Genomic DNA, 72,089 nt, shown 5'->3' with positions numbered 1-72,089 from the left:
GGCAGTCTCTGCCTCCGACTGCATCTCAAGCGAGTGTGAAGTGCTCTCACTAATGTGCACGGACATTCTAGCTGCCAATCTAATGCCCACTAACGTGCTGGTATCTGCACTGGTGCCTGGCTCAGAGAGCGGGTGTGACGCAGGTGCAAATGAAGCCCGGTGGTCCTCCAGCATCAGGAGTGGCCCTTCGGAGTCCAGAGACCACGTGTGTGCTGGCGACTCTAAAAGGGAGAACAAGGACATGTCATTAGTTAAAGTCATCACACAGTCACTGTGCATACCGGGCACCCTGGTGAGACAATGGAGATCTGCATCACGGTGCCATTGTCTTTCAATGATCATTGGGGACTCCAGGTTTGAGGCTCCCATCAATGAGGAGACTACACTAGAATGGCTGCACAATCCAAAAGTCTCACCTCTGTGCACTGCCCTCTTACCTTCATCTGGTACCCCTGCCTCTCTACGCCTGGTTGCACGAGAAGCGTGCCAGCTCTCCAGCTCAAGGGCACACTGCTCAAACCTGGTGATCAGCAGCAGGTTAGGGGGCCTCCGCCTGTACATAGCCTTTCTGCTTGGTTATGGCTCGTCTTCTTCTGAAAGGACAGAGGAGCATTGAATAGTCCGCTCTCTACCTGCAGCGCCACTGCAGCCTGGCCAACTCCACCTGAGGAACATCTTGCAGGGCACATCCGAGTCGTGGCCCTCGAGCTGCAGGCCAGTCAAGGAGCCAGGACTCACCCCCTTGGTCAGTTCCAGTGTCATTGACAGTTGGCACTCAGACTCTAGCACCCCTGAGGTCCACGGGGGTGGGGGAACAGCCACATCTTAACACTTCTGCACACTGATCCATGCCAACACGGTACTCACCCTACCTGAGTGCAGCAGGTCATTGAACCTCTTCTGGCATTGCACCCATGTGTGCTGCACCATGTCATGGCTGCTCACCAGCGCTGCCCATTCCCTCTCTGTGAGGTGCGGAGGCCTCCTCCTCCCATATCTGGGGACAAGGGTATCCCTCTTGGCAGCCACCTCCTCCAGGAGGACCGCGAGGCACTTATCCGAATAACGGGGGGTCTGAGTGCCGACCCAACCTGCCCTCCCACCTTACGTCTCCAGCTGCACTCGACTCCGTCACTTTGCTAACGCAGGACAGGGCGTTCTTCCATGGCAGCCTTCCGAGGGCTGCCTGGGCCGTTTTTAAACTGGCTGCCGGGTCGCCATTGGACTCGGTGGCTGACAGGCCCCCACCCCCGCTCGGCCCTTCCCAACCAATGAACAGCCGCGTTTCATGCTGGGCGGGCCTTAATTGGCCCGCCAGTGTGAAATAGCGGTTGGGAACCAACCGTGGGCAGCAGCCTGTTTCCTGGCCGCTCCCAGGCACACCGACCACGCCCGCCCACCGAACTCAAAGTTCTGCCCTTTGTTTCTCTAGCCCACCTGGATTTGCACCTTCCAAGTAATAAGCGACCGCGCTGTTCTTCCTGCCAAAATGCACATTTTTAGAGATGCACAACTCATAGGAAAAGTAAATCAGCAAAAACAATGGAAACTTATCAAGCCAAGTAGCTGTGCTGCCACCTAGGTCCAGTTTGCCCTCCAGTCCTTGCAGTGCCCGCCAGAAGATCTCGAGGGTTATCAGTGGGCCCCGTGTGTTCTCTCTCCGGTGTCGCCTACACCAGCACTTTCCGTTGCTTATTTTAAGCACTGTGCTGATTGACTGGCCAGATTTTCTCAGTGGTGTTCGGGTGGCAGGTGGGATTATTTTATTGTGATCTCAGTATCTCTGCTGATGGCGTTGGAACTTCCAAAAACACTTCCTATCACCGTGGGCTCTCTAATAATGAGGTTGAGGTCTATACTTTTATCTGTGTGTCAGACAGGCAGAAGCAGCTGGTTGTGAAGGCATTGGTGGAGGTGGTGATATTGTCACTGGCACTAACAATTACTGACTTCTCCCACGTGCGTCACGATGCTGTCACTCTGGACTGCTGGAGTTGATTATTGTTCCTCCAGTGTTTAAACTTTGCCTGAACCTTAATTATATTTACAATAAATATCCTCGCTGAATTCTGTCGTTAGCAATAGTTTTTATTTTAAAATGCATTACCTACAGTGGAAATCTATATACTTTTTAATAGGCATATCTGCAAAGCAATTATGTAAATTAAAAAGCTAAATGACTGTTCCTCTAATACCAGCACCAAGAAGCTGCTGCCCTTTCTGGACCTGTTTCGAGGAGACATTTTGCATTGATGTACCATTGATTTACACTGATTTCTTTGCACTGCAACATTAAAGGGGTCACATGACGGCTGGAGGGCAAAGTTGGTTTCTAGACTTGGATTTTCAAACAACTCATCCCAGCTTTTATAAAAGCAAAATACTGCGAATGCTGGAAATCTAGAACAAAAACAACAATACCTTGAAAAACTCAGCAGGTCTGACAGCATCTGCGGAGAGGGATACAGCTGACGTTTCAAGTCCGTGTGACCCTTCATCGGAACTAAGACATATAGAAATTAGATGAAATATAAGCTGTTTGAGGGCGTGGGACAGTTAGAGCTGGATAGAGGGCCAGTGATAGCTGGAGGCCAAGAAGAGATTGCCAAAGATGTCATAGGCAAAATGACAAAGAGGTGTAGATGGTGGTGGTAATGAAATATGGCTGTGAAAACGAGTTTTAGTAAACACAAGAAATGTCTACCTTGAAGAAGTATTGCTGTTCTCTCTGACAGGATTTCCACCTGTCTGTTTTGCCCTGTTCACCTGCATTGCTTTTCATTTCTCTCCTGGTGTTTGACAAGGTGTTTACTAAAACATGCTTTCACAGCCATATTTCATTATCACCACTGTCAACCCCTTCGTCCTTTTGTCTATGACATCTTTGGCAGTCTCTTCTTGGCCTCCACTTATCACTGGCCCCCAGTCGAGCTCTACCTGTCCCACCCATCCCCCTCTACCAGTTTATATTTCATCTCATTTCTATATGTCTTAGTTCTGATGAAGGGTCACACCGACTCGAAACATCAACTGTATCCCTCTCTGCAGATGCTGTCAGACCTGCTGAGTTTTTCCAGGTATTTTTGTTCTTGTTTATCCTTGCTTTTCATCATGCCATAGCATTTTACAGCACAGAAGGAGGCCACTTATCCCATCATGCTGGCTTCTCTAAACTGCACCTCGCCATTTCCCCAGACCATTTCCAATTTTTCAGCTTTGAGATAAAAACAACAAAACGCTGGAAAAGCTCAGCAGGCCTGGCATCATCTGTGGGGAGAGAAACAGAGTTAACGTTTTGAGTCCATATGACGAAAGGCTCAAAACGTTGACTGTGTTTTTCTCTCTCCACAGATGCTGCCAGACCTGCTGAGTTTTTCCAGCATTTTTGTTTTGATTTCAGACTTCCAGCATCTGCAGTATTTTGTTTTCATTTTCTTCTTCGAGCATTTGTTCACTCTCCCTTTAAAAGCTATTCTGGATTCTGCTCCTGCCTGTTAATTTATATTAATTGAGGGTTTAATTGTATTCAGATGCTGGGCACTAATTGGGATTTTAACTCGTGCTCCTATAAATTGGTGTGTTGATCTTTTGTTAATTTGTCTCCCTTTTATCATTGGTTTCTTTCAAAAGACTATAAATGGGAGGCGAATGTGTATATTTTTAAAATAAAAGCTTGTAAGTGTAATGATTAGATACCAGTTTCATGCTTTAGTGCCTGGCTATAGCTGACTGGAACACTGCTAATGTTTCTGCTGGACCATTCCACATCCTAACAACATTGTGAATGGAAAAGCAACATTTTTCCTGGCCTTTTGGTGGTAATCATAAACTTATGTTCTAATAAGTTACTAACTCACCAGTCAGTGCAAATAGGTTTTCATATCTTTCACTCACAATTTTGAACATCACAGCTACACTGCCTGTTAAAATCTATCGATCAAAAAGAACTATCAAAGAATCTCCTAACATTAGCTTGGTTGTTGAGGATCTCTAGTGTGCTCCATACTTTGGGGTTCAAAGAGGACTCGTAATGTGTGCCATTTGTTGTAAGGGTTTGTTCAGTGGGTCTCATGAAGAATTCCAGAGGCTTGTAAGGTTAAACAGTGGTGTTTATTGGTAATACATAACTATATACATATGTACAAAGGATATCATACTAGGAGCTAACTTCATGCTGACTTCTACTCAAGTCTCTCCATACAATTCTGTCTACTCTCATGCGTCTCTACGCTGGGCGATACTGTTCTCCTGTCCCACCATTGCTATGCCGAGCACCCTTATACTACACCATTGGGAGGAAGAGGCAGGAGTAGCATAGCCAAGGACCAACCCTGAGCATGGGATTGATCGGAGGATCATTCACTGCTACGTGGATAGAGCTAGCCAGTTTCTAACTAACTATTTTTTTTTATCCTTAGCACCTGAAAGGAAGAGGAGACGTTTGCTAAGGCATCGGAGGCATTGAAGAAGGGTCATACTGACTCGAAACGTTAACTCTGTTTCTCTCTCCACATATGCTGCTAGACCTGCTGAGATCTTCCAGCATTTTCTGTTTTTGTTTCAGATTCCCTGCATCCGCAGTATTTTGCTTTTAACTAACTAATTTCCCTATTTCAGTTACCTGGGAGAGACTAGAGAAGCTGGATTATTCTCCTTGGTACAGAGAGGGTTATGGGGAGACTTAATAGAGGTGATCAAAATTATGTGGCTTTGGGTAGATAGGGAGAAACTGTTCATGGCCAAGTGACTCAGTTTAAGATAGTTGACATACTACTTGGGTATGCATTTGTGGTGCTACAAACTCCATAGCCACAAACCCAGAGCTGGAAGGTGGGATTAGGCTGGATAACTCTTTATGGGGCAAGTGGCTCCTAAGCTGTTAATGATTCTGTGTTTCTACGACGTAAAAGCCAAGGGGTAGCTGAGAGTTTATGTTACACAACAAGTTAAGATCTGGAATGCGCTGCTTGCAAGAATGGTAGAAGCAGATTCAACAGTAATGCTCAAAGAGACATTGGATATATACTTGATAAAGGAAAACATTGCAGGGCTATGGGAAAAGAGCAGGGAAGTGGGACATTTTGGACATTTCTTTCAAAGAGCTGGCACAGGCATATTGGGCTGAATGGCCTCCTCCTGTGCTGTATGATTCTATGATAAGTTACACACAGCTTCCTCCAGAGCAATTAGATCACCAGGATGTCACTTTCCAGAAACACCTAATCATTTAGGGGGATGACATAGTGGTATTGTCACTGGGCTAGTAATCTAGAGACCTAGGGTAATGCTCTGGGGACCCGGGTTTGAATCCCACCATGGCAGAGGGTAGAATCTAAATCCAATGAAAATCTAGAATTAAAAGATTACCATGAGACATCACTAATGCCCCTTAGGAAAGGATATCTGCTGTCCTTACCTGGTCTGGCCTACATGTGACTCTAGGCCCACAGCAATGTGGTTGCCTCTTAAATGCTCTCTGAACAAGGGCAAATGGGCAATAAATGCTGGCCTAGTCAGTAACGCCCACATCCCATGAACAAATTTTTAAAAATTTATAGCCAGATTTAGCTATCGTATATATCTTTCATGAAATAGGGTGATGATGGTGTAGTGGTAATGTCTCTGGACTAGTAATCCAGAGGCCCGGGCTAATGTCCTGAGGGCATGGTGGAATTTAAGTTAAATTAACAAATAAAGTTACTTTGATAGTGACCTATGATTGATTATCATAAAAACTCATCTGGCTCACTAATGTCCTATAGGAAAGGGAATCTGCTATCTTTACCTGGTTTGGCCTGCATGTGACTCTAGACCCACAGCAATGTGGTTGACACGTAATTACCCTCTGACATGGTCTGGCAAGCTACTCAGTTCAAGGGCAGTTAGGGATGGGGCAACAAATGTTGGCCCTACCAGCAATGCCCACGTCGCATCAAAGAATAAATTTTAAAAACGTCATCACTTACAGTTGTTCCACTGCCTGGAGTCTGATATGTGGTCGGTCCCCCTGTGCAATTCTCCATGCCCAAAGGCCATCTTTCCCCCTTTCCCAGGGCTCCAGGGTAGTTTTTATATTCCAGATTTTTTTTTAATTCTTTTACGGGATGTGGGCATCACTGGCTAGGCTTTTTTCCGTGTGTTTGAAGTTCTGAAGCTCTAGTCCCTCACAAGACTCTGCAATAAATTTGGAGCAGCAATGCAAGAGACTAAAGGGTCTTGTAATTCTGCAGCAGATTATAAAGAAACCTAAATTCCGTAAATATGATGATCCGTTTGGATATTTTCTGCTTCTTCCTGTAACACAATGTTATATTACTAGACTAGTAATCCAGGAGCCTGGACCTTTTCTAATTCATTCATGGGATGTGGGCGTCTCTGGCTAGGCCAGCATTTATTGTCCATCCCTAATTGCCCTTGAGAAGGTGGTGGTGAGCTGACTTCATGAACCGCTGCAGTCCATGTGCTGTTAGGGAGGGAGTTCCAGTATTTTGACCCAGTGATAGTGAAGGAACGGCAGTATAAGCCCAAGTCAGGATGGTGTGTGGCTTGCAGGCCATGCATCTGCTACCCATTGCCCTTCTAGATCATCGAGATCGCAGGATCGGAAGGTGGTGTTGAAGGAGACTTGGCGAGTTTCTGCAGTGCATGTTGTAGAGAGTACACATTGTGCGTTGGCGATGGAGGGAGTGAATGTTGAAGTTGGTGGATGGGGTGCCAGTTAAGAGGGCTGCTTTGTCCTGGATGACGTTGAACTTCTTGAGTGTTATTGGAATTGCACTCACCCAGGCAAGTGGAGAATATTCCAGCACACTCTTGACTTAATTGTGCCTTAGATGATGGACAGGCTTCGGGGAGACAGGAGATGAGTTACTCGCTGCAGAATTCTCTGCCTCTGACCTGCTCTTGTAGCCATCGTATTTATATGGCTAATCCAGTTCAGTTTCTGGTCAATGGTAACCCCCAGGATGTTGATAGTGGGGGATTCAGTGATGGTAATTCCATTGAACATCAAGCGGAGTTGGTTGGATTCTCTTTCTTGTTCATTGCCCAGCACTCATGTGGTGTGAATGTTGCTTGCAATTTGTTATTAATTGAATTTAAATTCCACCAGCTGCTATGGTGGGATTTGAAACCATGTCCCCAGGTCTAGCCTGGGCCTCTGTATTAAGTCAGCAGTAGGAAGGTAACAAAATGGGAAACTCGCATGTTAGTGGTGGGAAGCTCATTGATCTGCTTAATTGCCCACTTGCAGATAATTTAAATGCAATTCGATGTGATCTAAACCTGCCTCCCTGAGTTAGTGAAATTCGCACATGTCTAGCTTTCAGTAACCCACTCACTGAAAGCTGATAACTTAAATGTGATTCCCTTGACTTGCTGGGAGAGTCCTTTGGACTTCCAGGGGACTGAGTCTCGGGGCACTAGATTTGACCTTGGAGACATTTTCTTGCTGAGCTGACACTCTGAGGGGTGGAGTCTCGGGCTGGATATTCAGAACCTAGAAGGACTGGGTCCCCCATTTAAAGGGGCAGGGCACAACTGCTGTGCCGAGCGTCCATCCCTTAAAGTGGCATCACAGATCTGAGTCCCTAAGGGGAGGACACTAAGGAGCCTGCCTGCAAGGAAGAGGTGGTAGCAACAAGGGAATCATCCACCCTGTCCTTCATCATCCTTGAGTGCTGGAGGGGAAGCTGTGACATCTCAGTTGAACCCATTGATGCCATCGAAGATGTTGTGCGACGGTGGAGGAATCTTCTCCCTGGACTTTGGAACGTCTTGCGCTGGAGCAAAAGAGATTCCGATGCTGGAGATTTAAGCTGCAGAGCATTCTTAAAAAAAAACCCTGCAAGACGATTTCCAACTCTAACACCCAGGCTGGCTGGCTTTTAAATATGGCGCCAGCTTCTGAACGGCCATTGGCTAATGCGAGCTTACCAGTGTCAGAGCTGCCAGGTCGCCTTCTGCCACATGATCCGGTGGCAAGTCCATGTCATCTGGTATTCATGAGCTTTCTGCCGTGTAATTGGGTTCAGCCACCTGCCAAAGACCCGCGCCAGGTCCCCGACGATGTCCAGGCCCACTGGATTCCAATCATCCAATTCTGCACATTCCCAGCATTTTATGGGGTTTTTTTCCTGCTAGTGCCACATGGGTGTCATAGTCACCTACTTAAATATGAAGAAACTCATGTATTTCTAACAATATCCGTATTTTAATATTCTTCAGACTTTTCTCAGTGACGTTCCTCCTGATGTGTTACTTTTATTCTTAATATAGAATATGACCCATTTTTGACTTGATTTGAGTTTCTTGATTAATCTTTAGCAGAATTACAATCAACCCTGACACCATTTACAGCATAAATAGCCATCCTTGATTTGGTGTGCAACTGGGATTTCAGTGCCATTAATTTGAGCTTTATAGGATATGCGAGTTATAAGGTATCAGCTCATTCATGTGTAGTTCAGTGTGATTCAGTTACAGTTCACTGTGAGCACCTATATGTACAGTTCATACTAAATAACTAGCAATTCGTCCCTATATAATATTGTACAGCTCAGGTCACTCTCGTGTACATTGTGGGTGATTGGTTTATTAAGATTTCATTGTCAAGTTCCTGAGTGTCTGATTACACTCTTTTCTCCAGAGAAAAAGGACTGAATAATGGTCTAATAAAGTTCTTCAAAATTTTGAAAGCGTTTGATACAGAGAAATAGAGAAGATGCGGGATATTTAATGGAGTCTTGCTCACTGGCTGGAGAGCCGGTGAGAGACCATATTGTATTTTAGGGAAAGCTACTGGATTAATTGCCTCTCTGGGCCTTCCCTGGGATCAAGGACACCGGTGAGGCGGGGGGTGAGTGGGTGGTGGGGGGGGGGGGGGGGGGGGGGGGGGGGGGGGGGAGTCCCACCCACTGAGAGCTGCTGGCCAATCAGAGGCTGGCAAATTTCAGTGCTTGCCAGTGCCAAGGAGGTATAGTGGCTATTGACAGCAATGCACCTGAGGGCCGAGGATCAGCACTGGATCCCAGGCCAACAGCTGGGTGATGGCAGGAAGAGGGTCAGGAGAAGGAGGTCGCAGCGGGGTGGGGTTGGCTAGAGGGGTCAGCATGAAGGGCATGGGGTGGCTTTCCATGGAACCCCCTTCCCGATGCCAGGTTCCTCAATCCAGCACCGAGTGCCTGACAACGCGGGACCCCAACACTCCCGACATGGTGACAGGCCAGCATTAATTGCCCACTGAAGGGCTTCCATTGGCAATGGGGTGGGAACGGTCATGAGAGCTGTCCATGACAGCCTCCCCGCTGCAGACTTAGTTTTGGAAGAGACGGCAAGGTAGCGGGATGCCCACATGCCACTGTCCCCGCCCAATTAAATGCCCTTGCCTTAGCTTTCTGATAATAAAAATCTCTCAGAGTACTACGTTTTAGCAGTAATCTTTGGGAAAAATAGTCACACTGGGCAGAAATTTTCACTCGGCCGGAGGGCGCACGCCCAACGTGCTCGGACGTGAAATGACGCGCGTTGACATCAGCCGAGCGTGCCAATGTCAATGGGCAGTCGCGCGATAATTCGGTTGGCAAGCACATGCCAGAGCCAGCAGCATGCCCGCCAACAACTAAAAGGCCTGTTAAGGTCGTTAAGTGCACTTTTTTTGGAAACCTCATCCATGGGTGGGATGAGGTTTCCAAAAGCAAATAAAAATAAAATAAAAATGTTAATTTTTTTCATTAATAAAATGTCCCTGCTCATGTGACAGGATCACATGAGGGTCATGTTTCATTACATTTTTATTATTTTTATTTTTTTTCATACCTCTTCACCTCCCTGAGGCAGCTCCATGTCTCAGGGAGATTAGGCAGCGCTCACCCGTGCGCATACGTGAAGTTTGGACTCAGCCCGCTCACACTCCCCCCTCCCCCCCCACCGCCCCCCCCCCCCCCCCCCCCTCAATGCACTGACCACCCTCTCCCGCCCCCAATAAGTCCGTCCGCCAAGGGCAAAATTCTGCCCACTGTTCCTAAACTTCACCTGGCTAGGTGACACATTTCACTCCCTCTTTTGAAAACAATCTAGTCTGATTTAATCCAATTAAGTCACACACACGCACAGATTCATACGGACACAGATACCGCTATTTTGCAATAAATTCCAATAACACCATGAGAATTATTATATCTTCCTGAGACATGTAACGTACACACATCAAAGTTATCCAACCTACTCGCAGATGGAAATCCAATGCCCTTTTATGCTAATAAACTTAGCCCAGTAAGAGCACTTAATGCGTGTATAGCCAGTTAAAATGGACTGGAGACATTGTCTGGTCCAAGACTCAGTCCTTCAATGTGCACAAGCGGGCACCTGGCACACTGATTGACACATGTGGCAACAGCATTGTTCCTGATGCCTCTAAAGTTGACCCCTGCACTGGCAGTCAAATTTGAGGCCAAAACAAGATGCTTTAAGAGTTGATGTTTATTTATCATTTCACTGAGGTAATGGTGATACAAAGTCACTTTGAAATAACTCACAACAGTTTTGAAAGCCTTCACGTCAATGAATGTTAGGTATATCGGTCATTGTCGTTTCAAGTACTTCTGCATTTTTGTGAGAAGGTCAAATCAAAATTTAACAATGTGCTTCGCATAGAATGTTACAGCCAGGTTTTAATGACAGTCCATTTAGGGTAATTCAACTGAGAATCTTCCCCATGTTAGAGAGAAGAAAGATACCAGAGTAATTGCTGCAGTCATCTTCTCCTGTTTGGTGATGACTGTAACGTGTTGTTGAGACTACTTGGAATGGCATAGGGATCCTCCTCTCAAATTGAGGATGAAGAGTTGCTGTAGACTTTGTACATTAGAACCATCACAAATTTTGCGGCTATCCCGCTGACATCCCTTCAAGTGTGAGGAGCATCATCTCAAACATCAAGTCATTCCAGTCAGTTGTTTTCTCTTCCTCCAGTTCCTCCTGGAAGTACCTCATGTCCAGTGTACCCCAGCCCTGATCTAGTATTGGCCCCTGTAGTTTCTCCCCTATTTCCCATTACCCTAAATAGCTTGTCTCTTCCTTGAGCCCCACCTCCTCAACATCAAACTTGTGCTGACCCACAACTACTTTTCCTTGGCCCAATACTCATTGACATGATCATTTTTGCCAAGTTCTGTCTTAAAGCTATTCATCTTATCACCCTCTTCAACAAGACCAAAGTCAGCATCTCCATTTACCATTGTATCCATAATGTCTCTTTCCGACGTCAGATTCTCAAGTGGGTCATCAGTTGTCATCCAATTTTGTATGCATCTCACTCCATGTTTCATACTTAGATCATGTTTTCATAGCAGCAAGACTGCCCCATCCAGAGTCAACAATGATATGCCCTTTCTGATCACAATGCTCAGATTTTATCCCACCTTGTTCTCCTCAAGTGTGTTGGCATCCTTCCATTTGTGGGAGATGTTGGATACGCAGCAAACAATCCATTTAGTTGGCCTGTCTATTTGGTGCACCTTTGCTGATATGAAAGCCAACCCTTGAGAGGGGTGGAACAAAAACAGAAAATGCTGGAAAAACTCAGCAGGTCTGACAGCATCTGTGGAGAGAAAGACAGAGTTAACGTGTCGAGTCTGTATGACTCATACGGGCTCGAAATGTTAACTCTGTTTCTCTCTCCACAGATGCTGTCAGACTTGCTGAGTTTTTCCAGCATTTTCTGTTTTTGTTTCAGATTTCCAGCATCCGCAGTATTTTGCCTTTATCTTGAGAGAGGTGGGTTCTGCCACAAGTACTACACATGAATCTGCCAAGTGACCTTGTGGGTTGTTGCTTTCGGTGTTGGTGCCTGTTGACAAGTTGCTGTAGCCACTGATCTTCATGATAGTGCACGCCAGCCCAAAGTGAGTATCGCCATTTCCCCCTTTTGCCAGCTAGTGACTTCCAGATGTGATAAATTGTCCTTTACAATAGCCAACATAGCCAGCTACACTAGTTCTCGGCCATTTTTCCACTGTGGTCAACCAATGTGGTGCAGTCCTTACTTGAATCCACCTCTGCCTATTCGCCAGGGTCCTTGTTTTAACTGGCCTGGGCAGCTCTATGAATCGCTCACATGGCTGTCGCATCCTGATGCCATTTTAGGACTCAGTGGGTGGAGCATGCACTGCACATGCTCTGATCTGTGCCAGCCCAGCTGAAGAGGAGCCAAGAGGTAAATATTTATTTTTCTGGGTCCAGGAAGAGTACGAGCTCTTCTCTGAGGCCCACAAAAATAACTTGAGCCACTGCTTATCCCCTTTCGAGAACACACTCAGCCCCATCTTGCCTGTTTCAGGTCCAAAGAGCAGCCCAGTACTGCCCCAGGGCCCGAAGGTTAAATTTTTACTCGCTGCCTGCTAGCCTCATAAGGCCCAGCTCTCAGAATGGACTGGGCCTGCACTCAGCCCTATCACACAGAGGGGGTAGTCTAGCCTGATGTTTGAAACATGCTGCAACCTCCACTCAGTACCTCATCATACAAAACAGTTAAGTTATGGAAGGAACTGAGCTGAATGGAACTCCAGGCCCACTCATCCCTCGTCAGTGGCATTCTGTGATTCTTGTGTGATATACAAGGTCAGCTTGTATTTGAAACCCCCTATCCACTGACATTCCCGCTTTGGGCTTCCTAAGAGATGGGGGCAACAGTTCACCTCAGATCACGCTATGGAAGAGAAACGAAAGGAAAGAAATGCATATAATTATACGGGGTCTTAGCACATTGCCAAACCCACCTCTAAGCTCTTTGTATAATGGATCACTCTTTTGGAACACAGTAATTGCTGGTATGTAGCCAGAGTGGTGAGGAAGGAAAGGAAGGGGCAAAGTCCCTTTAGGGAAGACTTCAGCCCTTCCGCTGTTGAGTAAATAAAGGAACAGTAATACTGATTGGGAGGTTGGGGGGAATGGGGGAGGGGCAGTGGATGGGCTGGATCTTCCCAAACGAGAAGGGGATAATGAAACTCAGAGACAGACAATAGAATGGGAAAGGAATTGAAAAACATGAAGTTAGAAGTTGTCAACAGTTAATGCATTTTCCTATGATTCATTTTATTATTTTGCAGAGATAGAAGTGTTGGATGAATACTAGAGCTGTCACGGCGGGGGCAGGGTCAACAGTGGTTCATTAAGTTGATAATGCCACATTAGAAACCTTAACAAGAGGCTTTCATCTGTATATAACAAATTGCCAATGAAGGCTACGCTTAAAAAATTGGAGTGGGACACAATGACTTCATTTACATTAGGAATGTTCCCAAATGCTAAGAATTATCATGATTATCAAGTTGAAGGTGGCCCTTGGTGATCAATCTCACCCAAATGTTTTGACAAGTGTCATAGTTTCGGTTATATAATGAGGGTAAACTGGAAGCCTGTGATTTGTGCTGTGCTGGACAGAAACTGGCAGCCTCGCTGCTAAGTGATCTTTATGGTCATGCGGCTAATGTGAGTGTAAGGGAGCATGTGTGCAAGCGTGCATGTGTGACTCTCTCTGCTTGTGAGCGCATGTGTGTGCACAAGCATGAATGTGTGTGAGCATGACCATGCACTTACTGTGGCGCCCCTCATAGTCTGCCCAGATGGTAACAGAATTCCTTACTTAGGCAACTTTATTTGATAATGAATGCTGAACTGATTTGTTTTTTTTTATTACTCATTTAGGGATGTGGGGGTTGCTGGCAGGGCCAGCATATATTGCCTATCCGTAATTGCCCTTGAGAAGGTGGTCGTGAGCTGCCTTCATGAACCGCTGCAGTCCCTGTGTGTAGGTACACCCACCATGCAGTTAGGGTGGGAGTTCCAGGATTTTGACCCAGTGACAGTGAAGGAACGGCGATATATTTCCAAGTCAAGAAGGTGAGTGGCTTGGAGAGGAACTTGCAGGTGGTGGCGTTCCCATGCATCTTTTTTTTATTATTCGTTCATGGGACATGAACTGACCAGGCCAGCATTTATTGCCCACCCCTAATTGCCCTTGTTCAGAGAGCATTTTAAGAGTCAATCACATTGCTGCTGGTCTGGAGTCACATATAGGTAAGGTAAAGACAGCAAATTTCCTTCCCTAAACCAGATGGGTTTTTCTGACAATCAACAATGGTTTCTTGGTCATCATGAGACTTTTAATTCCAGATTTTTATTGAATTCGAATTCAAATTCAAACCATCTGCCATGGTGGGATTCAAACCTGGTTCCCCAGAGCATTAACCTGAATCTCTGGAATACTGGTCCAGTGACAATGCCACTATGCCACCACCTCCCCCATCCTTTACTGCCCCTGTCCTTCTAGGTGGTACAGGTCGCAGGTTTGGAAGGTGCTGTTGAAGGAGTCTTGTTGAGTACTGTAGCGCATCTTGTAAATGGTACACACTGATGCCACTGTGCAAGCAGTGAATATTGAAGGTGATGATTGGGGTGCCAATCAAGTGAACTGTTTGTCCCGGATGGTGTTGAGCTTCTTGAGTGTTGTTGAGGCTGCACTCATCCATGCAAATAGAGAGTATTCCATCACACTCTTGACTTGAGTCTTGTAGATAGTAGGCAAGCTTTGGGGAGTGATGAGGTGAGCTACTTCCTGCAAAATTCCTAGCCTCTGATTTTCTCTTGTAGCCACAGTATTTATATGACTGGTCCATTTCAGTTTCTGGTTAACGGTAACCCCCAGGATGCTGATAGTGGAGGATTCAGCGATGGTAATGCCATTGAATGTCAAGAGACGATGGTTAGATTCTCTCTTGTTGGAGATGATCATTGCCTGGCACTTGTATGCTGTGAATGTTACTTGCCACTTGCCAGCCCAAGCCTGAAAATTGGTCAGGTCTTGCTGCATATGGTCATGGACTGCTTATCAGTCTCTGAGGAGTCACGAATGCTGTTGGATATTGTGCAATCATCAGCAAACATCCCCACTTCTGACCTTATGATGGAAGGAAGCTCATTGATGAAGCAGCTAAAGGTGGTTGGGCCTATGACGCTACCCTGAGGAACACTTGCAGCGATGTGCCAGGACAGAGGTGATTGACATCCAACAACCACAACCATCTTCCTTTGTGCTAGGTTTGACTCCAATCAGTGAAGAGTTTTCCCCCTGATTCCCATTGACTCCAGTTTTGCTAGGACTCCTTGATGCCAAACTCAGTCAAATGCGGCCTTGATGTCAAGGGCAGTCACTCTCACCTCAACTCAGGAGTTCAGCCCTTTGTGCATGTTTGAACCAAGGCTGCAATGAAGTTGGGAGCTGAGTGGCCCTGGCAGAACCCAAACTGAGTGTCAGGGAGCAGGTTATTGCTTAGTAAGTGCTGCTTGATAGCACTGATGATGACCGCATTCAACACATTACTGATGATGGAGAACAGACTGATAGAGCAGTAATTGGCCAGGTTGGATTTGGCCTGTTTTTGTAGACAGGACACACCTGGACAATTTTCCACTTTGCTGGGTAGATGCCAGTGTTACAGCTGTACTGGAACAGCTTGGCTAGGGGCACAGCAAGTTCTGGAGCACAAGTCTTCAGTACTATTGCCGGAATATTGTTAGGGTCCATAGCCTTTGCACTATCCAGTGCCTTCTGCCATTTCTTGATATCACATGGAGGGAATCAAATTGGCTGAAGACTGGCATCTATAATGCTGGGCACCTCTGGAGGAGACCAAGATGGATCATCCACTCAGCACTTAGGGCTGAAGATGTTGTAAATGCTTCAGCCTTATCTTTTGCACTGATGGGTTGGGCTGCCCCATCATTGAGGATGGGGATATCTGTGGAGCCTCCTCCTTCAGTGAGTTGTTTAATTGTCCACCACCATTCACAATGGGATGCGGCAGGACTGCAGAGCTTAGATCTGATCTGTTGGTTTTGTGATTGCTTAGCTCTGTCTATCACTTGCTGCATCCACTGTTTGGCACGCAAGTAGTCCTGTGTCATAGCTTCACCAGGTTGACACCTCATTTTTTGGAATGCCTGGTGCTGGTCCTGGCAGGACCTCCTGCACTATATGTTGAACTAGTGTTGATTCTCCAGCATGGTGATAATGGTAGAGTGGGGAAAATGCCAGGCCATGAGGTTACAGATCGTGATTCTATACAATTCTTTTGCTGCTAATGGCCCACAGCACCTCATGGATGCCCAGTTTTGAATTCGAAATCTATCCAATCCCGCATTTTGGTAGTGCCACACAAAACAATGGAGGGTATCCTCAATGTGAATGCAGGACTTCATCTCCACAAGGACTGTGCGGTGGTCACTCTTACCAATACTTTCAAGGACAGATGCACCTGCGACATGTAGATTTGTGAGGACAAGGTCAAGTAGGTTTTTCCATCCGCAGACCCAGCCTAGCAGCTATGTCCTTTGGGACTCAGCCAGCTCAGTCAGTGGTGGTGCATCCGAGCTACTCTAAGTGATGGGCATTGAAGTCCCCCAGCCAGAATATATTCTGTGCCTTTGCCACCCTCAATGCTTCCTCCATGTGGCTTTCAACATGGAGGAGTACTGTTTCATCAGCTGAGGAGGGCAGTACAAGGTAATCAGCAGGAGGTTTCCTTGTCCTTGCTTGACCTGATGCCATGAGATTTTGAAGTCAATACTGAGGACCCACAAGGCAACTCCATCTCAACTGTATACCACTGTGTGGCCAGCTCTGGTGGGTCTGTCCTGCTGGTAGGACAGGATATACTCAGTATCATGAAGCTATTAATGTATATAATATTTTGGAAAATATTTTTCTTTTAAAATAGAGAATTAGTCTGCGGGCTTGTCTTAATTGAATTAAAGCCAGCTAGCCTGGGTGCTTTGACAAGTACTAGTTTTGATATGTAAGAGAGAGAGCGTGCATTTGCATTTTTTGAATAGAGCATTCAAGAAGTGTGGTGAAAACTTGATGCCTTTCTAGCAGCTACCAAGCAATATGTTTATATTACAAATAAAATTTGGTATAATGCATGGGGTTTCATTGTTGAAAGGTGAAGTTTAAAGAGACTGGTGAGACAATGAGAATTTGAATTCAATCAATGGTGATAGGTATAACTTCAGTAGTTTTCGGGTGTGCAGAGCAGAGGCAATGTAAGATAAAAAGGAAGCTGCAACCCTCCAACTGGCTCCAAAGTGAAAAGAACCTCATTCTAAATTTGTAAGGTGAAAATGCTTTGCCTGGTGTTTGGTTAAATCTATGGGTTGCTGTTGTCTTAATGGAGATTAGTTTAGGAAGTTGTTAAAAGCTATGATAGTAGTAATTTGTAGCCATGTGTATATATTTTAATCTGTGTAAATTAATAAAATGTTCAATTAGTTTAATGTAAAGCCTCCAGAGCTGGTGGTCTGATTCTTAAACGTAACACTTAAAATTATAGGTTATGACAGTTGTTTAAAGTTTCCCTGTGGGATTTTAAATGACTCCGCTTTACCAACAGCATCAGTCATAACACCCAGGGATGGTGATGGTGGTGTCTGGGACGTTGTCTGTAAGGCATGATTCCGTGAATATGACTTTTAGGCTGTTGCTTGATTAGTCTTTAAGGCAGCTCTCTCAATTTTGGAACAATGCCCCGGATGTTAATAAGGAGGGCTTTGCAGGGTCAACAGGGCTGAGTTTGCTGTTGTTGTTTAAGATGGCTAGATCAATGCCGGGTGGTCTATTCAGGTTCATTCCTTTTAGGCTTCCTAACGGTTTGATACAAATGAGTAGCTTGCTCAGCCATTTGAGAGTCAACCACATTGCTGTGGGTCTTGAGTGTCATATAGGCCAGACCAGGTAAGGATGGAAGATTTCCTCCCCTAAAGGGCATTCATGAACAGAAGGGGTTTTTAGGACAATTGATTTGTGACACCATTAGATGAGTTTATAATTCCAGATTTATATGAATTGGATTTAAATTCCACCAGCTGCCATGGTGGGATTTGAACCCATGTCTCCAAAGCATTAACCTGGGCCTCTGGATTACTAGCCCAGTTTCATCATGACTACACCACCATCACCACCGCTGCCTCTGTTTCTGCCTCCCTCCCCCAAGAGATTGTGTCCTTGTGTGAAGAATCCCAGCGTGATTATTTTTTTTTTTGTTTCTTAAAAGCAAAATACTGTGGATGCTGGAAATCTGAAATAAAAACAGAAAATGCAGGACAAACTCAGCAGGTCTGGCAGTTTCTCTCTCCACAGATGCTGCCTCCACAGATGTTGTCCTCTTTACTAACATCTGGGGGCTTGTGCCAAAATTGAGAGACAGCCCTGTCGACCCTGCAAAGCCCTCCTTATTAACATCTGAGGGATTGTTCCAAAATTGAGAGAGCTGCCTTACAGACTAATCAAGCAACAGCCTAAAAGTCATATTCACGGAATCATGCCTTACAGACAACTTCCCAGACACCACCATCACCATCCCTGGGTGTTATGACTGATGCTGTTGGTGAAGCAGAGTCATTTAAAATCCCACAGGGAAACTTTAAACAACTGTCATAACCTATAATTTTAAGTGTTATGTTTGAGATGCGAGTCTAAACTTAAGAATCAGACCACCAGCTCTGGAGGCTTTACATTAAACTAATTGAACATTTTGTTAATTTGCACAGATTAAAATATATACACATGGCTACAAATTACTACTATCATAGCTTTTAACAACTTCCTAAACTAGTCTCTCAATTTTGGCACAAGCCCCCAGATGTTAGTAAAGAGGACAACATCTGTGGAGGCAGCATCTGTGGAGAGAGAAACTGCCAGACCTGCTGAGTTTTTCCAGCATTTTCTGTTTTTGTTTATTGTCATTTCTTGCCGGGGAACGTTAATAGGCAAACATTTTCCAATGGCTCGGTTTATTTTTTGTAGCACAAGGAACATTGAGTAAATTAAAGAGCCCTGTCTTTGTGCAATAAGATCTAAGAAGACACAAATTGACAAAAGTATGGAGGCCATGCTGGAGTTGTATAGAACCTTGGTGAGGCCACAGCTGGAGTACTGTGTGCAGTTCTGGTTGCCACATTGTAAGAAGGATGTGATTGCACTGGAGGGGGTGCAGAGGAGATTCTGGGATGAAACATTTAAGTTATGAAGAGACGTTGGATAGACTTGAGTTGTTTTCGTTGGAGCAGAGAAAACTGAGGGACGACCTGATCGAGGTGTACAAGATTATGAGGGGCATGGGCAGGGTGGATAGGGAGCAGCTGTTCCCCTTAGTTGAAGGGTCAGTCATGAGGGCACATAAGTTCAAGATGAGGGGCAGGAGGTTTAGGGGGGATGTGAGGAAAAACTTTTTTACCCAGAGGGTGGTGACAGTCTGGAATGCGCTGCCTGGGAGGGTGATGGAGGTGGGTTGCCTCACATCCTTTAAAAAGTACCTGGATGAGTACTTGGCACGTCATAACATTCAAGGCTATGGGCCAAGTGCTGGTAAATGGGATTAGGTAGGTAGCTCAGGTGTTTCTCATGTGTCGGTGCAGAATCGATGGGCCAAAGGGCCTCTTCTGCACTGTGTGAATCTGTGACAATCATCAAAATCATTATAGAGTGTAGACTACAGCTCTCTCTTGTTAGATTTGATGGAGAGTGTTGGGCCTCATCCAGTCTGTTGGCAGGTGATGGTTCACTCTAGTGAAGTCAGATTCAATTTACAGAGCTCCAGGAGGTGATTACAAATTATTTTATATTTAAATTCCAGGGACACAGCATTTGCGGGTTGGTTTATACTATGAACTCTCTCTCATAGATAAGGACCTGCCTCGTGGACCCATCCAGGACACTCCTGCTGCCAGGCTACAGAAAGCAAACTGAACAGCACTGATGCTGGGAGCCAAATCAGACTCCTAGAATATCTTTTTTGTTTTTGAAAAATCAATATAAAATCACCTGTCGCCTTTAGTGCACAGGATAAATGATGTATCAATATGGTGCAGTGTTTCTGACTTAAACTCTAAAGAATTCTTTGGAGACAGCTACAATCAGTTACTTTCTTGATGGAGTGATCACAATAGCCTTCCTGTCCTATTGGTGACGATTGTTAATTTAATTTATATTGATGTATTAACTGTTACTTGTACAATGATTGCTCTCACAGCCCTGGGTTGGGAGGCAGTCCATCCATTACTCGCACAGATTGATTTTCTGAACAGCTCGAATTGAAGCCTTTATAAAGTCAGAGAACTGTCGAAATGACTGCACAGAGGGAAGCTCTATGGCCCCATCATGCCTCTCTGTGTGTTAACTTGCCTACTAAAACATTCTGTTACAATCATTAGCCTTTGCCTGGGCGGGGCGCTCAGAATTGTAAGTGGCCTCAACGATGTCGTTGTCCAAGCTCAAAATGATGTCTTTGCTTTTATGTACGTGGCCCATGCAGAAAGCTCAGAATCCCAATTGGTTTTTTTTTATGAGAGCGAAATGCTGTAAAATCTGAAATAAAAGCAGAACATTCTGGAAACACTCAACAGACCTAGCCGCATCTGCAGGGTGAGAAACAGAGTCAATGGATGGGATTTTACCAGCCCTCTGGGGATGGTCCAGGAGGTGGCAGGGTCGGTAAAATAGTAACGGAAGACATCGAGGGAGAGACGTTTGATGTTTTCCTGCCGCCAACTGGCACTGGGGGCAAGTTAAGGTAATTAACTTGTACACTAATAGCCATTTATTGCCCCTGCTGGCACTTCACTGGCATCAAAACAGCCCCCTGCTGCACAGGGAGACTACCATTGAGGCAGCTTCCCAGGGTGGAGGAACCTTCCTTCCCAACCGCTCTGTGCCCCACTGAGGGGGTCTCCTCCTGCAAACATTGCCCCCATGGCCCCAACATAGCTACTGGAGAATTCATCCCACCGATCATCAGCTTGCCTGCCTGGCTCCGATACATTATCGCAGAATTACAGAATTTTAACGGCACAGAAGAAGGCCATTCAGCCCATCATGTCTGCACCGGCTCTCCAAATGAGCATTATGAACTAGTGCCATTGCCTTGCCTTCTCCCCATACCCCTGCACATTGTTTCTATTCAAATAATCATCTAATATCCTCTGGAATGCCTCGATTGAACCTGCCTCCACCACACTTCCAGGCAGTGCATTCCAAACCTGAACCACTCGATGTGTGAAAAAGTTTTTATTTCATGTCACACTCACTTCTTTTGCAAACCACTTTAAACCTGTGCCCTCGCGTTCTTGATCCTTTTACGAGTGGGAACAGCTTCTCCCTATCTATTCTGTCCAACCTCCTCAAGATTTTGAGCATCTCTATCAAATCTCCTCTTAGCCTTTTTCTCTCCAAGGAAAACAGTCCAACCTCTCCGATCTATCTTCATAGCTGAAGTTTCTCATCTCTGGAAGCATTCTTGTAAACCTCTTCTGCACTCTCTTCAACGTGTTCACATCCTTCCTATATTGTTGCACCCAGAACTGTACACAATACTCCAGCTGAGGTCTAACGAGTGTCTTATATAAATTCAGTATAACCTCCTTGTTCTTGTACTCTATGCCCCTATTCATAAAGCCCAGGATACTATATCCTCCATTAACTGCTCTCTCCACCTGTACTGCCACCTTCAATGATCTATGCACATATACACCAGATCTTTCTGCTCCTGCACCCCCTTCAAAATTTCACCCCTTATTTTATATTGTCTGGCCGTGGTCTTCCTGCGAAAATCTCACACTTCTCCACATAAAAAATTATAAAAATTCTCACTGGCCATTTGAGGGTGCCTCAACTTGGAAGGTGCCCTCTCCTTCTGCCTGCAGCCTCAGTCGTGAACACCTCTACTGGTGATACTGCTGAAACTGCAGTGCTGCTGCTCCATCTGGTTCATCCGGCAGCTCAGGGAGGCAGCCGCCATCCTTAGCGGGGCAGCGGTCCTGGTGGCCATCTCTCAGCTGGCTAGTTTAAAGCCTCTCCCCAATTCTACCATTCACCCACGTGGGCTCAGGATCCAGAGTTGGTCCCGACAGTGGGTGGAAAATTCTCATACTCCACATCCATTCACGATGTGGTGAACAATCTGATCCAGGTGACTACAGTCACATGTTGGGCTATCCTTGAAACTCCATTTGTGAAGGAGATGCAATGCCCTTGCATGGAGAGTGGCGATCCTGTTGAGTGTAGACCATTGTTTTCAAGGGAGGTTGAACCCTGAAGCCCCTTCTATTGGATCACTCACCAAATCTTTACTGGTGAGATTAGTATCATCCCAGATGTTGCGCCATTTGTTTTTTTGTCAAAACCTGCATTGCTTAAAACATTTGCAGAGCTACAGAAAGGTTGGTATGATTTGAGTCACATATCTGGTATGTTCAGAAGGCCTTCATGGATTGGCAATTCTGGGTTGGCTTCAATGCAGTCAAAGTCTTTCAGCGAACCTACTAAAAATGCGACTTTACTGTTTGACTGAATTAGTTGGAAATATTATCGTTAAGTGTCAGAAATACTAGCCGAGGACCAACTTTTAAACTGGGAGATTGAAATGATACTAACAGCCATTTCAAAAACCATGACAAAAGCTCAGAGATGCACACCAATATTGGGACAATCTGCATGGCTAAATCAGAAAGTGTCTTTATCTCCATACCAAAGAGGCTGATGTATTAATATTTTACGAAAATTGATTCACATTTTCATCCCCTTCTGAAAATAAAAGCTTTTAATCAAACTCAAGTAAATTACAGGCTCATTCTTTTATTCAGAGTTTTTTTTTAAGTGATAGCTCCGATGAAAAGTTTCAAAATCTTATGGTGCTGGGATTATCTCAGTTCATTTATTTATTTTTTTCTTTTTTTAATTAATAATCCTTGAACCGATCTTTTCAGCAAGTGTCACACAGGTTGCACCAATTATTGGAAAAGCTCTGAGGTTTCTCCCTTAAGTGCTGAAATTTGTTTTTAAAAGATTGTTTTTATTCCCTGCTCCCAGCTTTAAATGGTTTTGCTCGTGTAGTTTTACTCATGTGACATGCTAAGGGCTATTAGGCAATGGAATATATTAACACAAATGGTTGTTGAAGCCAGTTCAATCATGTTGCTTAAGAAAGACCTAATTAAATGGCTGAGGAAGATCTTGAAGTGTAGGGGGAAAATAGAAAACTGGCCAGCTGTGGTATGGAGCTCCAGAGGCAGTGACACAACGGATGGAATCAACCGGCTTCTGTGCTTAAACTCCCATGACCTCTGAAAAAAGAATTACTCACTAAAATATTGATAGATCTTCATGTTTTATTCTTCTCCCCTGTGTTTGACAGTCCCGGACTTAGACAGCAGATAAGTTGCTGACTCCAGATAGTTGTAGGTTTTGATCTCTCATCAGCTTCTAGGGATTGCTGCCAAGAGTGACATAACTGACTTGGCCTTTGATTCTGCCTGTGTCTGGTACTAAGGCAGTGCAGCACTCAGTGGTGATGTGAGGTGTTTGGTACCTGAAAGCCCGAAAATGGGTTAATGGAAGCTGCTCTTTAGGATCTCCCAGTGACTGGAACAAAGCAAAAGAAGAGATCATTGAGCAGGTAGCCTGCTTGTGAACTGCTCCATGGATCAAGGATGACCAGAAAAGCAGAACAAGGAGAAGCCTTTGGTTGATTAAATTTTTTAAAAATTACTAAATTAGCATTGAGACCAATTCTTAATCTTTCCAATAATTCCATCAGTCATACAGTATAGTTTATCTAGATATCCTTTTGATCACCCACCTGAAGACAGCTCTTAATCGTCTTGTACATGATTGAGGTATTATGGAAGTTATATTTACCCTTTGTCAAGCATCACTTGGGTTGATTTATTTATCTAAACTACTTAGAAACATAGAAACTAGGAGCAGGAGTAGGCCATTCGGCCCTTCGAGCCTGCTCCGCCATTCATCATGATCATGGCTGATCATCCAACTCAATTGCCTGCTCCCACTTTCTCCCCATATCCTTTGACCCCTTTCATCCCAAGACCTGTATCTAACCCTTTCTTGAAAACATGCAATTTTTGGCCTCAACTACTTTCTGTGGTAGCGAATTCCACAGGCTCACCACTCTCTGGGTGAAGAAATTTCTCCTCATCTCAGTCCTACATAGTCTACCCCATATCCTCAGACTTGACTGTGATTCCCCCACCATCGGGAACATCCTTCCTGCATTTACCCTGTCTAGTCCTGTTAGAATTTTATAGGTTTCTATGAGATCCCCCCTCATTCTCCTGAACTCCAGCGAATATAATCCTAACCGACACAATCTCTCCTCATATGTCAGTCCTGCCATCCCAGGAATCAGTCTGGTAAACCTTCGCTGCACTCCCCCTATAGCAAGAACATCCTTCCTCAGATAAGGAGACCAAAAGTGCACACAATATTCCAGGTGTGGTCTCACCAAGGCCCTGTATAATTGCAGCAAGACATCCCTGCTCTTGTACTTATATCCTCTCACTATGAAGGCCAACACACCATGTGCCTTCTTTACCACCTGCTGCACCTGCATGCTTACCTTCAGTGACTGGTGTACGAGGACACCCAGGTCTCATTGCACATTCCCCTCTCTCAATTTATAGCCATTCAGATAATAATCTGCCTTCCTGTTTTTGCTACCAAAATGGATAACCTCACATTTATCCACATTATACTGCATCTGCCATGCATTTGCCCACTCACTCAGCTTGTCCAAATCACACTGAAGTATCTCTGCATCCTCCTCACAGCTCACCCTCCCACCCAGCTTTGTGTCATCTGCAAATTTGGAGATATTACATTTAGTTCTCTCATCTAAATCATTAATATATGTTGTGAATAGCTGGGGTCCCAGCATCAATCCCTGCAGTACCCCGCTAGTCACTGCCTGCTATTCGGAAAAAGACCTGTTTATTCCTACTCTTTGTTTCCTGTCTGCCAACCAGTTTTCTATCCATCTCAATACACTACCCCCAATCCCATGCACTTTAATTTTACACGCTAATCGCTTATGTGGGACTTTGTCGAAAGCCTTCTGAAATTCCAAATAAACCACATTCACTGGCTCCCCCTCATCAACTCTACTAGTTACATCCTCGAAAAATTCCAGTAGATTTGTCAAGCATGATTTCCCTTTCATAAATCCATGCTGAGTCTATCTGATTCTGCCACTGTTTTCCAGGTGCTCAGCTATTAAATCTTTCATAATGGACTCTAGAATTTTCCCCACTACCCATGTCAGGCTGACTGGTCTATAATTCCCTGTTTTCTCTCTACCTTCCTTTTTAAATAGTGGGGTTACATTAATATTAATTCTGCAGAAATGTGTTTTCCAAGTCTCTCTTGTAAGTTGTATTAGAGCTCAGGAATATTGGGTGAACTGTTTAGTGCTCTGTAAATGCAGTAGTTTTAGAGTTTCTTTCTGTTGGGGCAGAGTAATCATTGGTGCTCTGCAGCGTACCAGTTCACCATGTTAGTGTCACAGCATGTTACTGAGCTACAATAAATAGGCCTCTGCATGCAGTTCTCTGCACCCCATGTGGGAAAGGTAGGAAAGGTATGGAGCTGACAGGCTAAAGCTTGGGAGAGAAGCATGAGACTGAGTGGCATGAGGTGCTCACACAGACCGACCAATATAGATAACCCAAGAATAGCTTGGGTAAAGACCTCGAGCAGATTATACTTGCTCACTCGCTCAGCCAGTATATGGCGCTTGATCCAGGAAATCAACCAACGAAGAGTAAATAAAATAATACTTTGAAAACATTGGGCAGGATTTTATGTTCCCCGTCAGCTGGTTTTTTTAGGTGGAGGTGGCTGTAAAATTCTTTAAGTGGCCATCCCACCTGGATTCTTGCCCGCCCCAACCTCTCTGTAATTTTATGGTACGATGGGTGAGGTTAAGTGCGGCCCCTGCACCCTCGCCCCAATTAAGACCCTTAAGTGGCCAATTAAAGGCCATTTAAGGCCCTTTCCCAGCTCAGCTTCAATTTTCAGCCTGGCAGGAGGATTTCAGGGGATGGTGGGGGGGGGGGAATGTGGGGGTGATGTGGGGGGGAGGCCCAAAAAGTGACTCTTCTGAGGCCTTAGGCAGGAATCGGATGGGACAGTGGAGGCACCTCCATCAAAAGCCTTCTTTCAACATCAGGCAGCAGCCCCCCCCACCCCCCCCAACCCCACCCCAACCCCCAACCCCCCCCCCCCCCCCCCCCCCCCCCCCCCGCCCCCCGCCCCCCCCCCCCCCCCCATCAAAAGGTCTGGCCACTGCGGGTGCTTCGTCCCTCCCTGGTCTCTGCACCAACACCCCTAGCACCCCCTGACCCCCTGCCCAACACCCCCCGGGCCTCACCTCCCCTCCCTGCTCTGAGACCCCCAAAACCTACCTAATCCTGGATTCCCAGGACTAGACTCTGGGGGTCTGCTTGCAGTCCCGGTCCTGACCACTGCAGCTCCCAGTGCTGCCGGGACTAGAGCTGCCAGCCAGTCAGATTGGCCAGCAGCTCTCTGAGGCAGGACCTCCTCAGATTAATTCCACGTGTCTGTGACCCATTGGCACAATGTTGCTCGTGAAGCTCCTGGCATATTTCACCTTCCAACATCCAACATCTTTCAGATACTGTCCTTGAGAGAGTTTAATTTATGTACACATCCAAGGACTGAACAGCACTCCCAGGACAGTCGAGAATAACTGTCATGTTGGTGTTGCTTGGTCTCACCCCATGGACTACATCGTTGCCAAGGTGGGAGGTGAACATGCCCCTGAAGAGCAAGCTTTTTCCTTTGTGTAGTCCTCTTGGTCTCAAATTCCACATTTCTTGCAACTGCTTTCATCCATCCAGCCTTTCTTGTGAACATAGACATCAATTCCATTTCTGAAATTTCTCTTTGGGGAGAGCTTTGTGCTTGAATCTTTCCTTTGGCTTTAATTTTGTGCCATCAGCCATACAAAGTGGAGCCACTAACCATGTCATCTTTTGGCCAGTTGTCTATACAAGGACGGCTTATTCACCAGTCTTGGTAATGGTCTTGTTTGCTGGCAGATCGAAGTTCGTTGATGCTTCATCCATATTTCCAATGCAGGCCAATCAATACATATGAACATACATACAAACATACGAATTAGGAGCAGGAGTAGGCCACTCGGCCCCTCAAGCCTGCTCCACCATTCAATAAGATCATGGTTGATCTCATTGTAACCTCAAATTTACATTCCTGCCCACCGTAATAACCTTTTCCCTCCTTGTTAATCAAAAGCTCTGCCTTAAAACTATTCAAAGACTCTGCTTCCACCGCCTTTTGAGGAAGAGAGTTGCAAAGACTCACAACCCACTGAGAGAAAAGTTTCTCCTCATCTCTGTCTTAAATGAGCGACCGCTTATTTTTAAACAATGACCCTTAGTCCTAGATTCTCCCACAAGAGGAAACATCCTCTCCACATCTACGCTGTCAGGACCCCTCAGGATCAAGTCGCCTCTTACTGTTCTAAACTCCAGCGGATACAAGCCTAACCTGTTCAGCCTTTCCTCATAAGACTACCCGCCCATTCCTGGTATTAGTCTAGTAAACCTTCTCTGAACTGCTTCTAACGCATTTACATCTTTCCTTAAGTAAGGTGACCAGTACTGTACACAGTACTCCAGATGTAGTCTCACCAGTGCCCTGTACAACTGAAGCATAACCTCCCTAACTTTTCTAATCAATTCTTCTCACAATAAACGATAACATTCTGTCAGCTTTCCGAATTACTTGCCGTAGCTGCATACACATTCTTCTCTTAATGTCCCATGACTAAACGGCGGAATTTGATGATTTTATCATCAAGTTCAGGTGGCAGATGCTGCGAAATTTTTGTTTTCTGACGGAGTACTAAATCACACCTTCTCAGGAAGCTTGTACCCCACCTGGCACTGGCCTTGAGTTCTGAAATATCACCTTTCTTCTCCTCTCTGAGGATGTAGACTGGGAATCAGGCTGCAAAAGACATTCCCACGAATTGCAACTGTTTTATTGTTAAGCTGTAGTTCAGAACAAATACCATTTTCCACTCTTCCCTTCTTGATCCTTACCCTCTCCAGAAGCAAAACGCCCACTACTGGGCAGAAACCCAGCTCTGAAGTACAGGCATCAATGAGCATCACCTACTTACTCTCAATTCACCCTGAGGCTTGGCCTGGTTCACTCTTAAAGGGACTTGCATTTCTAATATTGGCAGGCATCACGATAGATCATGTGGTACACATAAGTCTTGTCAGCTGACTAGGAGATTGCCACTAGGCTTTTAGGTTAATGAACCGTAGTAATTAGCAGTAAGTGATTAGTAATGAGAACGCGGTTCGATTCCTGTAAAACTGGCATTACCTTTTATATGAAGGATATAAAAAATTAAGTTTTTTTAGGCCGAAGGTAATGAGTCAAATTTACACAGGATTGAATTTTATACGAGAATGTACAGTTTTCAAGGCTGAGTTAGACAGATTTTTGACGTATTAGAGAGTTAAGGGTTATGGGGGGCAGTCAGGAAAGTGGAATTAAGGCCACAATCAGATCAGCCATGATCTTATTGAATGGCAGAGGATCAAGATCGGGGGCCAAATAATCTACTCCTGCTCCTCTTTCTTATGTTCAGATGTCCTTACATCCCACTTCCCTATTCTGTATTTTTCAAGGCTACAACTAATTCATGGTGTGCCAAATTTTGCACTTAGCTTCAGACAAGCACAACCCACACTTACACATAATTTGCTGTCTTTCGATCATTCCTTGCCTAGAATGCACTTCTCTCATATAAAATGCATCTGGCCTGTTTTAGCATAATCGCCAAAGCAAGATTGCTGTTTGAGGGGAGGCGGTGGCATAATGTTATTGTCACTGGGCTAGTGTTGCAGTGCTCTGGGGACCTGGGTTTGAATCCCACCACAACAGATGATGAAATTTGAATTCAATAAAAATCTGCAGCTGGAAGTCTAATGATGAGCACAAAAACATTGATGTAATAATCTGGTTCACTAATGCCCTTTAGGGAAGGAAATCTGCTGTCCTTACCCGGTCTGGCCTACATGTGACTCCAGACCCACCAGCAATGTGGTTGACTCTTAAATGCCCTCTGAACAAGGGCAATTAGGGATGGACAACAAATGCTGACCTAACCAGTGATGCCCACATCCCATGAACAAATTTTTAAACCGTTGAAGGACACCAGCCAGGCATCCAACAAGCAGAGAATACTAGAGAATAGCTCTTCCAATGGATCATTGGGAATATAGCAAGCACCTCATACCAGGACAGTACCAAGCTCAGTGTTCAGTGTGGGTTGAGTGAACAGATTTCAGCTATGGCAGTGGGATCGGTATTAATCTCAATGTCCCAAGGAGGGTTAGGTTAGCCAATTCCTAATGCTGTCTAACGACTCCTGCTGGAAAGGTCACAGGTGATGATAGGGTCAGGCTTCATTCTCATACTGTCCATTGTTAAATCATCTGCCAATAGTCACAACATTCGTGCTCGGGTGAGGTGCCAGGAGCTTGTAACCCAGCAAAGATAAAGAAAGGAGAAAACTGGACTCGTAAAAACGAGAGAATGTGCACTGTATAGCAGTGGGCACATGTACATGTACTTGGATTGTCCTCTTTAGAGACATAGAAGAGAGTAGAGGTGGTCAAAATTCTGAAGGGTTTTAATGGAGTAAGTAGAGAGAAACTGTTTCCACTGGCAGGATGGTTGGTAACCAGTAGAGAAAGATTTAAGATAATTGACAAAAGAATCAGTGGGGAGATGAGAATTTTCTTCAGGCATTCTTCTGTTATGATCTTGGATGCACTATCTGAAAGAGCGGTGGTAGCAGATTCACTAGCTTTCAATAGGGAATTCTATATATAGTTAAAGAGGAAATATTTGCCTTTCTAGGGGAAAGAAAAGGGGGACCGGGACTAACTGAATAACTCTTTCAAAGAGCCAGCACAGACATGATGGGCTGAATGACCTCCTTCTGAACCGTGGATTACTAGGATGGCCAAGTTTTAAGAGCCATTCCTGGTCATCACATATCCATCCAAATATCTTCTCTCTCCACCATCAACTCCCACATTTTAAAAAGGATCCATTGTGCCTTGCTCCCACTCTCCAACTTCCAAAACTTCCCATAGACCGGTCCCTTAACCTTACATCCCAAAGATCTCCTCTTTTTACTGGTGATGTGTTTTCACCTCTGAGAAGAGACTTGGGATGTTTTATTATGATAAAGACACCATATAAATGCAAATTGTTATTGAATTCAGTTTCATTCAAAAGATTATTGTTTTGTGCATCAGCTGCTCACTAGAGGATATGTTTCCCCAGTCCTTAATAATCTAAAGCGCAGTGTTCCTTGTCTAACTTGTATGGAACTAAAAATAGTGCCAATAGCGCTTTTTTGAGATTTAGCTAACCTGGCAATCATTTGTTTAACCTTTTCCTCCAAGTGGCAACTAAACTGTTGGAACTGTTGCCACTTTATGACTTCTAATAAATAAAAGTTTGAGTGACCCAAGATCCGTTGTGAAGGGTTATAATTCCATTCGTCACTTTTAATGCATTACTTTGTTTAAGCTTCTGGGTTAATCCTGTAATGAAGATCAAGGAGAGCAATGATTTAGTTTAGTCATTAAACGTAGCAACAACAACAGCAACTTATATCTATACAGCACGTAACAAAACATCCCAAGGTTCTTGAACCCTTTACAGACTTCTGGACTTAACATTGAGTTTAACAACTTCAGACCATGAACTCTCTCCTCCATCTTGACCCCCTTTTTAAATCCAATTTTTAATTATTTTTTAAAAAATTGTTATTATTTGTTCATTTTTTAAATCCTTTTTCCCCTAACCCCCTCCCACCCACAGGACATCTGTCACTTGTTTCTATGTTGTCCTTTCACAGACCATTGACCCTTGTTCTGCTATTAACACATTCTGCTATCTTACCTTTACGCCAGCACCTTCTTTACTCTTTATCCTTACCATCAACACTCCCTTTGTCCTGTGTCCATAACATCTTCATCCATCTCTCCTTAGGTGTCACCTATACTTTCTATCTTACTCCAACTTCTCCACCCTCTCTTAAACAGTATAAAATCCATCCCAGCACATTTCTACTTCTCTTTGGCTCTGAGGAAGAGTCATATGGAATCGAAACTTTCACTTTGTCTCTCTCTCCACAGAAGCTGCCAAACCTGCTGAGTTTTTCCAGCATTTTCTGTTTTTATGTCCCAAGTTCCTTCACAGGAGCATTATAAAACATAATATTACACCAAGCCACATAAGAAGATATTAGATAACCAAAAGCTTGGTTAAGGAGGTAGGTCTTAAGGAGCACTTTAAAAGAGGAAAGCAAGGTAGAGAGGTGGATAGGTGTAGGGAGGGAATTTCAGAGCTTAGATCCTAGGTAACTGAAGGTGATGCAACCACCAATGGTGGAGGGATTAAAATCAGAGATGCTCAAGAGATCAGAATTAGATGAACATCTCAGTGGGAGACAATGGAGTAGTGGTGATGTCACTAGTAATCCAATGGTAAAAGTTAATACTCTTGTGGGCATGGGTTCAAATCCCACCATAAAAACACCTGGCAAGAAAAGTATCCCTTGAACATTTTAGTCTTTTTTTTTAAAACTCTGAGAGTGAGTGTGGGTGTACCTTAGAAGCAGGCTCCAAGGGAAAGATTCTCTCTTTCCCTCTCTCTGCCCCACCTTTGTGTTAAACTTTCCTCAGAAACATCTCATTAGGGTAGCTCATGTTTTGTGAAATTTCACAAAGTCATGATAAATAAGAGACACCAAGGACAGTTTCACCAACAAATCTATCTGAAAGAACTTCCAGATCTATGTGAATGAATTCTGTTAGTTCAACAGTGTCGAGATCTCTTCAAATTTTATCCTTTTAAATGAAACGTTCTCACACTCCAGCCTCTACAAAAGACTCTGTTTGTTTTGTCCTCTTTTGTGTTTGTGCATGAGTTTATGGGGGTTCAAATATCTGTCTTTTTTTAAAGGGGGAAATCATTACACTCCTAAACTACAACTTGTATGTTAACTGATTTATTAACTTGTTTTTAAAAAGTAGTTTGTTTTATAATAAATTTTTTTTTGGTGTTTACTGAAAGAAGCCTGGTTAGAATCCTTTTATGCTAAGAATAACAGTATCAAAGGTAAACAATTGACCAGTTTTGTGGGTGAGTTCAACATTTAAACTATTGTTACAACCTGTGGAGAAGGAGGGCTATAACTACTGGTGCACTCCTCCCACCATGGTCCTTAACAATTTCCATCTTTCCAGAGGCGGGTAATAACTTCTCAACAAACATCTAAAGGGTATATCTCCATTATACACTACTGATTAGCAGAAATAACTTCCATTTATCAAATGCAACCATCCCAAGCCACTTCATAGGGGAGAATAGGACACTGAACTATAGTGGAAAGGAAGTGTTGGAGGAGACCAGTAGCAGGTCCAAGAGATAGACTTTGAAGAGGCTTTTGATGTTGATGAGTGAGATAGCCAGATAGGGAGGTTGAGGCAAAGACATATCCAGAGCTTAAGTGTGAGACTGCTGAAAGTTCTGTCAGTGATAATGGAATAGAGGAAGGGGCCATTTTCTTGATCATTCTCAGCATGCGGACTTAACTGCTAAGGCCAGCATTCGTTGCCCTTCAGAAGATGGTGGTGGATCATCGTGTGATGAATTTGTGTGATGAAGGTGTTCCTGTAATGCTTTAGGTAGAGGTTACCAGGATTTTGACCCAGGGACAATGAATGAATGGCCAAAATGTCCAATCTGTGACTTGGAAGGGAACTTGAAGGTGACGATGTTCACATTCACCTTATCTTTCTAGGTGGTGGAAATTACGGGATTGGGAGTTGCTGCTGATGAGGATTTGCAGAATTGCTGCAGTGCATCTTGTAGACAAAACACACTGCTGCCACGGTATGCCCAATGATGGATGAGCTATTAGGCAAAGTGCCAATCCAGGGGACTGCCAGAAGTCCAGAGTCAGAAAATAATTGGCAAGCAGAGTAGAGAGCCAATGGAGGTATGGGAGAAGAGCAGTGATGGATAAATAAGACTTCCAATGTAACAGGAGACAGGTAAGAGTGGATAAGTTGGAGATTATATATGGTAAGGCTCAAAGACTGAAGAGGCTAACACCGGGGAAAAAAATCAAGCATGAAGGTAAGAAAAAATCAAGCATGAATAGAGGTTTGAGTAAGAGATGGTGATGTTGCAAAAGAAGGGAGTTAGCAATCTTGTGGATGGTTAGGATTTTGAGTTTAAAAGCTCTGATTGGGGTCAGACAGGATGCCAACGTTGCTCACCTTCAAATTCAGCAGGAATGAGCAGTGAACAGAGGATGGAGGGAAGGCAAAAATAGAGAGGTTTAGGCAGGAATTAAACAGGTAGCTTCTGTACTGGCATGGTTAAGTTCAAGATTGTTCAGGTTGATTGCTTGTCACTAGTGCCGTAGGGCACACTAGAAGGCTTGGATAGCGATTGATCATTTATACATGATAATGGGTTCTGCTGTGCATCTAACCCTAACTACATTTGACTTGGAATTGCTTGATGCTGAAACTGAATGCCAGAAGTATGAAAATATTCTATTCTGCAGTGCTGACATCCCTCACCTGATTATAGAATCCACCAACAACCATAGAAAAAGCTTATGGTATCCATGGACACTACTGATAAAAGAGCCATCAACCCATTATACCATTATTGTCCTGTTTTGCAGTCAGTTGGTTTACTTTTGTACAGTAGAAAACAATTCAGATGTAAATTTATTTCAGTGCTTGTAATACTAATTAAATCAATAGCTTCTTTAAACTGGGTTCATGTCAATGTATAATTTGAATAATTAATTTAAGATTAATTGGATTTTAAAACCCATATTTCCTTAATTGCTCATTAGCTTGTCTACCTCCCAAGGCACTCCATGAGTAATTGCATTACTGAATGCATCCTGCTCTTATTTATGTTGACAATGAATGAGCATTAGAATCCAGCAGATGACGTTGCTGATATTAATGTACAATTGCTTCAACAGAGAGCTACACTGAATAAAGCATTTCATTTTGGACCCGTTAATTGTCTGTCAGTTTAATTAGATGTAAACAAAGGTTTATTAATTTTTGCGTGGCATTTTTAGCCAATTTTACGGGTTTAATGCAAATTGCAGTAAACAAACAGTATAAGCACTGGTTACATTGGCATTTGCCCCATGCCAGAGCTGAGGTTTTATGCGGTGCAACATTAGACTAAAAAAACACTGCTTGCCTGAGTTGAACTGTTTCTCAGTTTTGATGATGTGAAAAAGTAAGCAAGACGATCCTATAGCTGACGATATTGAAGTGTTCTTTTTCCAAACTTTCTTATTCCTCTAATTCCTAAGAGACAGTGACTAGCATTTCCTTGCTGCATGTAACAAGCAGTGCCTAATAGATCCCTGTTCCATGTAACAGGCTGTAGCTTGCAATTCCTTTTTTCCCCATGTAACAGACTATGGCTAGTGATTCCCTGGCACATGTGTCTCAGACAGTGCCAAGTTGTTTCTATTGGGCAGTGAGTGCAGCATCTTACTGTATCTGATAGACAGCAGCTAATGTATTTCCACGGCAACCGAGGATTTTCCAAATTCTGCCCCTAGTGTTAGCATTAAACATTCCCTGATGAATTCCAGCATACAGATTAAATGCAGAGTAAAGGGGCCCTTTTTTTAATTCATTCATTGGATGTGGGCATCGCTGGATAGGCCAGCATTTATTGCCCATCCATAATTGCCCTTGCTCAGAGGGCATTTAAGAGTCACATTCATTGCTGTGGGCCAGGGGTCACATGTAGGCCAGACCAGGTAAGGACAGCAGATTTCTTTCCCTATAAGGCATAAGGCTTTTAATTCCAGATATTGATTGAATTCAAATCCCACCATCTGCCAGGTCCCTGGAGCATTAACCTGGGTCTCTGGATTACCAGTCCAGTGACAAAGCAACAATGCCACCACCTCCCCAGTGCATAAACTAGGGGTCTAATACTTTTTTTAGCCTGGTACTCTGGAGTGTCCAAAGTTGCCGTCTGCCAAATTCCAGAGGTGGGGGTTGGGGGGTGGGGTGGGGGTTGGGTGCCAAAGGGTGCTGTGCAAAAAGGTTTACGAGCTTGCACCTGGAAGTTATTCCTCTCCAGCTCCTGTATTTTGCCCAGAAATCAAATCCATTGTGTTTTGGTAAACAGGGCAAATGCTGAGACTGCATATCATGAGGGTGTCTAAGCCCAATCCATGATTTCCCAACCATTTTAACTACTGGACAGAAAATCATGGTCTGTCAGTGCATCTTCTCATAATGTATATTTACAGTGAGCACAGTATGATTGTAGAGCCGGGTCGCTTATCTTCATTATCCTCAGGGTAAATGAACATATTAAGAAATGGAATCATAGCAGTAAACTAAATGAGGCTTTAAGCTCACACTTTTAAGGGCACAATAAATACAAAGATTTTGCCTACAAACTGGGGGAGTGCTATTATAATCCTAATATTGAAAAAAGGAAAGAGGTGTTAATAAAGCAAGTGTAGATCAATTATTTGACATTAATAGTGCCCAAGAACATTTTACACAATCAATGTTTTGATGCAAAGAGCATGGAATTCATGTAGTATTTGGAAGCAATAGGTCTTGACCACCCCCCACACCCCCACCCCACCATCCCTTGAATTATTAAAGAAGTATTAAATTAAATGACAAAAGATAAACATATCTTGGGGTCTACAAAAGGCATTCACTCCTGTACCTGAGGTTTTTGAGAGCTATAGAGGCATTGGGTTAATAGCATATTGGCTTGTTGACAGAGTAGAGTGGGATATAATGACTGAACAAAGGGGTGGGCCCTTTGGGGCTGTTTATATTGTGGATTCTATTTAGCATGTTTAGTCTATACTAAGCTATGTAACCGAGTGACCCTTATAATAGAGGTTGACAGCATTCAACAAAGGCTTCGAATGTGGACAGACAATGGAATTCTGCAGGGACTTTAATGTGGGCATTGTAAAATTATGTGAACCATTGCAGAAATGATGAAACATGCAAGATTAGACCGATATATGCAGTCAAAGGTAGAAAAGGAAAAGATTTGTGTATGGTTATGAGGTATTCACTGGAGCTATCCAGTAATGTGAGCTGTAATTAGCCACTTTAATCAAACTTGAGAATCCACTAGAAGGCACTTAATTGCAAGTAAAAACAGATTATTTTAACTTTGTGTAACTTCTAATTACATTTGGGGTTATTTTCTAGACTGATATTGCAGTCTGACTCATCCAAAACATGAAGTGGAAAGAAAGAACATCTCTCAAGAACATCTCTAAGTGCTTCAGGTACAATAGAAATGTTGGAACTGTTGATATGTAGGAAGCATGGTAACCATGGTAACTATCTTTTTCACACAGGATCTTTCAAAGAGCAATGAGATGAAGGGTTTGGATGAGGGAAGAACGTTAGCCAGGTCAACCTCAAATAGTACCACGGGACCTTTAAAGTCCACCAAAATACCACTGGAGGCAGGTGATGGCTTGTTTTAACATTCCATCTGAAAAAAAATGTCACCACTGACAAAAACAAATGCCAGTCCAGATTATGTGCTTAAATCTTGGAATGGTGCTTGAAGCCATCACCTTCATAGTCAAGTGAGATTGTTACCAATTAAGCCAAGTTAACACAGCAAGTAGTTTGATTTGACTGTCAGAATAGCTGTTAAAGTTGAAATCTCAACCGTCTGTGAAACCTTATAGCTCATTTCCTTCCTTTCTTTTCTGTTTTTTCAATGACTGAGCAAAAGTTTGTTTTGATTTCCTCTTGCACGTTTGAACAAACTAAGTTAAATTAACATCAAGTTTGACAGTGGCATGCTCTTCTTGCCATTAGCTGTGCACCCACAATGGAAGTCATTTTTCACTTCTGATCTGGGATGGTTGTATTTGGTCTTCAACGCCCATTATTCAAGGTCAGTGCAAGTTATAAGTTAAACCTTTCTGCGAGTTACAAATTAAAAATACCAGATGTAAGCTGTATTCCCTGAAGGAACTGATTAAATAATAGCTGGCAAAGCCAGCATTTATAGCCCATCCATAGTTGCCCTTCAGAACATTGTGATACGCTGCCCTCTTACACAATGCAAACTCTATTGTAATGGTGCCCCACAATACTGTTAAGACAGGGGCAGTTGGGATTGTTCCCCTTACAGCTGAGAGGCTAAGAAGAAATTTGATAGAGATGTTTAAAATCATGAAGGGTTTAGACAGGGTAAATAAAGAGAAACAGTTTCCAATGATGGAAGGGTCTATAATTAGAGGACACAGATTTAAAATGACTGGCAAAAGAACCAGAGGTGACATGAGGAGAAACCTTTTCATGGAGTAAGTGGCTAGGACTTTGAATGCACTGCCTGATAGGATGGTGAATGGCGATTCAATTGTAGCTTTCAAAAGGAAATTGGATAAATACTTGAAGGAGGAAAAATGGCAGGAATATGGGCAAAGAGCCAGAGAGTGGGGCTAATTAGAATGCCTCTCAAAAAAGCCAACACTGAACAGATGGGCTGAATGGCCTCCTTCTGTACTGTACTATTCTATGGTTCTATGATTCCATAATTTTGACTCAATGGTGATGAAGAAATAGTGATATATGTCTAAGTCAGGATGGTGTGTGGCTTGTTCCCATTTACCAGCAGCCCTTGCTGTAGTGCTCAATTGTTCTGTGTTTGATTATGTGAATCCGTTTACCACTGATGCTCACTGTGCTTGATTGGTTAAGCCTGGATGTACACTCAGAGAAAAGTAAACAAAGCTGTAGAAAGAACTGGAAGTTAGAGCTGAAGCATGGAGTAGACATTTCAAAGCACTTTGAATAAAACTTTTTAATCCATCTGTTTTACAAGTGTCATCTCTGCATAGCTCTGAGATATAAAAAATGCAACACTTATCCTTCCAAGTGGTTGTGATGGAAGTCACAGATTGCATGGGTGTTGTTGAGGAAGCACTGATGAATTGTTGCAATGCATCCTGCAGATAGTGCACCCTACAGAGACAGCATGCTCGTGGGGCAGAGGTCGCTTTTTAAGGAAGTTGATGAAGTGCTGATCAACCAGGCTGCTTTGTCCTGAATGGCACATTTTTACCACAGACTTTCACTATATTCAAACTTGCTGCACTCTGAGGAGCTGCAATAACCGATGGGGCAGAATCATAGAAGCAGAAATTTTCACACACAGAAGGAGGGCTTTCAGGCCAAAGTGCCTGTGCCAACTCTGTGCTACAGCCAAATCCTGGACAGTGGGAAATTTAAACACTAGTGTGAATCTGGATTTTATTCTGTGACACTCACTTACTGGAAGTTTGATCTCAGCTGGGGAAAGGCTAAAATTTTCATTAATTCATAAAATGCTGAGATTTAGCAATGCTGTAAAAGACCTTTGTTAGATTGCACTTGTGCATCAATGTGAGCCATTTCTGGTACAATAAAGAAGCTCTTTAAGGACCCATCCTTCTGGTTTCCTACCCAAAGGCTAATTCAAAATGAATTTTAAAATAGCGCAAGGTGCCAGCTTAACATTTGATATTTTTTGTCGTTAATACCTATTGTAATTTCAGTCAATAAATGCAGCAGTCCTTGTATATGACTGTTTTGATCTGGCTGATTGCTGATGTGGTAAAGCGGGATGGTATAATAAAGTGTGTTAAAGGGGAATACTGATTTGCTTAGGTGCTGGGACATTCAGACAAAAGTCTGCAGGAAATTTGCAACAGCTAGCTTTTGCATATCAGCTGTGGCTCAGTTAGTAGCAGTCTTACCTCCCTGCCATAAGGTTCAAAGTTCAAATCCCACTCCAGGACTTGAGTACAAAACTCCAGGGCAATACTGAGGGAGTGCTGTGCTGTTGGAGGTGGCATCTTTCAGATGTGGTGTTAAACCAACATCTCATCAACCTCCTCAGGTGGATGTAAATAGTCCCATGGCAACAATTTTGAAGAAGAGCAGGCAAGTCATCTTCAGTCTCTTTTGACCAATATTTGTCCCTCCATCAACACAAAACCGATTATCTGGTCATTACCACATAGCTGCTTGTGAGAGCTTGCTCTGAGCAAATTGACTACTGTGTTTCCTATGTTGCAACAGTGACTACACTTCAAAAGTGCTTCATTGGCTGTAAAGCACTTGGGTATGTCCAGTAGTCATGAAAAGTGCTATATAATTGCGAATCTTTCTTTCCTTTTTAAGTTTGATCCAGGCTTGGCCAATGGCAGTTTCAGATCAGTCGTGTTCCCTAAATAGAATGTGCAAATGAGGCCCATTGACATCATCATAATATGAAACAGCACAAAAGGAGGATATTTGGTGCACAGTGCCAGCACTGGCTCTTTGAGCTATCCAATTAGCCCTATTCCCAGATTTTCCACCTTAGCCCTGCAAATCTATCCTTTTCAAGGATCTATCCAGTTCCCTTTTGAAGGTTGCCATTGAATCTGCTTCCACAAGGCAGAGCATTCCAGATCATTAAAACTTACTGCATTAAAAAGTAAAATTCATCATCCCCGGATCAAAAATCTGCATCCACTGGTTGCCGATCCTCCTGCTTGTTGAAACATTTTATGCTTTATTTACTCGATTAAAAACTGTGGTAACTTTTGAACACCTCCCTTAAGCCTCCCATGTGCTAAGCATTTTTATTTTGTTTACATTTTTTATTCATTCACGGGATGTGGGCTTCGCTGGCTAGGCCAGAATTTATTACCCATCCCTAGTTGCCCATGGGAAGGTAATGGTGAGCTGCCTTCTTGAACCGTTGCAGTCCATGTGGTGTAGATACACCCACAGTGCTGTTAGGAAGGGAGTTCCAGGATTTTGACCCAGCGACAGTGAAGGAATAGTGATATATTTCCAAGTCAGGATGGTGAGTGACTTGAAGGGGAACTTCCAGTTGATGAGGTTCCCATCTATCTGCTGCCCTTGTCCTTCTAGATGGGAATGGTTGTGGGTTTGGAAGGTACTGCCTAAGGAGTCTTGATGAATTCCTGCAGTGCATCTTGTAGATGGTACACACTGCTGCTACTGTGCGTAGATGGTGGGGGGAGCGAATGTTTGTGGATTTGGTGCCAATCAAGTGAGCTGCTTTGTCTTGGATGGTGTCAAGCTTCTTGAGTGTTGTTGGAGCTGCACTCATCCAGGCAAGTGGGGAGTATTCCATCACACTCCTGACTTGTGCCTTGTAGATGGTGGACAGGCTTTTGGGAGTCAGGAGGTGAGTTATTTGTCTCAGGATTCCTAGCCTCTGACCTGCTCTTGTAGTCACAGTATTTATATGGCTAGTCCAGTTTAGTTTCTGAATCCCCCCATTAGTGGGGGATTCAGTGATGGTACAAATAGAACTCAAGGGACCCAGAGAAAAATAAAGAAGGCAAACTGAAGCTAGAGTCTGCAGATTTAGACATACAGTAATAAACATAGCAGATGAATATTTCATAATAGTGATTGAGGCATCTGGTAACAGCATTGAACACCATTGAACATCAAGGGGCGATGGTTAGATTCCCTGTTGTTGGAGATGGTCATTGCCTGACACTTGTGTGGTGCGAATGTTACTTGCCACTTTTAACTCTGCTTGACATTGTTCAGGCCTGACATGTGCGTCACCCAGCTAGGCAGGTTAGGGATGGGCAACAAATGTTAACCTTGTTGCTGACCACATCCCATCAATGAATAAATTTTAAAAAGTATTCAAGATGTTATTTGCTTGTGCAGCTGTTACCAGGTGCCTCAAATCACTATTATGAAATATTCATCTGCTATATTTATTACTGTATGTCTAAATCTGCAGACTCTAGCTTCAGTTTGCCTTCTTTATTTTTCTCTGGGTCCCTTGAGTTCTAATTGTAGCGCTTAATCAGAACTCACTCTTTGCAAACATGGTACCCTGTGAGGAAGTGACCTTTATTATAATTGTCTTGTTAATTGTCGCTGACAGTAAATCAGACCGTGTGTAAAACAAAGCAAAGCAGCTGGATGTTTTTCATCCTTAACTGGGAAAACGCTTAATTAATGCTTTTTAAAAAAAGGCATCTTTGTTTGTCATTTTTTTCTAAATGTCGTGGCAGATGAATGCAAGGTCAGTGCTTTTCCCAGCATGTGTCTCCAGCATGCACGGAAGTGGAAACTCATTAGGGAGCTTCTGGGATGCAAGCCTTTAATCGCAAGCTTTGAAGATTCGGGGAAGGTGTCACAACACTGTACAGTTAATGGTTCAAAAATTACACAGCTAGGAATGAGCACCCATCCTTTCAATTTCTCAAGCTAGCTGGTGTCCCAAAGGTCTTTTCTATCATACAAGAAGCTGGAAGAAAAGAAGTTACATTTATTTAGCGTCTTTCACCACTTCACAGTCAACGAAGCACTTTTGGAGTATAGTTATCGCTGGAATTTAGGGACTGTGGCAGCTAATTTGCCCAAAGCAAGGTCACACAAACAGCAATGAAATAATCATATATCGATGATTACTTCGGTGCCGCTTCATGCTCTCGTCGGGACTTGGAAAAATTTATTAATTTTGCTTCCAATCTCCACCCCTCCATCATTTTCACGTGGTCCATCTCTGACACTTCCCTTCCCTTCCTTGACCTCTCTGTCTCAATCTCTGGTGATAGACTGTCCACCAATATCCATTACAAACCCACCGACTCCCACAGCTATCTCGACTACAGCTCCTCACACCCCGCTTCCTGTAAGGACTCCATCCCATTCTCTCAGTTCCTTCGCCTCCGTCGCATCTGTTCCGATGATGCTACATTCAAAAACAGTTCCTCTGACATGTCCTCCTTCTTCCTTAACTGAAGTTTTCCACCCACGGTCGTTGACAGGGCCCTCAACCGTGTCCGGCCCATCTCCCGCGCATCGGCCCTCACGCCTTCTCCTCCCTCCCAGAAACATGATAGGGTCCCCCTTGTCCTCACTTATCACCCCACCAGCCTCCGCATTCAAAGGATCATCCTCCACCATTTCCGCCAACTCCAGCATGATGCGACCACCAAACACATCTTTCCTTCACCCCCCTTATCAGCATTCCGTAGGGATCGCACCCTCCGGGACACACTGGTCCACTCCTCCATCACCCCCTACTCCTCAACCCCCTCCTATGGCACCACCCCATGCCCACGCAAAAGATGCAACACCTGTCCCTTCACTTCCTCTCTCCTCACCGTCCAAGGACCCAAACACTCCTTTCAAGTGAAGCAGCATTTCACTTGCATTTCCCCCAACTTAGTCTACTGCATTCGTTGCTCCCAATGTGGTCTCCTCTACATTGGAGGGACCAAACGTAAACTGGGTGACCACTTTGCAGAACACCTGCGGTCTGTCCGCAAGAATGACCCAAACCTCCCTGTCGCTTGCCATTTTAACACTCCACCCTGCTCTCTTGCCCACATGTCTGTCCTTGGCTTGCTGCATTGTTCCAGTGAAGCCCAACGCAAACTGGAGGAACAACACCTCATCTTCCGACTAGGCACTTTACAGCCTTCCAGACTGAATATTGAATTCAACAACTTTAGGTCGTGAGCTCCCTCCCCCATCCCCACCCCCTTTCTGTTTCCCCCTTCCTTTTTTTTCCAATAAATTATAAAGATTTTCCTTTTCCCACCTATTTCCATTATAAAAAAAAACCCCCACTAGAGCTATACCTTGAGTGCCCTACCATCCATTCTTAATTAGCACATTCGTTTAGATAATATCACCAACTTTAACTTTAACACCTATGTGTTCTATTGTACTATTGTCGTTGACATCTTTTGATGATCTGCTTCTATCACTGCTTGTTTGTCCCTACAACCACACCACCCCCCCTCCACCCCTCTCTCTCTCTATCTCTCCGCCCCCCACACACACACCTTAAACCAGCTTATATTTCAACTCTTTCTTGGACTCAAACTCAAGTTCTGTCGAAGGGTCATGAGGACTTGAAACGTCAACTCTTTTCTTCTCCGCCGATGCTGCCAGACCTGCTGAGTTTTTCCAGGTAATTCTGTTTTTGTTATGAAATAATCAATCAGACTGTATGTTTCAGGGTGGTGGTTGAGGGAAGACTGTTGGCCAGAACACTCTGAGAATTTATCCATTCTACTTATGCCATGGGGATCTTTTACATCCACCTGAAAGGACAGATGGGCCTAAATTAAATGTTACAGATGAAAGATGGCACCTTGGTACTCCAGTGGAGCATCAAACCATGTGTTCATATCATTGGAGTGGGAACTGAATACTGCAGTGGAGCATCAAACCATGTGTTCAGGTCATTGGAGTGGGAACTGAATACTCCTGGGAGCAGATTTACAGCCTGTCTCCTGTCCCACCTGAGAAAAACTAAGCAATTGGTGGGTTGGAGCCATGCTCCTCCTGCACTTAGAATAATTTTGCCCATTTAACGCCCCCCAGTGTTTCACCTGGTAGCTCATCCCAGTAGGCTTTCGCCGCTCTTAGCGGATGTAATGACTCATTTTCCCAAAGGAGAGTGGATGGCTGCCAGTGAGATTTGTCTCATAACGATGTAGCGATTGCCAATTCTTCCAAATGCTCACTAATGCCCGCAGAATGTGTTAGGCAATTGCTTCTCTAGGATTAAATCTTAGGCGTTACTATAGTATTCTAATTATAGGTGTAATGACAGACTAGAACAGATGATGGTCAGAATTTTCCAGCCCCCCACCCCCCCACCCCGGGGCTGGTTTCCCACATGGAGGGGCTGGCGAGCCATTGAAATCCCCGTTCACATTGGCAGGATGGGAAGATCCCACAGTGTGAGGAGCTGGAGAATTCTGGCCGATGATTCTCATTAATAATTGATTCCACGACACATAATGAACCAAGCAGACAAGTAACACACTCTTTCCTTAAACAGACCACAGGAAATAGATTTTCATTAAAAAAATGTGATTTTGATTGCAATTCCAGTAACATGAACAGACCCCCTCAGAACTAAACTTATCACCTCTACTCCCTGTTCAACTGGAAATCTGCCCAGTTCCTCTTTTTAAAATATTTCAAAGATGAGACGCTGACACCAGTTGATGTTGACTTTGCTCCTCACCAATGCAATGTAGCTTGTTCTTAAATACCAGCTCCAGTTAATTTATAATTGTCCAGGTTAACATTACGTAGAATAGTCAAAATTGAAGCATACTCAGACCAAATGTTATGAGATGTGACCTGGAATGCACAAAATTCAAAGTGGCGCAAACGTAGCCTTATGGTAGACATAAATAAATGGTCAGCTTTATTTTATCTGGAGTGTACGGACCAAGAATTGGCACTAAAAATATCAGCCACACAGTAATATAAGGGGCACTGAGGGAGAAAAATTCATGCAGTGTGTCCATGAAAATCTTTTCAAACAATTAGTGACAAATCCAACAAGAGGAGGATCTAGTCTTGGGAAACGAAGAAGGGCAAGTGGGTGAAGTGACAGTTGGCAACCATATTGCTAACGGTGATCACAATTCAGTTAGATTTAGCGTTACCATGGAAAAGGACAAAGATAAAGCAGGAGTAAAAATCTTGACCTTGGGGAAGGTAAATTTTGCAGAAATGAGAAGAGACTTGGCTGAGGTGGACTGGACAGCACTGCTGGAGGATAAAACAGTAGAAAACCAGTGGGAAGCACTAAAAAGCGAGATCCTAATTGTATAAAGTAGACATGTCCCCAACAAAAATAAAAGTGGTACTGCCAAATCTAGACCCCCCTGGTCTAGAGGAATACAGGGGAAGATCAAACAGAAAAAGAAAGCATACAATAGGGGCAAAGAACTAAGCACTGCAGATAGCCTAGACGTATATAGGAAGTGCAGGGACAAAGTAAAAAAGGAAATAAGGAAATCAAAGAGAGGGCATGAAAAAAGATTAGCAACTAAAGTTAAAGATAACCCAAAGATGTTTTACCAATACATTAATGCTAAAAGGTTAGTTAAGGAAAAAGTGGGACCTATCAGAGATGAAGATGGAAACTTGTGTGTAGATGCTGAGGCTGTGGGAAGGGTTTTGAATGAATATTTTGCCTCTGTGTTTACAAAGGAAAGGGAGGATCTAGATATGGTAGTCCAGGAGGAACACTGCGAGATATTGGACAGGATAGTCACAAAGAGAGAGGAAGTACTCGAAGGGTTGAAATCCTTAAAAGTTGATAAGTCACCAGGGCCAGATAGATTGTTTCCGAGGCTACTGAAGGAAGTCAGGGAGGAGATAGCAAAAGATCTGAGGATGATTTTCCAATCTTCACTAGATACAGGGGAGGTACCAGAGGACTGGAGAAATGCAAATGGAGTTCCATTGTTTAAAAAGGGATCAAAGGAAATGCCAAACAATCATAGGCCAGTTAGTCTTACATCGGTGGTGAGCAAATTAGTAGAATCAATCCTGAGAGATAGGATTAACTGTCATGTGGAAAGGCATGAACTAGTCAGGGATGGTCAGCATGGATTTGTTAAAGTAAGGTCTTTTCTCACAAATTTAATTGAATTCTTTGAGTAAGTGACAAGAAGGGCTGATGAAGGTAGTGCAGTGGATGTTGTGTACATGGATTTTAGCAAGGCATTTGACAAGGTCCCACATGGCAGATTGGTCAGGAAAGTAAAAGCCCATGGGAGTCAGGGTAATGTGGCAAACTGGATAAAAGGTTGGCTTTGTAACAGGAAACAAAGGGTAATGGTCGATGGATGTCCTTGCGAATGGAAAGTTGTCTCAAGTGGTGTTCCACAGGGCACAGTGTTGGGACCCTTGCTATTTGTGTTATATTTTAATGATTTGGACATGAACATGGGGGGCATGATTGGGAAATTTGCAGATGACACAAAGATCGGCCGAGTAGTGGATAGTGTAGAGGATAGCCATAATCTCCAAAACGATATAGATGGGTGGATGAAGTGGGCGGCAAAGTGGGAGATGGATTTTAACATAGAGAAGTGTGAGATCATACATTTAGGGAGGTCAAACTGTTACAGGGATTACACAATAAATTGAAATATACCAAGAGGGGTAGATGAAGTGAGAGATCTTGGCATACAAGTACACGGGTCCCTGAAGGTAGCAGTTCAAGTAGACAAGGTTGTAAAGAAGGCATATGGAATGCTCTCCTTCATTAGCAGAGGTATAGAATATAAATGTAAGGATATAATGTTGGAATTATATAAAACACTGGTGAGGCCACAACTGAGTATTGTGTGCAGTTCTGGTCACCACATTACAGGAAGGATGTAATAGCTCTGGAGAGAGTGCAGAGGAGGTTTACAAGAATGTTGCCAGGGTTAGAAAAGTGCAGCTATGAGGAGAGATTGGATAGGTTGGGGTTATTTTCCTTAGAATAAAGAAGGCTGAGAGGTAACTTGATTGAGGTGTGCAAAATTATGAGGGGAATAGAGTGGACAGGATAAAATTGTTTCCCTTGGTGGAGAATTCTAGAACCAGAAGACATAGATTCAAGATAAGTGGTAGAAGATGTAGGGGAGACATGAGGAAGAACTTTTTTACAGAGGGTAGTGGGTGTCTGGACTTTGCTGCCCAAGTTGGTGGTAGAGGCAGAAACTCTAAACTCTTTTAAAAAGTACCTGGATCTGCACCTTAAGTGCTATAAACTGCAGGGCTTTGGGCCGGGTGCAGGAAGGTGGGATTAGAAAGGGCACCTGGGTGTCCTCGGGCTGGCATAGACAAGATGGGCCAAATGGCCTCCTTCTGTGCTGTAACTTTTCTATGGTTCTATGGTTCTATGAACAGATTGTGACTAGGATTATCTTCCATCCAGCTTTAGACAATACAGACTAATTTTTGATTGGGCCGCATGAACACCATCACCTCCAAGATCCCCTCCATGTCACACATCATTGTGATGTGGACATTTATCACTGTTCCTTCATTGTCAAAAGCCTGGAATTCCCTATCACAGCACCATGGGAGTCCCTTCACCAACTAGATTGCAATGGTCCAAGAAGAAAGCTTACCACCCCCGTCTCAAAGATAACTAGCAATGAGCAATAAAATGCAGACTTGACAGCAAAGCCAATACTACTACAATGAATATGAGGAGTGCTGAAAAAAGAGATATGCTGAAGCTTTTCATTTTGCACTCATCAGGACACTTGCAAGAATATCGAAGTAACGGGTAAACAACAGTTTATACTGTATGTGAAGAGAGTGCTGACTGGCTGGCAAGTGGCATTGCCATGGAGAGTGTACCACTGATGGTGACTGACAGTTCCCCTTATTCTGGTATTCTTGTGAGTGTCCTGATGAGTGTAACATGAAAAGCTTAGACATGTCTCTTTTTTCAGCGATACTCAAGTTCTGTACTACCAAATGACTATTTACAATGAATATTTTAAGAAACACATTCCTAAGATGGAAACCAGGAAACCGAGAGTCCAGTTTTCAAATCGGAAGTTCTTTTGTTTCCACCCACTTGTGTTTAATATTGCAGAGGCATTAATCATTAATGTGTCCATGCATATTTTATCAAAAAGCAAACATTATAGCCTAAGTTTCACTTTCAATTTATGCTTGCTTCTTGGCAAAAAAAATACCCCAGTAGCTGCTCTGAGAACTCACTGCTCGGCCCCCACCCACACAAGTGAACACACAATCAGGATTTTATTTTACTATGGTGAGGAGGAAGGTGGATCATGCCACAGAGAAGAATTCTTTAGATAGTGCGATGGGTAAACATTTACCTGAATACTCAGCCATAGTCTCTGTTAAACGTCTCAAGAAACGGTAACTCTGACCCACGACACTCCCCCAGCACCAAACGTCAGCCTGGCTTTATTTTCTCATTTGTTCTATATTGCATATTTTGCCTCAGCTTTTACAAGAAATGTTGTGTTTTTGATTTTGTACCTTCCAAAAACTTTGACCTGGGGTATCCACTGGGCCAAAGATAGAAAATAGGAAAAACTAAGAAAGCAACATAACTACAGAGATACAGAAATAAAATACTGCAGATTCTGGAGATGTGAAATCAAAATAGAAAGTGCTGGAAAAACTCAGCAGGGAAATTGGACAGGATTGTGTAGGGGTAGGGTCTGGTACATGTAGGGTTAATGTGGGACTGAGTACAGTACTACCAACACAATGATGTCAAAAGGCCAGAGCCAAGTTCAGTCTAGAGATAGACAGAGATGTGTAAATCAAAAACAGAATTACCTGGAAAAACTCAGCAGGTCTGGCAGCATCAGCGGAGAAGAAAAGAGTTGACGTTTCGAGTCCTCATGACCCTTCAGCAGAACTGAGCGAATGTAAGGAGAGGGATGAAATATAAGCTGGTTTAAAGTGGGGGGGGGTGGGGGGGAGAGAAGTTGGGGGGGGGATGTGGTTGTATGGACAAGCAAGCAGTGATAGGAGCAGATAATCAAAAGATGTCACAGACAAAAGAACAAAAGAACATAGAGGTGGTGAAGGTGGTGATATTATCTAAATGAATGTGCTAATTAAGAATGGATGGTAGGACACTTAAGGTACAGCTCTAGTGGGGAAAGGCTAGCAGGGCATAAGAGATTTAAAAATAATGGAAATAGGTGGGAAAAGAAAAATCTATATAAATTATTGGAAAAAACAAAAGGAAGGGGGAAGAAACAGAAAGGGGGTGGGGTTGGAGGAGGGAGTTCAAGATCTAAAGTTGATGAATTCAATATTCAGTCCGGAAGGCTGTAAAGTGCCTAGTCAGAAGATGAGGTGTTGTTCCTCCAGTTTGCGTTGGGCTTCACTGGAACAATGCAGCAAGCCAAGGACAAACATGTGGGCAAGAGAGCAGGGTGGAGTGTTAAAATGGCAAGCGACAGGGAGGTTTGGGTCATTCTTGCGGACAGACCGCAGGTGATCTGCAAAGCAGTCACCCAGTTTACGTTTGGTCTCTCCAATGTAGAGGAGACCGCACTGGGAGCAACGAATGCAATAGACTAAGTTGGGGGAAGTGCAAGTGAAATGCTGCTTCACTTGAAAGGAGTGTTTGGGTCCTTGGACGGTGAGGAGAGAGGAAGTGAAGGGGCAGGTGTTGCACCTTTTGTGTGGGCATGGGGAGGTGCCATAGGTGGGGGTTGATGAGTAGGGGGTGATGGAGGAGTGGACCAGGGTGTCCCGGAGGGAACGATTCCTACGGAATGCCGCCGGGGTGGTGAAGGGAAGATGGGTTTGGTGGTGGCATCATGCTGGAGTTGGCGGAAGGTGCAACAGCTGTCCCTTCACTTCCTCTCTCATTGTTCCAGTGAAGCCCAACGTAAACTGGAGGAACAGCACCTCATCTTCCGACTAGGCACTTTACAGCCTTCCAGACTAAATATTGAATTCATCAACTTTAGATCTTGAACTCCCTCCTCCATCCCCACCCCCTTTCTGTTTCTTCCCCCTTCCTTTTGTTTTTTCCAATAATTTATATAGAGTTTTCCTTTCCCACCTATTTCCATTATTTTTAAATCTTTTATGCCCCACTAGTCTTTCTACCCCACCCCCACTAGAGCTGTACCTTGAGTGCCCTACCATCCATTCTTAATTAGCACATTCGTTTAGATAATATCACCACTTTCAAAACCTCTGTGCTCTTTTGTTCTTTTGTCTGTGACATCTTTTGATTATCTGCTCCTATCACTGCTTGCTTGCCCCTACAACAACACCCTCCCCTCCACTTCTCTCCCGCCAACCCCCCCCCCCCGCCCCCCCCCACCTTAAACCAGCTTATATTTCACCCCTCTCCTTATATTCGCGCAGTTCTGTTGAAGGGTCATGAGGACTCAAAACATCAATTCTTTTCTTCTCCGCTGATGCTGCCAGACCTGCTGAGTTTTTCCAGGTAATTCTGTTTTTGTTTTGGATTTCCAGCATCCACAGTTTTTTGTTTTTATATCTATAGAGAGGTGTAAAGTCCTAGGATGGAGTCAGCTCCATACCTGTACCCTCCACTGTATATATGCATATAGTTATGAATTGTTACTGAAGACTTGCTGTTAAAATGCTCAAGACTATGAGACCTACTTCATGGTGTCTGGAGCAGGATTCTTCATGGTGGTAGCATCCAGATCAAAAATCCTTATCCTCACAAGAATGCAGAAAAACTAAGGAAAAGGACATGTTCATTCTGATTGGATTCTGAACTGAAACTCCCAACTGAAGCTGCGGACACAGAAAAAAACTCACCAGAAAGAAAAATCTCCAGAGAGAGAAGAGGCTGCAAGTGAAAAACGTAGAAGTTTCACTCAAGCATAAGATCTCCCTTGGAAGTCCAGCTTCAGCAAGCAGAGCTCACAGCCTGCAAGGGTGAGATAAAATTTTTCAAATTCTAGACCAGCCAATCCTGAGAAACCCGTTTTCATTAATTCAGTCAGAAGTGCCATTTGAAAAAAACCTGTCACTAATCCCGATCCCCAACTCCGAGTCTCAACACGTGGCTCCTGAGTTCATCAAAGGGACAAAAAAAATTTAAATTAATTTATTAATTTTGCCTCCTTCAGGTACCTTGCAACTGTCCAATTTCCTGAACAGCAATCCTGCGGTTCTTTTCTATGTGTCCCCACTTGAAACGCTATACAGGTGGTTAAATTAAATCAGCAGCCGGCCCATGCAGCCACTGAGAACCCTTTTTCTTCAGGCAGAAACACACCGCTGCCATTTTGGAAATCTTGCCAAAAACCGGCAAACACACAGGTACACGCCATTGTTCGGCAGTGAACGGCGACACCATCTTGGAAGCCTGTAATCTCTTAAAGCTGTACACGCACTTTTGGAAATCATCAGAATGGTTTACAATTCCACATATCCAGTTCCACTGGGATTCACCCATGGTCCAGATCAGTCACAGGATTGGAGGCTTTAGAGGAAAAGATTTTGAAGATACAGCATTGCTACAGGTCTAAATAAAAAACCAGAAGCAGAGCAAATCAATACACTTCTTTATGCAATTGGACCAATTGTAGATGACATCATCACACAACAAGCCATCGATGAGTCATCTGCCAAATTTGATGGTTTTAAAATGCTTTGACATTTATTTCAACCTGAGATCTAATGAAATATTGGAGGGAGTCAAATTTAATAAGAGAGTCCAGCTGCCCAGGAACCCGTCAATTCTTCATTAACAATCTCTACAGGCTGGCAGAGGGTGTGACTATGGAGCCTTAAAGTCTGAGCTCACCTGAGACAGAATCGTGCTGGATATTGCAGACAATTCACTTTCTGACCTCCTACAAGTTTAAGATGATCTTACCCTAGATTAAGGATACTTGCCTTTTTTAGCTGAGGAATAGAATACAAAAGCAGGGAGGTTATGCTGGAACTGTATATAACGTTGGCTAGGCCACAACTGGAATACTGCATGCAGTTCTGATCACCACATTATAGGAAGGATGTGATTGCACTGGAGAGGGTGTGGAGGAGATTTACCAGAACACTGCCTGGGCTGGAGATTCTGAGATATGAGGAAAGATTGGATAGGCTGGAGTTGTTTTCCTTGGAGCAATGAAGGTTGAGAGGGGACCTGATAGAGGTGTATAAGATTATGAGGGGCATAGATAGGGTGGATAGGGAGGCACTTTTTCCATTTGTAAAGGGCTCAATAACCAGGGAGCATAGATTTAAGGTAAGATGTAGAAGGCTAAAAGGGGAGTTGAGGAGAAATCTTTTCACCCAGAGGGTGGTTGGAGACTGGAACTCACTGCCTGAAAGGGTGGTTGAGTCAGAAACTCTCGTAACATTTAAGAAGTACTTAGATATTCACTTGCGTTGCCATAGCCTCCAGGGCTATGGGCCAAGCACTGGAAAATGGGATTAGTGTAGTCAGATAAAAGCAAAAAACTGCGGATACTGGAAATCGAAAACAAAAATAAAAATACCTTCCAGGACTGTTATTGACTTCATCTCCTCCGGAGATCTTCCTTCCACAGCTTCCAACCTGATAGTCTCCCAACCTCGGACGGCTCGCTTCTACCTCCTACCCAAAATCCACAAACAGGACTGTCCCGGCAGACCGATCGTATCAGCCTGTTCCTGCCCCAGGGAACTCCTTTCTCACTATCTTGACTCCATTCTCTCTCCCCTTGTCAAGTCCCTTCCCACCTACATCCGTGATTTCTCTGACACCCTACATCATATCAACAATTTCCAGTTCCCTGGCCCCGACCACCTCCTCTTCTCCATGGATGTCCAATCCCTCTACACCTCCATCCCCCACCAGGATGGTCTGATGGGTCTCTGCTTCTTCCTCGAATAGAGGCCCGAACAATCCCCATCCACCACTACTCTCCTCCATCTGGCTGAACTTTTTCTCACACTGAATAATTTCTCCTTAAACTCCTCTCACTTCCTCCATGGTTACCCGCATGGGCCCTAGCTATGCCTGTCTCTTTATGGGGTATGTGGAACATTACTTGTTCCAGTCCTACTCCGGCCCTCTCCCACAACTCTTTCTCCGGTACATTGATGATTACTTCGGTGCCGCTTCATGCTCTCGTCTGAACCTGGAAAATTTTATTAATTTTTCTTCCAATTTCCACCCCTCCATCATTTTCACATGGTCCATCTCTGACACTTCTCTTCCCTTCCTTGATCTCTCTGTCTCAATTTCTGGTGATAGACTGTCCACCAATATCCATTACAAGCCTACCGACTCCCACAGCTACCTTGACTACAGCTCCTCACATCCCGTTTCCTGTAAGGACTCCATCCCATTCTCTCAGTTCCTTCGCCTCTGTCACATCTGTTCTGATGATGCCACTTTCAAAAACAGTTCTTCTGAATGTCCTCCTTCTTCCTTAACCAAGGTTTTCCACCCACGGTGCTTGACAGGGCCCTCAACCGTGTCCGGCCCATCTCCCATGCATCCGCCCTCACACCTTCTTCTCCCTCCCAGAAACATGATAGGGTCCCCCTTGTCCTCACTTATCACCCCACCAGCCTCCGCATTCAAAGGATCATCCCCCGCCATTTCCGCCAACTCCAGCATGATGCTACCACCAAACACATTTTCCCTTCACCCCCCCGGCGGCATTCTATAGGGATCGTTCCCTCCGGGACACCCTGGTCCACTCCTCCATCACCTCCTACACCTCAACCCCCTCCCATGGCACCTTCCCATGCAACTGCAGAAGATGCAACACCTGCCCCTTTACTTCCCCTCTCCTCACCGTTCAAGGGCCCAATCACTCATTTCAAGTGAAGCAGCATTTCACTTGCACTTCCCTCAACTTAGTCTACTGCATTCGTTGCTCCCAATGCGGTTTCCTCTACATTGGAGAGACCAAACACAGACTGGGTGACCGCTTTGCAGAACACCTTCGTTCTGTCTGCAAGCATTACCCAGACCTCCCTGTCGCTTGCCATTTCAACACTCCACCCTGCTTTCATGCCCACATGTCCATCCTTGGCCTGCTGCATTGTTCCAGTGAAGCTCAACGCAAACTGGAGGAACAGCACCTCATCTTCCGACTAGGCACTTTACAGCCTTCCGGACTGAATACTGAGTTCAACAATTTTAGATCATGAACTCTCTCCTCCATCCCCACCCCCTTTCTGATCTTTCCCCCTCCTTTTGGTTTTTTCCAATAATTTACATAGATTTTTCTTTTCCCACCTATTTCCATTATTTTTAAATGTATTTCCATCCATTGTTTTATCTCTACCTTTTAGCCTTTTTCGATTCCTTCACCCCACCCCCACTAGGGCTATCGGTACCTTGCTTGTCCTGCTTTCTACCCTTAATTAGCACATTCCTTTAGATAATATCACCACCTTCAACACCTCTTTGTCCTTTTGTCTGTGACATCTTTTGATTATCTCCACCTATCACTGGCCCTCTATCCAGCTCTACCTGTCCCACCCACCCCCCCCCCTTAAACCAGCTTATATTTCACCCCTTTTCTATTTTTCCTTAGTTCTGTTGAAGAGTCATACGGACTCGAAACGTTAACTGTGTTCCTCTCCGCAGATGCTGCCAGACCTGCTGAGTTTTTCCAGGTATTTTTATTTTTGTTTTAGTGTAGTCAGATCTTTGTTGACTGGTACGGACACAATGGGCTGAATGGTCTCCTTCTGTGCTGTAGATGTCTATGGCTCTATGGGCAGAATTTTGCCCTTGACTGGCAGGCAGGCCCCACCGGCTCGGTGGCAGGCAGGCAGCCGATCGCCGCTGCCAAAACAGGCCCCACCGCCATTTTAAGTGGGCTATGCGCTGCCTGCGCGGGCGGAAGTGGACTGTCCAACTGCCAGAGTACACTCTTTGGCGCATGCGCGTGACAGAGAGCACATCTCCCTGAGACTAAGTGCTGCCTCAGGGAGAAGCGCTGAAAGTTTTTGAAAGTTTAAAAATAGAAAAATTTAAAAATTATTAACGTGTCCCCCTCATGTGTCAATGTCACACGAGATGGGACATGTTAATAAATATCACAGAAACTTGATTAAAGTTTTTTAAAACCGACATGAAACATCATCCCGCCGGTGGATGAGGTTTCATGTTTTTTCTATTGCCCACCGGGGCTCTTGGCCTGTAAACCAGCCTTCAGGTTGGACGGGCGGGGCCTTTAATTGTTTTAATGACCCTGTCAATGGCCTCAATGGCCTCAATGGCCTTCCTGAAGATTTAAATGGGGCGGAATGACATCAAGGGTTCCCCCCTGACATCATCCCGCGTCATTTTCCTCTCAGCAAGTGGGCCCCGCCCCCAGCTCACTGACAGGAAAAACTATAGGGCAGTCTAGCTAATTAGGCTGTCTGAGCTACGTGAACAACACAGGACCAACCTAAGGGGAGAGAATACTTCGTAGGGCAGAAATCAACCCCCAGCTCACAGAAACGCAGGGACCACCCAAGTCAGGGAAAGCAATTCCTGAACCACCCAGCAGAGCGTCATTGCCAGCGCTGTGATGTGAAGCGCCCTCACAGGAAAGATCAGTGTCCTGTGAGCAGTGCCCAATACTCCCACTAAAACAGACAGGGACACTTTGGTAAACTGTGTAAATCAAAACTCCAACACCGCACAGACATCCCAAAGATAATCCACGAGGTTGAGACTGAAAACCCTGAAGAGACACAACCATTCCTCGTGAGTGACATCAAAGAATGTGGTTCTTCGTTTTGGAATGCTGGCATCCTGGTAAATGGTCATCTAACCAATTTTAAATTAGATTCAGATGCCAGTGTGACAGTTCTGTCTGACAATGAACCATGGCTCCAAGGTCTTTGGATTTGAACGATGGGCACTCCACTTCAAGAAGCAAGGGGAGTCCGATTCCCGGTCACTGGCATGATCCTTGAATCACTGAGGTATGGCAACAAACAGATCTTTGAGCTGACTGGTGTATGTCATCCAGATTCAGCCTTTCTCTCCTCTGAACCGGGATGCCTGCATAGCCCTCGATCTGCTCCAGTCGGCAGACGTCAAGACTGCCACAATCATTAGTCGGTCAGAGTCCTGAGTCCTCAAATATTAAAGAGTATTCAGAGTCTGATTTCACCTGTGATCTCTCTTCTCTTTTGGCGGAGCAGGTTTGTCCATCATCGTTCCAGGTCGTGAAAATTCCCCAATGTTCAGACCACCATGCTTCACTCAAGATTTCTATAGTACCTCTGGTGGAAGTAGTACCAGAGAAGGAACAACAGCCTGATGATCCTCTACCTCCAACCACAGTGATGGTACATTTGGTAGACACACCAACCACTGTGCACACACGGCAATTTCCAGCCAGTGTGCCTGAACCGCAAGGGATGCTGGAACCTGGTAGCAGTCTCACACCATCAGCTAGAAAAAACAGAGCTGAGCATGCTACTCAGTCATCTTCTTGCCACAGGAACGCCCTCCCTCAGCCTCAGAGAACTTCCTGATGACCCAAACGTAAAAAGGAGAAAAGGCATCACCAAGCAGACGAATACTATTTTCACCCACCCCACAAGAAACGATCAAGAGCAACAATAATAATGCACCGCCAAACCAGCCAGACCAACCAGACAGGGTTTAACATCAAACAGTGGAAGAAACGGATGAAACCATACCCAAACGCCAGCCCAACCTCCAAGCCAGCAACACAACCTAGAACCACCAGAGCCCACCACTCTCCCAACAGAACGGTGAATGAGATGTGGAAGGGTTATATGGCCTCCAGACCACCTGAACCTCTAGTTTCAAGGATTTGAAGGGGGGGTGGGGTGGTGGTGGTGGGATAGTAAGAATATTGTTAATGTTAATACTGTCATAGCAATAATGCTGGAAGAGCATTAAGGTTGTAACAATAAGGTAATTGCACAAGATTTAAAGTAAAGTAACTCTATATCCATGGAATAAAGTCTTGGGAGGAGGTGCAGTAGTAGAGTCTGGTACATACAGGGTTAATGTGGGACTGAGTACAGTACCACCCACACAGTGATGTAAGAAGGCACATGACCCAGAGTCAGGGTCAGTCTGGAGATGGACAGAGGTGTAAAGGCCTAGGGTGGAGTTAGCTCCTTACCTGGCCCCTCTACTCTATCTATGAATATAGTTATGGGTTGTTAATAAAGGCTTGCTGTTAATATACTCAAGACAACGACGCCTACTTCATGATGTCCGAAGCAAGATTCTTCAGATTGAGATACAGCAGGTCTTTGGCCAGGCTGCAGATTTCCAATAGAAACTCCATCCACCCTCAGTGTGGCCCATAACAGCGAGGGTGCAGCACCAAAGGAGGGAATTCCCACACAAGGAATTTTCTCATCTGCCAGTCTCTCTAGTGAACTACATCCCATGGTGAAAACAGAGTTGAAGCCAAAGATCAACCATGTATTGAATGGTGGAGCAGGCTCGACAGGCCATGTGGTCTACTCCTGCTCCTTTTTCTTGTGCTCTTGTGACCCCATGTATGGATCAACTGAGCAGATGATGGTAGCACAAGAGGTCCATGCCTAGAAGTCCATGCCTAGACCCAGGGCATATTGCAATACCACCAACTATCAACTCACTAATGAAGGAGGCAAGTTGGAAAGCAAAGAAAACCTTTGCTTGGGTCACTCAAAAAGTAATTTTTTGCCCTCCATACGCTCCACCCCACTCTCAGACCAGAAGATGGTTAAGGTGCACCAATGGTGGTGTGGGTGCCATTGTTTTACTACTAATTAGCTGAAACTGGAAACACAGCAAGGGTCAGGAGTACAGATCATTAGTAAATACTCTACCACATATCCACTGGTGGAATGGGGTGAAGAAATCTGACCAATCTTACTCTATTATCTAAAACGCCTAAATTCAATAAACAAATTCTCCTTCAAAAGATCTAAACGATAGGAAAATTACTTTTTTTGATCTCTAAAATGTTTTTATTAGATAATTACAAGAATACCACATTGGACTGAAATAAGAGACTATCTGGAGCCCTACTTAAAAGAAAGGAAAAAAATAATTAAAACTAACATCTGGTATGTACTACCTTGCAACAGTCTATCCTGAACCTTTTGCAGTGCTATTGTTCAAATTCCCTAGACATCTAAAACTAAACCCTTCCCTTTATATCATAATTGAATCAGGAATAATCATGTACTTCTCAGCATTCCTGGAGATGGAAGAATAAGTGATGGGGTGATCGTTGTGTCATTGGGCTGGTGGTTGGACTAGTGATTCAAGGCCCAGACTAATGCCCTGGGGGCAAGGGTTCAAATCCCACCATGGCAGCTTGGAGGCAAGAAGGGCATGTACTTAGGTGAGACTCCCGCTGCCTTTCCATCTCCACCAGAATTAAGTTCTAGGCTTGAAGGCTCACATTTGATCTTCTCACACCGCCACCAGTTGAGGACTTCAAGTGGCCAATTAGTGACTGCTTAAGGGACTCATCCACCCACCGCTGACCACCCATGCAGCATTCACAGCAGCTAAAACCATGCGGTCAGCTTGACATCTCGGACAGGGAGATGGGGTTGGTGGGAGGGGCCCTTGATCAAAGGCACCGAGTGCCTGATCGAGAGACTGGACATCAGGAAGGGGGCTGTGGCCCCACTGAGAGTCACCTTTGTTGCTGACCCCCCTGCACCCCTCTCTCTGTGCCATACCCACCACCCCCACACCCCACTTCCCAACCTTACTCACTTGGGGCCTGGGTCATTCTGCAATGCTGGGACTCCAGTCGATGTTTGTCCTGCATCAGCCACTGCCACCGCGGGGGCACTGCTGAGCACAAGAGCTGCCGGCCTCCGATTGGCCAACAGCTCTCGATAGGCAGGTTTCCGCCCCTTGATCCCAGCGAAAGGCCTACCGCTGGCCTCACCACTGCCTGACTGGCTTGTGGCTTGACAGGCTTTCTCAAATATTAGCAGTGTGGGCCTCTCATTGGCTCTCTAGCCAGGAGGCGAGACCCCCGACGCCGCAACAAGATTTGGCCTGAAATCTCAGTAATGGCGACTATCATTGATTGTTATTGCCACCCTTACCCAGTCTGGTCTATATGTGCCTGCATACCCACAGCAATGTGAATGACTCTTAATGCTCTCTGAAATAGCCTAGCTAACCGCTCATTGCAGGAGCAATTACGATTGGGCAAGAATTGCTGGCCTTGCCAGCGACCCCCACATCCTATGAAAGAATGAAAAAAATAGAGTGTTGTGTTCCTCTCATCCCACAGCACAACATATCAATTTTGCACTGGATCAACATAGGGCTGATTCTATCTCTTGTGGATGAATGAACTTCCTAGGTTAAGGGTGTTTTAAGTTCAAAGACAGCAGTGCTTCTTAGTGTCTTTCCCAGTGTGAGTCTTTATTGAAATAATTGTAAGATTATTGGCAGCTTACAGGACCTCCCTCATGGCAGAGGTCACATGACTGCAGCAAGCCAGGTAGGACATGTTGTACTGCTGCATTTCAAAACCTTAACAAGGGGTATGTTGGACAAGTTATGCTCAGTCTGAGATTCTTCTTACTCATGTCATCTTGACATTTAGAAGTTCTCGTATCTCAAACTCAAAAGGTTACAAATTCAAGGCATGCTCCAGAATTAAGCATATAGACTAATCTGAAGTGATAGGCCAGAGTTGGATGTGCCGCTTGGGGTCCAATTCTTTAGATGAAACATTAAACCAAGGTCTCATGTCCCCATTCAGAGGATGTTAAGGATACCACAGCACAATTAGTCAAAGAGGAAGATTCTCCCTGGTATCCGGACCAACACTCCTTCCATAACCAACAAAAACAGATTAACTGCTCATTCATCTCACTGATGATTTGTGGGAACTTACTGCATGTAAAACATAGCTGCTGCATTTCAAAACAATTCACCAAACATCAAACAATTTGAGATGTTTCTGGGAGATGTGGTGAAGTGTACTATAAGTGCAAATCTTTCTTTCATTGCACTTTAAGCCTATAGCTACATTTAATCATTCAGGGAGAAAACTGCCAAGAAATGTAACAGATTTTCAAAGGCTGGAAGAAAACATACAAAAGCGTATCAGAGAGCTCAGATACAAATCTCTACTGATCTATGCTGGGGACCATCGCACAGGATGCTGGATAATGTGACTCAGTGCCTTAGTGGGAATGGATGGAAAATGCATTGGTGAAACTTGACCTTAAAGAGCCACCATGGTGACTGAGCAAACTTGCCCAACGTGACCCTAACCTAGGAAGTTCATTAAGTATAGCCCATGAGGGTTATGCGGTGCTGCGCAGTGGGACGAGAGGAGTACTCATCTTTTTAATTCTTTCGTGGGATGAGGGTGTCGCTGGCAAGGCCAGCAATTGTTGCCCATCCCTAATTGCCCTTGCACTGAGCATCTTGCTAGGCTAGGGAAGTCCTCTGGGCGACCAGAGCAACGGGAAACGTTACATACATCCTAAGATCCGACTTAGCCCTCTTCGAAAAATGTTGACACTAATTGGTTAACTTTCTTGTCCACATCTGTTCCATCCGACAGCTCCCTTTCAGAGCTGAGATCCCAGCTCCATAATCAATGCCAGAGATTAAACAACATTAAAACTTTAAAGTTCATTCCTTGCTTTTTGTTTGACTGGAAACAGGACAACAAATCAGTTTCCAGCTTTTGTCCTTTCCTTGCCACATTGTGCTAGTATTTCTTGTATGTATTGTCTTAGCTTGTTTATACCCCATAAGTTGGGCCACCATCCCCTATGGCAATTATACTGGTGCAATGGGGAAAGCTGATCGCCAATTAATTATACAGAAGATGGCTTCACAGTCATTGCTCATTTCCTGAGAGTGCAAGGGGTAATTGATTGTGGAAAAAAGGGGGAATAAATCATGTTGCCATTGGAGCTCCTTTGGAGCAGCCAACTTTATTTCAACCACAAGAGATTGCATTCTCCAAACACCCGACTGGTCTGCGGCCAGAGATGAAGAATCATGCCAGTATGTGCTTGTTTCCCAGGGGCTCTCCTGACTTGTATATCTTGTGGAACCCGCAGCTTCCTGAGCTTCTTGAGGCCCCTGGCCAGGCTGATGGCTGAATCCTGGTGACAAGGGCTATCCTCTCCAAAGCTGGTCAGTGACACCAGTGAGCAGTGCAGCAGGAGAGCACTGCAGTGCAGCTCACACCTCCACCAGAGCCATCATCAAGCAGAGCTTTGACATGTTGAAAATGCACTTCCACTGCCTTAACAGGTTTGGCGGGGCTTTGCAGTACGCGCCAAAGAGGGTTTCACAGGTGGTAGTTGTACGTGGTCATGCAACATGGCAAACCCTTGCACCAGGACAACAGGGAGGAGCAACATGCCTCCTCAGATAAGGATGAATGGGATGAGCCTCAAGAATGGAACATGAATCTGCATGAGCCTCTACTGGATGCCAGGGCTATGGAGAGATGAGCCAGGGGCACCAGGGACAATCTCATATGCATGAGATTTGCCCAAAATTGAGGGACCTACATGACCATTCCCCCATCATCAGGATATGTTTGCATGCTTGGAATGTCTAGCAACCCCTGCAGGCTTCCACACCACCGCCCCCCACCACCCCCCCCCCCCCACCCCAGCACACCCCAGAAACTGTGTCCCATTCCACCTAGAATAACAAGGCGAGTGGACCTTTGTCATGCACATTCGTTACTTCTTTCATTGTCGCTGGGTCAAAATTCTGGAATTCCCTACACCACATGGACTACAGTGGTTCAAGGAAGCAGCTCACTACTTCTCAAGGGCAATTAGGGATGGCAAATAAAGGCTGGCCTTATCAGTGACACCCACATCCCATGAACAAATTAAAAAAAGCATTCTATTTTTATTCATTCTGATACATCTCATCGTCATCTGGCAGGTTTACAAAGGTAATGTTTGAACAGGGAAGTGAATACTCCATGAGAGATTGGCGGAAGTTGGAAAATGACTTCAAGCATAGTTACGCCTGGGTGTTCACAGTTGATAATTCTATTTTTTTTCACTTTGTTAGCTTCGCCCTGTCATCCCTTCATCCAACTCACCCAAGATTTTCATTGACCATTTTTTTCCCACTTAGCCTTAATAGCTACCTTCTCTTTGCAAACGGAAACATTGGCTGATTCCCCCTTTAAATAATGCTTCAATGGAACAGACTTTACCATGTCAAAAGGGCATATTATTCTGAGGTCCTGTCCCCATGATGAACAAACTGCACACATACACATCCACAAACACACACAGACACATACACACTCATACAGACACACACATAACAACCCCCCCACCCCAAACCCCAGCCACCACCCCATCACACACACAATTTCACACAACCTCACAATTACACACCAAAGGACCTAGATGATGCCTTCTTGTCCAATTCTACCTTATAAGACCATAAGACCATAAGACATAGGAGCATAAATTAGACCATTCAGCCCATTAAGTCTGCTCCACCATTCAATCATGGCTGATAAGTTTCTCAACTCCATTCTCCCGCCTTCTTGCCCGCAACCTTTGATCCCCTTACCAATCAAGAACCTACCTATCTCAGTCTTAAATACACTCAGTGACCTGGCCTCCACAGCCTTCTGTGGCAATGAATTCCATAGATTCACCACTCTCTGGTTAAAGAAGTTTCTCCTCATCTCTGTTCTAAAAGGTCTTCCCTTTACTCTGAGGCTGTGCATTTGGGTCCTAGCCTCTCCTACTAATGGAAACATCTTCCCCATGTCCACTCTATCCAGGCCTTTCAGTATTCTGTAAGTTTCAATCAGATCCCCCCCTCATCCTTCTAAACTCCATCGAGAATAGACCCTGAGTCCTCAAACTTTCCTCATATGTTAAGTCTTTCATTCCTGGGATCGTTCTTGTGAACCTCCTCTGGACCCTCTCCAGGGCCAGAACATCCTTCCTGAGATACAGGGCCCAAAATTGCTCACAATATTCTAAATGTGGTCTGACCAGAGCCTTATAAAGCCTCAGCAGCACATCCCTGCTTTTATATTCTAGTCCTCTCAAAATTAATGCAAACATTGCATTTGCCTTCTTAATTACCGACTCAACCTGCAAGTTAACCTTAAGTGAATCCTGGACTAGGATTCCCAAGTCCCTTTGCACTCCAGATTTCTGAATTCTCTCCCCATTTAGAAAATAGTCTATGCCTCTATTCTTCCTACCAACGTGCATGACCTCACACTTCCCCACATTGTATTCCATCTGCCACTTCTTTGACCATTCTCCTAACCTGTCCAAATCCTTCTGCAGCCTCCCCGCCTCCTCAATACTACCTGTCCCTCCACCTATCTTTGTATCATCTGCAAACTTAGCCAGGATGCCCTCAGTTCCTTCATCTAGATCATTAATGTATAAAGTGAAAAGTTGTGGTTCCAACACTGACCCCTCCGGAACTCCACTAGTCACCAGCCGCCATCCTGAGAAGGACCCCCCTTATCCTCACTCTCTGCCTCCTGCCAGACAGCCAATCTTCTATCCATGCTAGTACCTTGCCTCTAACACCATGGGCCCTTATCATACTGAGCAGCCTCCTGTGCAGCACCTTGTCAAAGGCCTTTTGGAAGTCCAAATAGATAACATCCATTGGCTCTCCTTTGTCTAACCTACTCGTTACCTCCTCAAAGAATTCTAACAGATTTGTCAGGCATGACCTCCCCTTGATGAAACCATGCTGACTTTGCCCGATTTTACCATGGACTTCCAAGTATTCTGAAATCTCATCCTTAATAATGGACTCCAAAATCTTACCAATGACCGAGGTCAGGCTAATCGGCCTGTAATTTCCAGTCTTTTGCCTCACTCCCTTCTTAAACGGGGGGTCACATTAGTGATTTTCCAGTCCTCTGGGACCCTCCCTGACTCCAGTGATTCCTGAAAGATCGCCACTAACGCCTCCACTCTCTCTTCAGCTATCTCCTTCAGAACTCTGGGGCGCAATCCATCTGGTCCAGGTGATTTATCCACCTTCAGACTTTTCAGTTTTCCTAGCACCTTCTCCTTGGTAATGGCCACCATACTCACCTCAGCCCCCCAACTCTCTTGAACTCTGGGGATGTCACTCGTGTCTTCCACCGTGAAGACTGACGCAAAATATCTATTCAGTTCCTCCGCCATTTCCTTGTTCCCCACTACTACTTCTGCAGCGTCAGTGGCAAGTTATAAATGGCAAGACCTTTTTCAAAATTAAGGAAGGAAATCCTTAGGACCAGGCGGAGGGCTATATGGCTCTTAATTCCTGCTCTGCCATTCAGGAAAATCATGGTTGATCTTTTACATCAACTCTGCGTCCCTGCCCACTGAGTGAGGGGGAATCAGCAAATGTTTCCGTTTACAAAGAGAAAGTGGCTATTAAGGTTAAGTAGGTAAAAAAATGGTCAATGAAAATCTTGGGTGAGTTGGATGAAGGAATGACAGGGCGAAGCTAACAGTGTGAAAAAGAGATGGGCAGGAACACAGAGTTGATGTAAAAGTTCAACCATGATCTTACTGAATGGCAGAGCAGGGAATAAGGGCCATATAGCCCTATGCCTGGTCCTATTTCTCATGCTGTAAAGTTCTTAGAACTTGGATGACAATCAGCACAGTCAGAGAAATTATTTTTCTGAATCTGGGAATGATTCAAACGGGAGGTTTAAGACTTAGGCGCGGGGGGCGGGGGGGTGGATTCTCTGGTCCTGCCGAAAGTCAATGGACTTTTGGCTGATTCTCCAAGTTTTCCATTCACGCCCATAACGAGACCAGAAAATCCTGGCCTTAGTCTGGAAATGTTCCAGTTTACCTCCCACCATATTTTAAGTAGATAGATTCTAGAAAAATATGCTGCTGATTGTTTTTGAGAATTATTCATACCAATTTTCTATTTGTTTAGATAGTTGGTGAACAGAGCTACAGAGCAGTAACAATGGTAGGTTTGGTGTTTGTAGGAGATTGACTCATGGGGCTCCCAGGTAAGTAGGCCCAAGTGACGATGGATTGGGTTAACCACTGCGGCCTGGTCTAGATTAGAGGGAACACAATGAAAGATAAAACAGCCCGCACTGACTTTTTTTTCTGATAATGGTGTCATGGTGTCAAAATGAATCATGACACACAATGGGCATTTATCAGCATAAATGAACTGTATTACCCAAATACTGAAATGGGAGCTTGCTTTCAGAGAGAGATTACACATGCACAAGAAATTCTTCTTCCATTCCTTGAGGTTTTAGTCTGCAACACTTGAAGCAAATGTAGATAAGGAGAAGGTTTTTAAGAAATTTGACAGTTCATTAGTCCAATGCAGACTGATAATGTAACTGTGAATTGGTCCTGTCATCAGTTAAATGGCACAGAAAATTATTTGAAGTCAAATCAGTTGGATAAAATAAAACAGAAGGTACTTGGACTGTATTTAAAACTACAGCAGATTCAATTCTGTCAGCTTATTTTCTTAAGCTCCTTGGAACGTAACCTCCATACCAAACGAATGAAATCAAAGCACTTGTCTGATAATTGGGACGAGGAAGGCTTGTACAGATAAATGCCTGTGGCTTTTATAATTTAACAATAATTTTGTTGGGAAGGGAAAAAAAAATGCAACCAATACAACATTCCTAATTTTAACCTAACCCACCCCGTGGGAATGGGGCAAAAGCTCAATTCACACCTCGCCAAATGATAGACTGTACACAACAGATGGAGCATAAAGCAGAGCAGGGTACAAAAAAGGCATCCAACCTGAATCACCTCTATTCCCACCAGGGAGGGTTAAGTTAAGATCACAACTAATGCCTTAGCATGTACTTAACATTGTCATCGTTCAATAATAACCATGCTTATGTAACAACAGTCACTGCTTTACAAAGTAATTGATTGTATGTGAAGTACGTTGACATGTTTTTGAAGGACAAGGTCAGGCATTATATAAATACATGTCTTTCAATTCTAATTGCTTCATGACTCTGTGCTGGCAGCAAACTATAATTGAACTGCAGAAGAAAAAGATGTTTTAACAAGAATAAGTAGCTGGGCAACAATTGCTAGGACTGATTCGTGTTTGAGGTGACAAATACATGGTCAGGCACTCTTCTGTCGATCAGGTTATAGCTGCTGCTAAAACCAGTGACAAGTATATTTGATGTGAGTAGGCTCAATTTGTTGGTTTAAAAAAATGATTCAGTCATGCCAAGTTTTTTTAAATTCTTTCTCGGGATGTGGGCATTGCTGGCTTGGCCAGCTCCTTATTGCCCATTCTTAATTGCCCTTGGAAGGTGGTGGTGAGCCACCTTTGCAGTCCATGTGGCGTAGGAACACCCCCAGTGCTGTTAGGGAGAGAGTTCCAGGATTTTAACCCAGTGACAGTGAAGGAACTGTCATATATTTCCAAGTCAGGATGGTGTGTGGCTAGGAGAGGAAACAGCAGAAGGTGGTGTTCCCTTGCATCTGCTGTCCTTGTCCTTCTTGGTGTTACAGGTTGCGGGTTTGGAAGACACTGTCGAAGGAGCCCTAGTGAGTTACTGCAGTGCATCTTGTAGATTGTAGACACTGCTGCCACTGTGCATTGGTGGTAGAGGGAGTGAATGTTGAAGGTGGTGGGTGGGTTGCCAGTCAAGCGGGCTGCTTTGACCTGCACGGTGTGAAACTTCTTGAGTGTTGTTGGAGCTGCACTGATCCAGGCAAGTGGAGAGTATTCCATCACATCCCTGACTTGTGCCTTGCAGATAGTGGATGCCCTTTGGGGAGTCAGGAGGTGAGTTACTCCCTGCAGAATTCCCAGCCTCTGACCTGCTCTTGCGGCCACAGAATATATATGGCTGCTGCAGTTCAGTTTCTGGTCAGTGGTAACCACCAGGATGTTGATAGACCTGCACTGTAAGGTCTGTTTCAATGTCAGTTACTTCATGCAGAAAATATACCCTAGGTTCAAAGGACACAATTAATTTACATGTGCTGTTGTATGGCTTGTGTGTGTTTAGATGGCAGCTCCTGGGTTAGCTTATCGTGAACTAGGTCCATTGTATGTCCAACAGAGTAGAGGATCCCCTATTTAAAATGAAGGCAAGCTGTGCTGGTAGCATAGAAGCAACCTTAATGCAATATCTCAGTTGTATGGAAACTGTAACTTCTTGGATTTCCTGATTCTTGTTTTTAGTGAAGCTCCCTATGATAATGAGATGCACCTTCCAGTTGTTACAGTGTAAGAGGCAAGATTTCTATCTGTTACTGATTGGGAAAAGTACTTCCCTTTGTCAGACTAAATATCTAAATATTCTGTAAATTTGTGCTCATCAATGCCAATAATACATAGAGGAATAGAGCATTTTTCACGCAGTAAATGAATTTATACGTTTCACAGGTTAGATGCCGAGCAAAAAACCTCAAGATGTCAAAAGTAAAGTCAAAACTTAGGATCAAGAAAGCAACTTCTAACTCCATCAATGTACCATTTCTTACAGAATTAACCCACGTTGACCTCGGAGCAATTTTGTGCTATGGACCATTTCTCACAGCACCATCTCGCCGTGCCAGGATGAAAGAATACTGGTACTTCAATGGAGTACTGAGGTAGCGTTGCACTATCTTTCAGATGAGATGTTAAAGCTCTGTCTACCTGTTCAGATGGACATAAAAGGTCCCATAGGAACATAGGAGCAGGAGTAGGTTATTTGGCCTTTCGAGTCTGCTCCACCATTCAATAAGATCATGGCTGACCTGGTTGTCGTCTCAGCTCCATTTTCCTGTCTGGCCCCTATAACCTTTGGCACCCTTGCCTAACAATAATCTGTCTAACTCTGCCTTAAGTAAATTCAAAGACCCAACCTCCCCTACTTTCTGGGGGAGGGAATTCCACACATCAACGACGCTTTGAGAGAAAAAGCTTCTCCTCATTTCTGTCTTCAAAGGGACACCTCTTATTTTTAAGCTATGTCCCCACAAGAGGAAACATCTTCTGGGTATCCACCCTATCATTCCCCTCGGGGTCTTACATGCCTCATGACATAACTTGAAGAAGAACAGGAGATTCCTTCCACTGGCCTGGCTAACCTTTATCACCCAAAACAACAGCACCAAAGCAGATTAGCTTTACCTCAGTTCACCTTGCGAGACCTTGGTGGGCACAAATCAACTGCCATGGTTTCCCCTTAAATGTGGTTCATTGTCTGTGGAACATTTTAGGACATCCTGTGTAAATGAAAGAAATTACATAAAAGCAAGATTTTTTTTGTTGTTGATGAACACTGCTCACTATTCATCAGCATTAAAATATTACTCAACCTTTCTTTGAAGTAACTTTAAAAGAATTAAGACCCCAAAAGTTATGTGGATGGGCAAGTGATTAGCAGGTTTGTTTGCAATTCCCCTCTCCACTATTTTAGTGGTGGTGTTAATCTGCTCCAAATAAATAGGGCAACACTTGCACGAGAATTCAAAGGAACGGATTAATCGTTGGCCTGCTGGAGCCCCTTGTTCCAGGACTAATTAGAGAATTAACATGTTTTAAAATCACAGCATCTTTTGGAAAGAAATCAACATGAGGCAGCACTCTCGGAGTTAGACTCAGTGAAAACTCTGCTGCTTTCCCCTTATCAAAGCACAGGCAACATCCCTTCATGCAACCTTGAACTTTTACTTTTGCTATCACTGCAAGATCCATCATTACAAATATTTGCTGCTTTTGTGTGACTAGAATTTTGTTTTTAAAAGAGAAAACTGCTTAACACAAAGTTTTGGGTGTAGATTGGATCTTACCAAGGACTTTCTACATCAAAATGATAAAAGACCAATGTGACTCAGAGCATAATCATACGCCACTGTTGCCGAGGTCACAACTCTAAGCTTTTACTCTTTTTTACTTTCTCCATAAGTTTTGAGACTGACAGCTTTTGAGTGCAGATTTCTGTTTCTTTCATTGAATTAGTATTATTGTTTCTGCTACAGAGATGCCGAAATGTAGCAATTAATTCATTCACAGTCACAAAAGGCTCTCAAATTCAACGAACAAGCATAAGGAAGGTCAGGGTCATTTCACCCATCAAATCTTGTGTCCCAAATGCCTCATTATAATGTTCATCTGAACCCTGAAGGCCTTTGCCTGCACTTTCCAGCCTGGCAGAATATTCCAAATATTTAGCACTTTTTTGAATGAAGAAGTTTTTCCGAATATTGCCTTTAAATTTACTGTTCATTCATTTAAACTGGTATCATGTGGACTTATCTTCTGGCTTATTTTTAAGTAAAGTTTCATTTTATCTACAGCATTTGATACTCTTTGTGCCTTGATGAGATTCCTCTGAAATATTTTCTTTCCTTGTTATAAACACAGATATCAGTTGTAACAACTGCAGGACCAGGCCTTGTCCTTGGGGGAGGCAGTGGCATAGTGATATTGTCACTAGCCCAGTATTCTAGCGACCCAGGGTAATTCTCTGGGCATAAAAACAAAAAAACTGCAGATGCTGGAAATCCAAAACCAAAACAGAATTACCTGGAAAAACTCAGCAGGTCTGGCAGCATCGGCGGAGAAGAAAAGAGTTGACGTTTCGAGTCCTCATGACCCTTCGACAGAACTTGAGTTCGAGTCCAAGAAAGAGTTGAAATATAAGCTGGTTTAAGGTGTGTTGGTAGGGGGGGGGCGGAGAGAGAGAGAGAGAGAGAAGTGGAGGGGGGTGGTGTGGTTGTAGGGACAAACAAGCAGTGTTAGAAGCAGATCATCAATAGATGTCACCAACAATAGAACAAAAGAACACATAGGTGTTAAAGTTGGTGATATTATCTAAACGAATGTGCTAATTAAGAATGGATGGTAGGGCACTCAAGGTATAGCTCTAGTGGGGGTGAGGAGAGCATAAAATATTTTAAAATACTTAAAAATAATGGAAATAGGTGGGAAAAGAAAAATCTATATAATTTATTGGAAGAAAAGAAAAGGAAGGGGGAAACAGAAAGGGGGTGGGGATGGAGGAGGGAGCTCAAGACCTAAAGTTGTTGAATTCAATATTCAGTCTGGAAGGCTGTAAAGTGCCTAGTCGGAAGATGAGGTGTTGTTCCTCCAGTTTGCGTTGAGCTTCACTGGAACAATGCAGCAAGCCAAGGACAGACATGTGGGCAAGAGAGCAGGGTGGAGTGTTAAAATGGCAAGCGACAGGGAGGTTTGGGTCATTCTTGCGGACAGACCACAGGTGTTCTGCAAAGCTGTCGCCCAGTTTATGTTTGGTCTCTCCAATATAGAGGAGACCACATTGGGAGCAACGAATGCAGTAGAATGCAAAGTGGTCTCCTCTACATTGGAGAGACCAAACGTAAACTGGGTGACCGCTTTGCAGAACACCTGCAGTCTGTCCGCAAGAATGACCCAAACCTCCCTGTCACTTGCCATTTTAACACTCCACCCTGCTCTTTTGCCCACATGTCTGCCCTTGGCTTGCTGCATTGTTCCAGTGAAGCCCAACACAAACTGGAGGAACAACACCTCATCTTCCGACTAGGCACTTTACAGCCTTCCAGACTGAATATTGAATTCAACAACTTTAGGTCTTGAGCTCCCTCCTCCATCCCCACCCCCTTTCTGTTTCCTCCTTCCTTTTCTTTTTTTCCAATAAATTATATAGATTTTTCTTTTCCAACCTATTTCCATTATTTTAAGTATATTAAAATATTTTATGCTCTCCCCACCCCCACTAGAGCTATACCTTGAGTGCCCCACCATCCATTCTTAATTAGCACATTCGTTTAGATAATATCACCAACTTTAACACTTATGTGTTCTTTTGTTCTATTGTTGGTGACATCTATTGATGATCTGCTTCTATCACTGTTTGTTTGTCCCTACAACCACACCACCCCCTCCACTTCTCTCTCTCTCTCTCTCTCTCTCTCCCCCCCCCCCCCCCCACCACCTCCACACACCTTAAACCAGCTTATATTTCAACTCTTTCTTGGACTCGAACTCAAGTTCTGTCGAAGGGTCATGAGGACTCGAAACGTCAACTCTTTTCTTCTCCGCCGATGCTGCCAGACCTGCTGAGTTTTTCCAGGTAATTCTGTTTTTGTTTTTAATTCTCTGGGCACCCAGGTTCAATTCCTGCCATGGCCGGTGGTGAAATTTGAATTTAATAAAAATCTAGAATTAAAGGACCCTTGTTGTTAAAAACCCATCTGGTTCACTAATGCCCTTGCCTGGCCCACCAGCCCCTCCAAACATAGGCAATAAATGCTGGCTTAATGTTATAAATGAATTAAAAATATATATCTCATGTCACACAATCCAATACTCAGTCAAATTATACAACTCAATTTCATTTGAAGTTTATGAAGATCTGGGACATGAGTGGAGGGTGACTGGAGGAGCCAGGTGGTGGTCTCCTTGCCATCATTTGGAGTCCAAAATGCAAGGCCTCTCTGCTTCCTTAATGCTAGATGTTGCTCCTCAGCCTAGGGCTGATCAGGCTGCTCCTCAGACTCAGCACTAGAATGGTCATCTGCGGCCCCTGGAACAGCATTGCTGTCTTCATCCCCCAAAGGGTCCCTCCTTGAGAGAGCCAGATTGTGTAGAAGGCAGCAGATTACTACAATAAGGGAGACGCATTCCGGAGGATATCATAGTGATCTCCCTGAGTGGTTCAGGCAGCAAAACATTATCTTGATTAGGACTGTTGTCCTCTCAATTATCGCATGACTGTGATTGTAGCTCTTCCCAGCAGGAGTCCTTGGGTGTCTTGGCAGTGTCATCAGCCTCCTTTACAAAGGATAACCTTTGTCCCCGCCAAGTAGCCAGTCATCCATGTGTGCTAGTGCACTGAAGAGCCTTGGCCCCTGGGAGTGACACAGGACGTAGGCATCATGGCAACTTCCTGGATGCCTGGCACAAACCTGCAGTATCTCATTCCTGTGGTCACACACAGTCTGCATGTTTAGAGAGTGGAAGCAGTTTCTGTTCACAAAGGCATCCAGTTCCCCAGAGGTGCCTTGATGGGCACATGTGTGAAGTCATTGGCTCCCTGAATTCTCAGAAATCCTGCTTTTGCAACAAAACCTCTGGCTCACTCTGCCTAGCTGGCCTCATCTGTTCTGAAATGAATGAAGGTGATGACCCTTTGGAACAGTGCAACTGTGACCAACTTGATGCAGCTGTGCACATGGATCGTGAGACTCCGCAGAGAACTCCAACTAACACCTGGAACGATCCTGGAGACATAAAAGTTCAGGGCCATTGTCACCTTCAGAACCACTGGCATAGAGTGGCCACCTACACAGTTTGAGACTATTTCAGGGCCAATCATGTCACAGATAGAGGTGACAGTTTCCCTGGAGAGGCGGGGCCCTCTTCGGCACTGACGTTCTATCTTGTCCAGGTAGCATGAGCGTAGCTGCCTGTACGCTCTACCTGCTGGGTATTGGCACCTTCTCCTGACCCTTCTACTTTGCAAAGCTTGCTGGCCCTCCATCCCTTCTTGCTGCATCTCTCAGTCAAGAGGGCAGACTCTGGGACGGGACCCTACTGGCATCTGGACTCCTCTCCCTTCTGGCCCTCTCCTCCTCTTCTGAGGAGGTCCTTCCAACTAAATACATAATCCCTGTTTGGCCTGATGGTAGCACAGGGTTCAGCACTGAAGGGGCCTTTCTGCAGAAAGCTTCTGCAAATGTTTGACACTCCCAGAATTATTCAAATCAACCAAAAACATGACAAAAACGATCTATAATCCACCAACAAACAACTCACATCAAAACGCATAACGCTTCACTTT

This window comes from Carcharodon carcharias, chromosome 7 (genome assembly GCF_017639515.1).
Source record: "Carcharodon carcharias isolate sCarCar2 chromosome 7, sCarCar2.pri, whole genome shotgun sequence".
Lineage (NCBI taxonomy): Eukaryota > Metazoa > Chordata > Chondrichthyes > Lamniformes > Lamnidae > Carcharodon > Carcharodon carcharias.
This window is presented reverse-complemented; position numbering follows the sequence as displayed.